This window comes from Medicago sativa, chromosome 3 (genome assembly GCF_051527215.1).
Source record: "Medicago sativa cultivar Bolivia chromosome 3, Bolivia_mono, whole genome shotgun sequence".
NCBI classification, from domain to species: Eukaryota; Viridiplantae; Streptophyta; class Magnoliopsida; order Fabales; family Fabaceae; genus Medicago; species Medicago sativa.
Window position 1 is genome coordinate 6448875 of NC_140751.1, and position 72089 is coordinate 6520963.

The window sequence follows — 72089 nt, forward strand, 5'->3', positions numbered from 1 at the left end:
TATATTGGATGCAATAAGGAATGACCGGCGAATCCCCTTCAGGATACTATGAGTTCCTTGACGTGTATTGCACAACCACACCAAGCGTATCTCCTAACAGTATTTTACAGATTTATGGTTCCAGCAATTCACTCATGCATTAGAGAATTGATGGATGATTTAGAGTAAGAGAATGATGGAGAATTATGTTGTTAATGTAACAAAATTATGTCCAAAATTGTGTGTTGTTGTTATTGTTGTGTATCCAACTAATGCCCAAATGACAAGCATTTATAGTGCATTATATGACTCTTCACATGAGAGAAGACACCCCTTTGACTTGAATCAATGCTATGATTCATTAAGCACCCCTTTGCCAAAGGTTATGATCATATACACTTGAATCAATGCTATGGTTCATTAAACACCCTTTTGCCAAATGTTATAACCATATACACTTGAATCAATGTCATGATTTATTATCTATCAATCAATAATAATGTTCCAATGTATATGAATGATTCCCATGAAGAGTTACAACTTTTGGTTCTAAAGTGATTCCATTATTTTGGAAATCACCAACAACTTCCATGTCCTTCCGTTTGTAGACTTCAACAACACTTGACCATCCTCAAACATATGTACTACTTTGATATTGGTATGAGATGTGGGAAGATCTTGCATGTAAGAAATAGTGAACAATTTAGTCCACGAGTCTTTATTTCCATGTTCCTTCATAACCCAAACAGCACGATTAATATCCATGCATAAACAATCCCTCAACACGCTCATGTGCAAATGAATATATCCATTTACCGCTTCATAATCAGGAGTTAAGAAAACTTCTTTATAAGACTCGTTCTCCAAATCAACAGAAACAATACAATGTTGAATTTTGTTATCATACTTTTTAGCAACCAACCAATTGATCGTGGGGCTCACAAATTTTCCAAAATGTTGCAAAGCAACACAATCAAAAGGGAATGTTTGAATGCTTTTCCAATAATTGGTGCCCAAACTATGAACCTTCACTTCATGGTTGTCAACAAAACTACGACTGCTATGACGTACGCGTAAAACAACCACCACCTTGTAATTATCAGTAATAGGATAATGGATGAAGCCATACAGCTGTACATAATGAGTTTGTGGCTCTTGAAGAGGGGGCAATTCCATAAATTTTCTAATGGAAGGGTTGAACAATCGAAAGCTAAGGAGGCCGTTATAATCCTTTGCAAGAAAACAAAGAATGCCATTGCACGAGCCAACAAAGAAAACATAAGGGTAACGAAAATCAAGCTGTGCGATGGGGTTAGCTGTAACATTGGCGAAAATGGAGTCAAGTGGGTAAGACTTGAGAACATACTTGTCTATAGAGTAGGGTAACTAAGGTGTGGACAAGGCTCACAGTTGATAAGCGATGTTGTTCCTTAGCAAATTTGGGGTCAGAGATTAGAGAGTTCCATGACTTGCAAACACACCGAAATTGCACGAGGAGTTTCACTGGTAGCCTACAGAGGATTTCTGGAATGAGATCGAAAGGAAGAGTGGGAAGTGTCCGTGATGTTAGGGTTCCGATTAGTTGCTGCCTTTTAGTGGCGATTGTTTCACCCATCAATGATGGAGAAGAAACTGCATCGTGTTGGTGTTTGCTCTGGCTATTGATGTTAGTAGCAGCGATGTGTGTGAAAAAGAGAAGCAAGAGAGGTTAGATATGCAGAAGCGATTAGGGTTTCGGGGTGCTTTTTGTGTGAAAGATATGTGTGGCTCTTTGACTTTTATTTTACTAAATAAGCTAAAATACTATTTTGGCCCCTTAACTATTATTACCAATAAAGAGAGATAGTTTTCTTTTCTTAACTGATTAATTATTTGCGGGTGGTTCATGGATTTCAGTTTTTAATAAAAAGGTCAAATCGTTTAAATTAACAAAATTTAAATAGGTTTTTGATGGACCGCTTGTTATGTTGGTCGGCCTTTGATATTCGAGGTTAATTATTGGTAAAAGGGGTCTTACTTGAGTAACAATGATATAATAAATAGACTCGGATGGAAAACTAGTTAAAAGACCAAAGTGAAACCAAATAAATAATTAAAAGACCAAATGAGTAATTTAGCCTACTAAATACCTTTGATCTTTTAATCATTCTAGAGTTAAACAAGATTTTTTTTTACGAAGAACGAAATTTGATAATTTTCTAGAGACGAAAAATTCATTTATCCAACATTCAATATATTTGATTTTGTTTTATTGTGTCCTTGATTCTTTTTTTTTCCTTTCAAAATTAAGGGTGTGGATTCCCTCAAAAAATTAAGGGTGTGGATAAATTAGACTTATAGCCCATACAGCTCAACCTTCATCAGACTCAGGTCGTACTAAACTTTTTTTTTTTTGGCTAAATTGGCCTTTTCCTCTCTTAACTATTTTTTTTATCACTTTGGCCTCATAATTATTTTTTGGTCCGTTTAAGTCGCTTAAGTTCATCTCTTTTATACAAATTATGTTGAAATAAAAATCTTTTTATGAATGTTTTAATGATAACAAACCTTATGAAATAAACACTAAATTTTATGAATGGTGATCTACTGATGTTTTCACTTAAGTCTTTTCACAGACGTAGACAATAAATAATACCAAACCAGTAGCATTACAAGCTCTAGAAGATATAACAATTGTTTGAATTAAAAGAGTGTTGAGTGAAGATTCAACATTGATTAATTGATTCATCATTGTCACCACATGGTTTTCAACAATGCCTTAAAGATTCAAGGAAGCAAAGACATGTCTAAACTAAAACATCTCAAAGATATTTAATGGACAAGAAACATATAGTGTGCAATCACCAAGAGGAATTATGAGAAAAATTGTATCATCAAAAAAACAATTTATGATAGAGTTTTGGAATTGTATTTGTACTTTTTACACCACTAAGTAATAATTGACAATGCACTCACCCTCTAGAGTTTTTCAAAAACAAATCCTATGTGTGAAATAGTGTAATTAGGATATCTTTGTATTTCTTTATACAAGAAAAGTATATTTATGTCACTAACCATAAAACTTAACTACACTCGTTTGTGCACATTGTAAGTACAAAGCACGATCCTCACCACACATAAATTTCACTCAAAAGAATTTGCAAGATTAGGCTATACTTTTGATCCAAAAATCATCTCATGTGATCTTTACTAGTTCTATATCAAATTACAAAAATATTCCTATTTGATATAAGAAAAGACCTCTCAAAATTTTGTTTTGAAAATAACTAAATATGTGAAGTTTTTGTTCTAGAAAAATAAGTCAAGAGTAATTATCTTTTCAAAGAAATTAATTAAAACTCTCTTGAATTTCTTCACATATATTTATTTGGAATCTTATCAAAACTACAAGTCTTATGTCTTTGTAATAGATAAGTATTATCCAAAAGTCATTTGAGTTTATTTTTAAAAGCTTAAGGAAGATTCTTTAAAATCGTTTCAAAAAAATTCTTTATTAAAGAGTTCAAAAGGAAAAACCTCAAATATCATTTATGTAAGGAATGATCATAAAATTATTTTTGACATGAGTTATCTTGTTCAAATAAAAAAATATTTCAATCATGTCGCGTCATTTTTCGGAGATCAATGCTATTTAATTAGCTTTTGACTCACTATTTTATTTCACGACTTTGAAAAATTTTATTTAAATTGGGGGGTCCGGGGGTTGGTTATATTTAAGGAAGGTATTAGCACCCTAAATATTCGTAGTACTCTACGAGAACCTCTTGATTTTATTTAAATTTTTGTGCTATAAACTTGCTTGCTTTTTAAAAAAAAAAAATGAAATTTTGAAATGATTAAAAAAGGAAGACCTAATTATCTACATTTTATTGATTTGGAAGGACTAGTGTCCTCTGCCTACGTACCCGTGAGGGATCAAAACCTCATAGTTCGGGTTTAAGAAAATGACGTTTGATTTATTTTGGTGTTTTTTATTAATTTTGAAAAAAGGTTTTAAAATAAAAGCCAAGTGGCAAATGAGTATTTGTTTGTATTTTTTATATTGAAAGAAAGATGACTCAAAGCATGATTAAAATTGATTTGATATTTGATTAAGAAAGAAAGTAAAAAGAACGATCACTTGATTGAAAATCAAGGTTTATTATGAAAATATTTTTATGATTTTTGTTATTTGAATGTTTTTGTTGTTTTGGAATAATAAATGAAAATTAAACTAACGGAGCAATAAAAATAAAAGCGCGTGGATTTTTGTAGTGACGTTGGGTCACCACAAAATCCCTAATCTAATTTTTTTGTATTTTTTGACATATATAAAGCGGTAAAGAAATAAAAGACACACACACACACACACACATACTTACTTTTCTCGTTTATATTTACATTGGACCTAAATACATTCTAATTGCTGGAAAATAAATGACAATAATTAAAATGCTAAATAAAAATAAAATAAAATGCTTAAAAGAAATAAAATGCAAGAAAATAAAAGAAAGGGACAACCGAAGGGACAAAAATTACCGAAGGGACAAAATTCCGAAGGGACAGAAAAAAGAGGGAGAAGAAAAGAATAGCTCGTCAACACAAGCTAAATGAGGGAGAAGAGAGAAAAGTTCTTTGACAACTCAAGAGAACTTTTTGGTGTGTGAAATTGTGAAGGATGAGAGCTCTATTTATAGGTTCTAAGGTTGATGAAAAATGGAAAATTGGTTTAATGCACTTTGATGGAGATTTGAATGAGATTGATGGTTTTGGAATGTGATTTGAATGATTTTTCAAATGGGAGAGTTGACATGTAAAAATGGCATGATTGGTGGCACACTTGAGAAAGAAAAAAATTGGACCTTGACACTATATTTTTTGACAATTTTTGGACTCATCAAAAAAAGTTAATAAAAACCTAAAGAAGTAATTAAACGAAAAAAATAAAAACAAAATGGTAAAATGGAAAATAAAAAAATATAAAAATCAAGACTGAATAAAAATGAAAGATAAAAATAAAAACTAAAAGTTTAAAAAAAATGACTAATAAATTAAAAAAGTGAGAAGAGGTATTGATGATGAAACGCGTTCCTGATGAAAAATGGGAAGAAAGTTTTGACTCTGCACTGATTATGGCATGGCTTGGAGGAAAAATATTTTGGACCCCTGGACACTTAATTTTGGACTCATTGACACTTTGGTTTTTTTTTACTTTGACAATAAAATAAAAGTGACTAAAATAAAATATGAAAAATGACTAATTAAAAGCTAAAATAAAAATTGGAAATAAAAACTAAAATTATAAAATTAAATAAAAGATGGAAATTAAAGAGTAAATAACAAATAATAAAAAAAATAAAGAAAACTAAAATTATAAAAATATAAAGAGCGAAGAGGGCCCGACTCGGAACCAAACATGAGGTATTTTAAGATACCTTTCTGCTGAAATTTCTTTTGAAAAGTCAAAGACTATTCAGGGTCAGACAATGTATGAATGTAGGATGTTAGGTCAAAAATTGGGGTATGACAGATGCCCCTATTTATGTTTTCTTCGTCCGGAGATTTGAAGATGAAATCTTTGAGTTGACGGGACGAAGAGACTTAAATACAAAAGTACACCAATTTTTGACCTAAGATGTTGTGAAATGCTCATGATGCAATTATGAATGCAGGACGTCAAAGATGATTTGACTGGGACGAGAAACAAACAACGGGATACCCAATTTGTTAAAGAAAGGGATCCGACTCAGCTGGGGAATTGCAGTTTCACTGGGGAAGAGATTGTCTACTACCGTATCGGTTTGGAACGATAGCTTAATGAAAATAAAACATTGTTAGCGACATCACTTGAACAGCTAAGCTGGGGATGACACTGGAGAAAATAAAATGTGATTTCAAACTGTTCATTGGTTGGAACTGACCATGACGAAAGGTAAACTCAAGCGGTCCGTTGTTTAGGACTAGCAGCTTGAAACAAGACAAAAGGTAAACTCAAGCGGTCCGTTGTTTAGGACTGGCAACTTGAAACGAGATAAGACAAAAAGGAAACTCAAGCGGTCCGTTGTTTAGGACTAGCAGCCTGAAATAAGACAAAATGAAACTCAAGCGGTCCGTTGTTTAGGACTGGCAGCCTGAAATAAGACAAAAAGGTAAACTCAACCGGTCCGTTATTTAGGACTAGCAGCTTGAAACAAGGTAAACGTTTGCGAGAATCCACCCGGCTTTTGATAAACATTCGCGAGAATCCACTCGACTTTTGATAAACATTTGCGAGAATCCACTCGGCTTGGTAAACATTTGCGAGAATCCACTCGGCTTTTGATAAAAGTTGGCCAGAATCCACTGGGCTTCATAAGAGTTTTGCGAGAATCCACTCGGCTTTTGATAACGGGTTTGCGAGAATCTACTCGGCTTTTGATAAAAGTTGGCCAGAATCCACTGGGCTTCATAAGAGTTTTGCGAGAATCCACTCGGCTTGGTAAACATTTGCGAGAATCCACTCGGCTTGGTGAACATTTGCGAGAATCCACTCGGCTTTCGATAAAAGTTGGCCAGAATCCATTGGGCTTTGTAAAAGATTGCCGGAATCGACCGGGCTTTGTAAGAGTTGGCCGGAATCCACTGGGCTTATAATGAGTGACATCTCTGGACCAGACACACTGGGGATGGCACTTTTGATGATAAGAAGGTAAATGTCAGATGTTCACGTGTAGAAACTTGCGGCTTGACGCAATGATAAGTAAAGACCGAACTGAGGAGACACGACTGAAACAAGATTTTGGTGACTAATGCAATCATGTGTGAATGATGCCGTGTGTATGTTATGTATGCATGAGTGTATGAATGTGTGAAAGTATTAACGTATGAATGTATGATTGTATGAATGCATGAATGTATGGACTGGATTGTGACAGGTGACTTGACAAACAAGACAAAACAGGTAAGATGGGAGGCGGACTGACATCGTAGTACAAACACTCGGCAGACTTCCTTGGGGATGATAGTATTGCAAACAAATTGAGCCGCTGACGGGGCAAAACCTGGCACAAGGTAGCAACTGATGCTCCTGGGGATAAAGCCCATTGCCGACCAAAAGTCTGGAAAAAGTCGCCATTTGTAAGACGGTGCAAAGTGTACTTCCATCGGCATGCTTCAACAGTCATGTTTTTTTTTTCTTCTTTTTTTTGAAAATCCCTAAATTTTGTCTGGACCGCCCTTTCGAGTTTTCAGTCCACCGAGAGTATATTCCTTTTTTGTGCCCCTAATTTTTGCCTGGACCGCCCTTTCAGGTTTTCAGTCCACCGGGACGCTCTCTATTGCCTAAGCCGCCTTTTTAGGTTTTCAACTTAGCGAGCTTTGATTGATTTTTTTTGTATTTTTTTTTGTATTTTTTTTTACTGTGACAACACCTTGCTCAAAGCAGGAGTCCTCTCCATAACGCTTAGCTATGTTTCTCTTCCAGAGTGTAACCGTTCTCGAGGTGGATGTACGCTTCACCTACTCACGAGTTCAAAGAGGGTGTGTTTGTTGTTCACACTTTTCAAAGATGTAAAAAAATGTTTTGTATTTTGAACAAAATTTTTGCTTCAAGTATGACCATCAAAACTAGAAGAAATTTTGCAAAAAGAATAAATGAGAGTTCCAAATAAATGGGCACAGGTTCAAATTTGATGAATTGAGTGGTGGCCTGCCAATGGTGTGGCCCCACAAATCTTTGAAAAATTTGGAAAATGGTAAATATAATGGGGAGGTACATTGAACACAATAACCGTTATACTCCCTAACAACTTTGAATTGCCCATGTTCCTAGTCTTTGGTCTGTAGATGCTTCGAATCAGAGGTCTTTTGATAGCTGGATGCCCCAAGTGGATCTTGACTGACCAGATGCGACCTTGAATTGCCCCTGTTCCAAGTCTTGGATTTGTAGATGCTTAAATTGGAGGTTCTTTGATAGCAGGTATGCTCCAAGTGGATTGTGCCTGACTGGATGCAGTTACTTTGTCACGATCCTTAATTTTTGCATAGATCGCCCTTTTGGGTTTTCAATCTATCAGGATGATCATTTTTGTTCATGTCTCTAATTTTTGCCTGGACCGCCCTTTCGGGTTTTCAGTCCACCGAGACGCTCATTTTTGCCTAAGCCGCCTTTTCAGGTTTGCGACTTATCGAGCTTTTATTTTTGACAAAGTATTTCTTGACTGCATCGACATTCATAGGACGTGTGTGTTTGTCGCCATCCGTAGTTTCAAGGGTCATTGCACATGGGCCTTCCTAGTTAGGCGTCCATTTGCCCCTGGAGTCTGGTTGGGAAGATATTACTTTTTGGGCACAAAATCTCTTTCTTGAAATTTAAGGGGATGAACCTTCTTGTTTGAAGTTTGTTTCAACCTCCTTTGATATATTAGCACAAGGTCGTCATACGTTTAAATTAGATCAAGCTTTGACTTTAGCAGAACTCCTATTGACGGGACTTCGACCTCCTACGGGAAGCATGGCCTCCATGTTGTATGTTAAGGAAAGAGGGGGTTACCCCTGTTGAAATGTGTATTGAAGTACAATGCTCATGAAGTGCAGATGGTAGCACCTTGTGCTAGTCTTTGTAAATGAAATCCATCTTCTGGACATTCTCCTTGATATTTTTGTTTGCGGCTTTGACGGCTAAGATGCCCAAGTATGCGAGAGATTTCATCAGGAGTCTCTTTGTTCACTTCTTCAGCTTCGGATACAAGGAACTCAAAGTTGGAAGAGAGTACAAGGTTAAAGTGTTCAACGGGTTTATTAATGCATGATTTGATTATTGATGTTGACAAGTAAGTTATGATTATGCAGATATTTGAGAATGAAATTTATTTTTTTGGTTTTTTGTGTTACCATTTTTCCAGAAAAAAGCAAAAATAAAAAGCAAAGCCGGGATAAAAATGACTTTTTATTAATGATGGAAAACACATGAAGCAAAAAGCCCTACACAAGTTCACTTTCGTCTCGAGCGGGACGAAAAGATTTTTTGAAAAGCAGCAAACAACAAACTAACGCATTATTTGAACAAATAAGTAGTAGAAGGAACATCAAAAGCGACCAAATTGCGGCTAATATAGTCCGACAGTGGATTAATTTGCACGTCCGAATTCAATCTTCGAAAAGCAAGATATTGGCTTTAATCAGCTTCTGGAGTTCAATCTTCAAAGAGAAACAGTGCTCGATGTCATGGCCGGGTGCTCCTTGATGGAAGGCACATGAAAGGTCAGGTTGATACCAAACCGGCAACTCGTTAGGCACCCGAGGAGGCGCTCTAGTTTGGACAAGGTTCTTCATGACCAAGATGGGAAGCAGCTCCGCATATGTCATTGGGATTGGGTCAAACTGCATCCTTGGAGCCTATTGTTGAGGCTGCTGTTGATGTTGGCGTTCGGGCCTTTGCTTGAACTGCGGCTGATTCTGCGAAGCTACCAGTGAAACCACCAGGGTGCTCAGTCTCTCTGACTCGGCCTGGAGTGTTGTGATCTCTTGTTCAAACTGATATGTTCCCTCTTTTTGTTTGCACGAGTGTTGTAGGTGTGAGTTGGCTTTGGACAAGGACAATCCGACCACTTTTGAAATGGATTGACCTTTTATTGTGAAAACAACGACTTGTGAGACTCGGATTTGAAACTTATGAATGCAAAATGATGCATGATATGCTTATGCAAAAATGGACAATTTTTATTTTATCGAAGGATTTGTCAAAGTAATTGTAAACAACATAAGGAACATTGCTTCATTTGATAATTTGAAGTGTTACAAACAGTTTCCTTAAGAGCAAAAGAAAAGTCAAGGAAAGAGACCCCAACAAAAGCTAAGGTCTGGATAAGACTTTTGAAAATGTATTTCTCGATGTTCCTTTTACAAGGTTCATACTTCTGATGTTTATAAAAACTTATCGAAGTCCTTCGGTATTTAATGAGAAAAAGTTTATGAATGTATGCATGTATGCATGATTATGCAACAAGAACGGTGAAAACAAGGTGAGGTTTAAGCCCATATGTTGGAGTCAAGGTAACACGTCATTTGGTAAGGACTATGGTTTTCAAATGTACCTGTATCACGGGTTCTACCAAGTTCCCAGAGTTATCAACCACTTCCAAACACCATCGGGTTATGGAAATACTTCCGATCCAACATGTTCGTTAGAAAGTCTCGTCTGAGTGTAGTATTGCGTATCGACTAAACCAAGATTACTCATGATTAGCCACCGCACTACGTCCTAAAAGGCCAAGAGGGGTTTATAGGTAACTAAAGGTCCTCAACTTCGACGGTCACTTGAAAATAACATGCCAAATACGAATACTCATGCCAACATAGTATATTTCCAAGATCCCTTAGTTGAGTGGGGTTATCACATGTGTCACAAACCAAAATTCACTCTTGGCAAGGCACTATGATTATACCACCGTCCTATCTTAAATTTCTCTCAAGCCCGGGTGTAGGACTTATCTCACCACTCACGTTTTAAGAAAGGAGAAAGAAGAAGGAAGAACAAATATACACGTAATTTCCATCTTTTATTTTTTGATTTTTTTAAGCAAGTTTAAAGCACAAAATTTTAAACAAAGCCAAGTTAGGCTTAACCCACTTAAGGTATCCCCAGTGAAGTCGCCATTTCTGTCGCGTCATTTTTCGGAGATCAAGGCTATTTAATTAGCTTTTGACTCACTATATTATTTCACGACTTTCAAAAAATTTATTTAAATTGGGGGGTCCGGGGGTTGGTTATATTTAAGGAAGGTATTAGCACCCTAAATATTCGTAGTACTCTACGAGAACCTCTTGATTTTATTTAAATTTTTGTGCTATAAACTTGCTTGCTTTTTTTTTAAAAAAAATGAAATTTTGAAATGATTAAAAAAGGAAGACCTAATTATCTACATTTTATTGATTTGGAAGGACGAGTGTCCTCTGCCTACGTACCCGTGAGGGATCAAAACCTCGTAGTTCGGGGTTAAGAAAATGACGTTTGATTTGTTTTGGTGTTTTTTATTAATTTTGAAAAAAGGTTTTAAAATAAAAGCCAAGTGGCAAATGAGTATTTGTTTGTATTTTTTATATTGAAAGAAAGATGACTCAAAGTATGATTAAAATTGATTTGATATTTGATTAAGAAAGAAAGTAAAAAGAACGATCACTTGATTGAAAATCAAGGTTTATTATGAAAATATTTTTATGATTTTTGTTATTTGAATGTTTTTGTTGTTTTGGAATAATAAATGAAAATTAAACTAACGGAGCAATAAAAATAAAAGCGCGTGGATTTTTATAGTGACGTTGGGTCACCACAAAATCCCTAATCTAATTTTTTTGTATTTTTTGACATATATAAAGCGGTAAAGAAATAAAAGACACACACACACACACACACACACACACACACTTACTTTTCTCGTTTATATTTACATTGGACCTAAATACATTCTAATTGCTGGAAAATAAATGACAATAATTAAAATGCTAAATAAAAATAAAATAAAATGCTAAAAAGAAATAAAATGCAAGAAAATAAAAGAAAGGGACAACCGAAGGGACAAAATTCCGAAGGGACAGAAAAAAGAGGGAGAAGAAAAGAATAGCTCGTCAACACAAGCTAAATGAGGGAGAAGAGAGAAAAGTTCTTTGACAACTCAAGAGAACTTTTTGGTGTGTGAAATTGTGAAGGATGAGAGCTCTATTTATAGGTTCTAAGGTTGATGAAAAATGGAAAATTGGTTTAATGCACTTTGATGGGGATTTGAATGAGATTGATGGTTTTGGAATGTGATTTGAATGATTTTTCAAATGGGAGACTTGACATGTAAAAATGGCATGATTGGTGGCACACTTGAGAAAGAAAAAAATTGGACCTTGACACTATATTTTTTGACAATTTATGGACTCATTAAAAAAAGTTAATAAAAACCTAAAGAAGTAATTAAACGAAAAAAATAAAAACAAAATGGTAAAATGGAAAATAAAAAAATATAAAAATCAAGACTGAATAAAAATGAAAGATAAAAATAAAAACTAAAAGTTTAAAAAAAATGACTAATAAATTAAAAAAGTGAGAAGAGGTATTGATGATGAAACGCGTTCCTGATGAAAAATGGGAAGAAAGTTTTGACTCTGCACTGATTATGGCATGGCTTGGAGGAAAAATATTTTGGACCCCAGGACACTTAATTTTGGACTCATTGACACTTTGGTTTTTTTTACTTTGACAATAAAATAAAAGTGACTAAAATAAAATATGAAAAATGACTAATTAAAAGCTAAAATAAAAATTGGAAATAAAAACTAAAATTATAAAATTAAATAAAAGATGGAAATTAAAGAGTAAATAACAAATAATAAAAAAACAAAGAAAACTAAAATTATAAAAATATAAAGAGCGAAGAGGGCCCGACTCGGAACCAAACATGAGGTATGAATGTAGGATGTTAGGTCAAAAATTGGGGTATGACAAATGATAGGGCCAAACCGCAAGTGCACGGCCTATCGAAATAATAGTAGTAAGTAGAGTTATCGTTCCTCTAGGGAGTTGTTCAACTTAATTAACTTTTAATGAATGATTAGAGGAGATAAAGTTAATGAAAGAGAGTTTGATTGCTGAAGGTAAAAACAATAATAATAAAGGGCCTTAGGATCATTGATTCATCATAATGACTAATCCTTCACTAGACAAAACCTAAACATCTAATTTCATGATTTACACACTAATTTCTAAAGACCGGTTTCCCTTAGCCCCTCACCTTTCCGATGAAAGTCCAGTGAGAGTTTACTTCTAGTAATCAAGCCTATTTCGCTGACATGATTACTAGAAGATGCATAGAGGATTGAAACTACTCTTTGTCTCAATAATTGCAAAGACTATTTCACTGTTTTGCAATTATTGTCTAGATTCACTTGTTCCAACATCAAGACTCCGCTCTCGCTTTATGAATTGATGTTTGGGATGATGGATTAACGATTATCAAACCCTCCGCTTTCGCTTCCACAGTTTGATAATTGTTAATCCACGTTAAGACGGTGAATCTAGATTAGAAATTAGGGTTACATAGAAATTAGGGTTTAGGCTTGTTTTGTTTAGGATTGAGTCATTAGACTCCCCAACAATCCCAAGACGAAGAAGTCTACTCACTCATGTTCATCGTAGACATGGGGGAAGAAGAGAGAAAATAACAGTAAAGTAAATTGCAAAGAAAGTAAAAGGGAAAATAAAGACTTTTATTAAAATAGCAATTGAAATAAACAAAGTAAAGGATGATTGTTTATGGTGGAGAGCTACTCTATTTATAGCTTTACATCTGACTTAGAAACTAAGCAACTAAAATGATAAAACGGTAAAGCTGCAACAGGGTAACATGGACTTGAAGAAAAGCAGCAAAACAGGTCCTGGAGACGGGCACGGCCGTGCCACATGTTGGCACGGGCCGTGCCAAGCTTCTGACTTTGGGGGAACATATTTTTGTGCCGTATCTTCGTATTCTTGCGCTGTATTTGCTCCAGTCATCTTTCTTTTGCTCCAAGGCACTTTCCACCATATATTTATTCCTAAAATAAAATAAAACACAATTTGAAGTAAAATATTCTAAACTAAAATAAAATGCAATAAAATAAAATCAAATCTAAAATAAAACTAAACTAAATAAGGCAATAAATAAGACTATCTATGACTCATCAAACTCCCCCACACTTGAATCTTTGCTTGTCCTCAAGCAAAAGGCAGCAAACATAGCAGCAACAAAAGATTTGATTATGGCAATATTAAGAACAAATGTCTCAAAAGAAAGGCTTTGCTTCAAGTACACTAATTACAACTTCAAACACTTCTCATGAACCTATTCCACCCAACATCAAGTCTCAAGTGAGTGTGTGTGTGCAGCCCAACCCTTTTCTTGCTCCTGTATAAGACAGATATTATGAGGAATAGGTTCTTCCTTAGTGCTAAAGTAGCCGAGAAAAGTCCTTTCTTCATTTCATATAAGAGTGATGGGAATTTAAGTTAAAATTAGATTAGATTAACAATTAAGCACAAGGGGCTGCAGATGCTTAGGGGCTATCTATCCTCGTAGGAAGTCTTCTCGGATGTAATTGTCCTTTCCCCCTAGATTCAAAATCACCCTAAGCAGTGCTGCAAAATTATTATTTGTTTCATCTCCGCGTAGGAAGTCTTTTTGGATGTAATTGTCCTTTCCCCCTAGCATTGATGAATTTGTTTCACTTTAAGTTCAAATTAGGGAGTCACCACCACAATTAGGAAGTTAGGGATTGTCCTTTCCCCCCACATGTTGGTGCCATTCTCCCGCCCCATTTAACATTAACAAATTAAGAAGAATATAACAATTAAGAATCAATTTGATTAATTTTCCCACACAAACTTATACTACTTTTACTCTTAAGACTTTAAAGGGTCTAAGTTAACACTAAAGATAGAACGTGCTCCTTAAAATACCTATTCATACATTTACTCAAGGATTGCAACCGGGTGCTTTTCTCATTGGAGAATTTTCACATTAAAACAAGATATGGGTATAGCAAGAACATAAGAAACACAAGAAACTACTTTTATGTACAAGAAACAACCTTTAGAGAAGAGACAAAACAAAAAATTTTATGCCATATTTTACATTAAAAACAAGCTACTAGTCATACCTCTTGCTATAAAAACAAAACAAAAGAATAAAGTTCAAGGGAGTTTGGACACTACGACTCTAGACACTTTATTAGCCCCCCCCCCCCCCCCCACACACACACACACTTAGGGGAAGCATTGTCCTCAATGATTCAAAAGAAAAGGAAATTAAAAGAGAAGAAGAAGAAGAAAGAAGGAGAAGAAAGGGGTGCAGAAAGCTCACAGTGTGCTATGAATAGCAAAAATTGATGAATTTTGGGATCTGCAAGCTGGCACGGCCGTGCCAACCTCAGCACGGGCCGTGCCAACTTTCTGTTTCTTGCCCCCCATTTTGCTTGAAAAATGAAAAACAACTTGACAAAAAGAAAAACAACTTTAAGGCGGGTCAATAAGTCTCCAAGCAGCCACTACTTCAGTCCCTTCCCCCACATTGTAAACCTTTAGTCTATGTCCGTTAACTTTGAATGGTCCGGTTTTTTCAGAAAAGATTTCAATAGCTCCATAGGGATAGACCTTACAGACTTGAAACGGACCAGACCACCTAGACCTTAGCTTTCCTAGAAAGAGTTTCATCCTAGAATTAAAGAGTAGTACAAGGTCACCAATTTTGAAGTCCTTTTTAAGGATATGTTTATCATGCCATTTTTTTGTTCTTTCTTTGTAAATGCGAGCATTCTCATAGGCATCTAACCTAAGTTCTTCTAACTCACTCAGTTGAAGTTTCCTTTTTTGACCGGCTAATTTTGGGTCCAAGTTAAGATTCCTAATTGCCCAATAAGCTTTGTGCTCGAGTTCAACCGGGAGGTGACAAGATTTCCCATAAATTAGCTTAAAAGGAGTCATTCCAATGGGAGTTTTGTAAGCCGTTCGATAGGCCCAAAGAGCATCATCAAGCTTACTTGACCAATCTTTCCTAGAGATAGAAACTGTTTTTTCAAGGATGGCCTTTATTTGTCTATTTGATACCTCGACTTGTCCACTAGTTTGTGGGTGATAGGGTGTTGCAACTTTATGTTTCACTCCATACTTTTGTAAAAGTTTTTCAAAATGTTTAGAAATGAAGTGAGACCCTCCATCACTTATGACAACCCTTGGCACCCCAAACCTTGGAAATATAATTTTCTTGAACAATTTCATAACTACATGTGCATCATTGGTGGGGGAAGCAGTGGCCTCAACCCATTTGGACACATAATCAACAGCCACCAATATGTATTGATTACCAAAAGAAGAAGGAAATGGCCCCATGAAATCAATACCCCATACATCGAAAATTTCAACTTCAAGGATGTTGTTTAAGGGCATTTCATTCCTTTTAGTAATATTACCGGTGCGTTGACAATTGTCACATTTAGAAACAAAGAGATGCACATCCTTAAAAAGTGATGGCCACCAGAAACCAGATTGAAGTATTTTAAAAGAAGTTTTTTGACTGCTGGCGTGGCCACCATAGGAGGAGGAGTGACAATGGTGAAGAATACTACTTACCTCGCTTTCAGGGATGGATCTTCTAAAAACTCCATCCGAGCCTCTTTTGAAGAGGTAAGGCTCATCCCAATAATAGTGCTTGAGATCATGGAAGAATTTTTTCTTTTGCTGGTAGTTCAAGTTAGGTGGTAGTACTCCTGCTGCAAGAAAATTAACAAAATTTGCATACCAAGGTGTGCTAGCTTGTGCCAATAAGAAAAGTTGGTCATCCGGGAAGGAATCATCCAAAGGCAACTCATCCTCATTGGGTTCCCTAAGGCGGGACAGGTGATCAGCTACAACATTTTCAGTTCCTTTTCTATCCTTTATTTCAATGTCAAATTCTTGGAGGAGCAAAATCCATCGGATCAATCTTGGTTTGGCATCTTTCTTGTTTAGCAAATATTTTATTGCCGAGTGATCTGTGTAAATAATGATTTTTGATCCTACCAAGTATGGCCTGAATTTGTCAATAGCATAGACTACTGCTAATAGTTCCTTCTCAGTTGTAGCGTAATTTACCTGTGCCTCATCAAGGGTCTTACTTGCATAATAAATGGTGTGCATCTTCTTGTCTTTTCTTTGCCCTAACACAGCCCCAACTGCATAGTCACTTGCATCACACATTATTTCAAAAGGTAAATTCCAATCTGGTGGTTGTATGATTGGGGCAGTGACCAGGGCTTCTTTTAACCTGCAAAATGCTTTTAGGCATGCATCATCAAACAGAAAATTTGCATCCTTAAGGAGCAAGCTTGTTAGTGGCTTAGTGATTGAAGAAAAATCTTTAATGAAACGGCGGTAGAATCCTGCATGTCCTAGGAAGCTTCTAACTTCTTTGACCGAGGTAGGAGGAGACATTTTTTCAATAATTTCAATTTTTGCTTTATCTACCTCTATACCTCGTTCAGAGACTAAGTGTCCTAGGACAATTCCTTCTCTTACCATGAAGTGACATTTTTCCCAATTCAACACTAAGTTCACCTGTTCACATCTTTCCAAAACTTTTTCCAGGTTAGTCAAACAATTATCAAAACTAGATCCATGCACAGAAAAATCATCCATAAAAACTTCCATTATATCTTCAACAAAATCAGAAAAAATAGACATCATGCATCTTTGAAAGGTAGAGGGGGCATTTCAAAGACCAAAGGGAATTCTCCTATAGGCAAAGGTACCAAAGGGACATGTGAAAGTGGTTTTCTCTTGGTCATTAGGGTGAATGGGTATTTGGAAGAATCCAGAATAGCCATCTAAGTAACAAAAGTGTGAATGCTTAGCTAACCTTTCTAACATTTGGTCTATAAAGGGGAGTGGGAAGTGATCTTTACGGGTTGCTTTGTTAAGCTTTCTATAGTCAATGCACATCCTCCAACCGGTGACGATTCTAGTTGCAATGGATTCATTTTTATCATTCTTAATGACTGTAAGACCACCCTTTTTAGGTACTACTTGAACCGGGCTAACCCATTTAGAATCAGAAATTGGATAGATAACACCTGCATCTAGGAGCTTTAAGACTTCTTTTTTCACAACTTCTTTCATGTTAGGATTTAGTCTTCTTTGGTGTTCAACGGAGGGCTTATAGTCCTCTTCAAGCAATATCCTATGTGTACAAAATGAGGGATTTATTCCTTTAATGTCATCAATGGTGTAACCTATGGCTTTAGGGCATTTCTTGAGAACATAAAGCAATTTTTCAGTTTCTACCTCATTCAAGCTTGCATTCACAATAACAGGGTAGGTTGAGTTAGGGCCTAAGAATTCATACCTCAAGCTTGGTGGAAGTGGCTTGAGCTCCACCTTTGGTGCCTCTTTTGGTAGAGAGGCTGCTTCTTTTTTCATTAATTCTTCCATGCCCAAACCTTCCATGGGAGGGTTTTCATTCAATAACTCCTCGTAGGCTTTGGCATCTCCTTCTAGCTTTGTACCTGAATTACTAACCAAGCATACCTCCAAACCATCATGTGTAGTTGATGCTAAGGAGCATTCTTTCACACAACGGTCAATTATGTCTAACATGCAACAAGAATCTTTAATGGAGGGATTTTTCATAAGTTTAGCAAGTTCAAATTCAACAGTATCTTCACCAACATTAAATTCCAATTTCCCATGTTTAACATCAATTATAGCCCCAGCGGTAGCAAGGAAAGGCCTTCCCAAAAGTATGGGTACTTGGTTATCCTCCTCTATTTCCATCACAACAAAGTCCGTAGGGACGTAGATTTCTCCTACCTTGACAGGGACATCCTCTATGATTCCAGCTGGATACTTAAGGGAACGGTCTGCTAATTGTAGGGTCATCCTAGTTGACTTAAGCTCCCCCAATCCCAATCTCTCATAAAGAGATAAAGGCATCAAGCTGACACTGGCTCCTAAATCACAATTGCCCTCTTTACTATTTTAGACCCTATGACACAAGGTATTGAGAAACTTCCTGGATCCTTAAGCTTGGGTGGCAACTTATTTTGGATGACGGCACTACATTCCTCCGTAAGGTTCACCGTTTCACTTTCCTCAATTTTTCTCTTTTTTGAAAGAATTTCTTTTAAAAATTTAGCATAGGTGGGCATTTGAGTTAGGACATCGGTGAAGGGAACATCAATGTAGATTTTATTCATCATTTCAATGAACTTTTTAAATTGCTCATCAAGCTTAGACTTGGCAAATCTTTGAGGGAAAGGAATCTTTGGTTTGAAGGGAGGTGGTGTAACTTCCTCATTTTGTGGTTTCTCACTCTCTTCTTTAGCCATCTCACCTTGCGGTTCACTAGTCTCTTCCTCACTAGGCTTGACTCTTAAGGGGTCTTCTAATTGTTTACCACTCCTAAGTGTAACGGCGTTCATTCTAGGTTGGCAAAATTGAACAACTAGAGAGAGCTGAACCTCTAAGACCTTATTGTGAGAGGAGATAGAATCTACTTATGATGTAAGTGAAACAAAAGAGTCATTCAAAAGTCTAGTTTGATTTGCAAGCTCCTTGAGCTGCTCGGATTGGTTAAGAAGATAATTTTCCATTAAAAGTTCAAGATTAGACTTTTGAATATCCTTTTGGTCATTAGCATAACTTAGTGGTGTTGCTCCTTGAACCAAGGGATTTTCATTAGGGCTTTGGTCAAAACTTACCCCTTGGTTGTTTTGAATAAAGTTTATTTGCTCAACACTACCTAATTTGCATTCACTACATGTTTTACAAGGGCATGTAGGAGTAGTATCACTAACATTAAGTTTTTCAAATTTGTGGGTTAGTGCATCAATCCTAGAAGCAAGGTGGTCATAATTAGAGACTTCGTACATACCTGCCCTCTTTTTGGAGGGTGAAGACTTTGTAGCGAGTTCTTCATCAGTCCATAGGAAGAGATTTCGAGCCATGTCTTCAATCAACGCATAGGCTGTTTCGAAGTCTTTGTTCATTAGAGCACCACCTGCAGCTGTATCAACAAAGATTTTAGTAGCATGAGATAAACCATTGTAAAAAGTGTGGATGATCAACCATTCCTCTAGTCCATGGAGGGGGCAAAGTTTAAGCATCTCCTTAAAACGTCCCCATGAATCATGAAGAGATTCCCCTTCTTTTTGAGTAAATTGAACAAGCTTTGCCCTTAGTTGGCCGATTTTTGATGGGGGGAGGAAATGGATGAGAAATTCACGCTTCAATTGGTCCCATGAAGTCATGGAACCAACTCATAGGGAATGGAACCAATTGAGAGCCTTATCCTTTAGAGAAAAAGGGAAGAGATGTAGTCTCAAGGTTTCTTGGTTTTTCTTATATGTTACGGTGAGCCGCCAAAAGGTGGAGATATGGAGATTGGGATCCTCATCGGGGGATCCCGAAAAATAATTTTGCTGCACCATCTTAAGTTGGGCAGGCTTAATTTCAAAATCTTCATCTTCAACCGTTGGATACACAATAATAGCATATGGCTCTTCCATTGAAGGAGTCACGTATTCTTTAAGAGCACGTCTTTCAGCCATGTTTGGTATTATTTTTATGCTTTCCAAGAAGTTAATGATGAAGAAAAAAAAATAAAAAAGTTAAAGGTAAAAAGAAAAGAGAAGGAAGAAGAGAGAATTCTAATCACTAAGAAAAAGCTAATTAAATTAGTTAACTCCCCGGCAGCGGCGCCAAAAACTTGATAGGGCCAAACCGCAAGTGCACGGCCTATCGAAGTAATAGTAGTAAGTAGAGTTATCGTTCCGCTAGGGAGTTGTTCAACTTAATTAACTTTTAATGAATGATTAGAGGAGAGAAAGTTAATGAAAGAGAGTTTGATTGCTGAAGGTAAAAACAATAATAATAAAGGGCCTTAGAATCATTGGTTCATCATAATGACTAATCCTTCACTAGACAAAACCTAAACATCTAATTTCATGATTTACACACTAATTTCTAAAGACCGGTTTCCCTTAGCCCCTCACCTTTCCGATGAAAGTCCAGTGAGAGTTTACTTCTAGTAACCAAGCCTATTTCGCTGACATGATTACTAGAAGATGCATAGAGGATTGAAACTACTCTTTGTCTCAATAATTGCAAAGACTATTTCACTGTTTTGCAATTATTGTCTAGATTCACTTGTTCCAACATCAAGACTCCGCTCTCGCTTTATGAATTGATGTTTGGGATGATGGATTAACGATTATCAAACCCTCCGCTTTCGCTTCCACAGTTTGATAATTGTTAATCCACGTTAAGACGGTGAATCTAGATTAGAAATTAGGGTTACATAGAAATTAGGGTTTAGGCTTGTTTTGTTTAGGATTGAGTCATTAGACTCCCCAACAATCCCAAGACGAAGAAGTCTACTCATTCATGTTCATCGTAGACATGGGGGAAGAAGAGAGAAAATAACAGTAAAGTAAATTGCAAAGAAAGTAAAAGGGAAAATAAAGACTTTTATTAAAATAGCAATTGAAATAAACAAAGTAAAGGATGATTGTTTATGGTGGAGAGCTACTCTATTTATAGCTTTACATCTGACTTAGAAACTAAGCAACTAAAAGGATAAAACGGTAAAGCTGCAACAGGGTAACATGGGCTTGAAGAAAAGCAGCAAAACAGGTCCTGGAGACGGGCACGGCCGTGCCACATGTTGGCACGGGCCGTGCCAAGCTTCTGACTTTGGGGGAACATATTTTTGTCCCGTATCTTCGTATTCTTGCGCTGTATTTGCTCCAGTCCTCTTTCTTTTGCTCCAAGGCACCTTCCACCATATATTTATTCCTAAAATAAAATAAAACACAATTTGAAGTAAAATATTCTAAACTAAAATAAAATGCAATAAAATAAAATAAAATCAAATCTAAAATAAAACTAAACTAAATAAGGCAATAAATAAGACTATCTATGACTCATCAACAAATCAAAATTATAGTTTATGAAAAGTGTTATAAATACTTTTGGAGAAAAGTCATGAACAATGCATCTTTGTGTTTTTCACTTTATTTTATCCGAAACATATCAAGGTTGATCCTAAATCATGAATAAATAACCAAGTTCTTAAAAATCTATCTGAAAGAGTTTACATGAGAAATAGTAGAACAAAAATTATTCTTATGACATGAGAATGAAGATCATTCTAAAGAAGAAAAAGAAGATAAAGCTACTAATGATCAACCTGCTGCTTCAAAAGATTATGCTTATTGATGCTTGAAACTCTCCATCCAAAAGGGAAAATGTATGAGAAAGAGAAACATGTCATTCTCATTGAATCTCAAAGAAAAGTCATCCAAAAAGGTATACTCATTTATAAAATTTATAATACTTGCAGATTGATATGCAATGTTATGTTATGAATGATTGGATACTCTTAGAAATGCACGATAAAATCATTTCTAAATATGTGTGATATTTCAAATATTAATTATATGCATTAATTTTTGTGATGTCTAATATATGCATAAGTCTAATCCCTAGCCTAAATGAAACAAATATCAATTTTAGCTGGGTTTGATCAATAAGGAAAAGGATTGAGTTTGATTGTGTTGGAGGGAATGAATTGAGTTTTGATTGAGTTTTTGAGGGAAATAAGGGATTGATATGTAATTTGTGTATGAAATTGCAGAAAGCTACGATTGAGATTGGACGGGACGTGGCACGATTGGATTTGCCACTGTTACCATCGAAGAGAGCTTTGATTGGGTTCAATGGAAGGAATGGATTTGAGATAGAGAGAAGGGGTTCTGAAGGGAGAGAACGGGTTCTAACTCAGAGAGAAAGAAGGTTCTCAGATATAGGAAGGAAAAGGGTTTGAGCGCTTATTTTGTGAAGGTTGATGTTGTCTAAGATGATGAAGAAGATGTTTGAAGAAGACGAAGATAGGGCAAAAAAATTAGGTGGTCATAGTGCACTATTACTTATAATAGACATCGAGTTTTGAATGGTTTATTTTTTGACAAATATAACAACGACTAAGATTAAAAAAATTAATGAGCTTTATGGTGGAGCACCTCTAATGTTAGTTCACCAAATACATTTGGGGTGGTTCATTAACTGGTTCTACGATAACAAACATATTTAACTGGTTGTTAGAATAAAAAAAATAACATTTAATTTATCATATATTGTTGTCATCACGGGTAGCTGCACATGCTCCCAAGCTGCTCATTATATCCGTATCAAAAGTTGTTCGTTTTTATTACTGTATCAAAATGGCCTGCCACAATCGAAGACCGTAGTTGCCATCCTTTTACTACGTTCGATGAATCACATATTAACCGAGGCCGGGTGACGTGGACTACGGAAAACACATTGAATATCAATTTGTGTTAAAATAGAAAAAGGAAACAATTTGTTAAAATAGAAAAAGGGGCCCTTAACTATAAAACTTGCACAATAAGCTAAATTTGAATATCAATTTGTGTTAAAATAGAAAAAGGAAGCAATTTGTTTCATATCTATTAGGTTCCAATGTTCTTATGGAAGGGCGAGGCATAGACCAATTTGTTTAACAATTTGTTTCATATCCATTAGGTTCCAATGCTCTTATGGAAGGGCGAGACGTAGACCAATTTGTTTAACAATTTGTTTTTATATCAATTAGGTTCCATTATAATGAGTAAGATAACCCAAATCCAACTTGTTTGCATCCAAAATTTCTGTCAAAAATAGTGAAAAAATTTCAGTAAGTCGGTACTATGAGGACACACATCATGTACATTGAAACTCTAAACAAGGCATTAATTAAATCTGCAACAAAATGTACCTGGCTTACATTAACTCTAAGGGATTCATTTGTTATCTCAACCATCACAATGACCAGGGGCATGATAAAATATGATTTGGTATAACATCTAAGTTGATACAAACATCATGAATTTGATACAAACATTATGAAATTCAGGCAGCTCAAAGTAGTCATTCTAACAAACATACTAATGACTTGGTATAACATCTAAGTTGATATTAAAATGTCTAACCTCAAACCATCTAAAACAATGGATGCTTTTGAATTATATAAAATGAAATGCATGATGAGAGAACAAAAACCTCTAACAAACAAATAAATGAAAATAACCAATTTCCCAGGTTACATATTCAAATGAACATTAATTGACAATGATCCTTGAAGTAACCAATAATTAGAACAAGTACAAAGTAAATATTTTAAACAGAAATTAAAATATAGATATAGGTTCTGGTTTACTCTCATACTCAAGTGACATAGAACCACATCTACATTCCAGCATTAAGAACAAGGAGATATCAAACTCTCAACGCACACTTCACATGTGTCTTCAAACTCAGTAAACTTATAAGTACCATTTCTAGAATTGTAAAAAATCAACTTCCATGTCCATCCGTTTGTAGCCTTGAGCAACACTTGGTTATCCTCAAAAATATGTACTACTTCGATAAAGGAATAAGATACAGGAAGATCTTGCATGTAAGGAATAGTGAACAATTTAGTCCAGGAGTCTATATTTCCATGTTCCTTCATAACCCAAACAGCATGATTAATAACCATGCATAAACAATCCCTCAACACGCTCATGTGCAAATGAATATATCCATTTACCGCTTCATAATCAGGAGGTAAGAAAACTTCTTTATAAGACTCGTTCTCCAAATCAAGAGAAACAATACAATGTTGAGTTTTGTTATCATACTCTTTAGCAACCAACCAACTGATCGTACCACTCACAAATTTTCCAAAAATTTGCAAAGCAACACAATCAAAAGGGAATGTTTGAATGCTTTTCCAATAATTGGTGCCCAAACTATGACCTTCACTTCGTCAACAAAACTACCACTGCTATGAAGTACATGTAAAACAACCACCACCTTGTAATTATCAGTAATAGGATCATGGATGAAGCCATACAGCTGCACATAATGAGGTCGTGGCTGTTGAAGAGGGGGCAATTCCTTAAATTTTCTAATGGAAGGATTCAACAATCGAAAGCTAAGGAAGCCGTTATAATTCGTTGCAAGAAAACAAAGAATGCCATTGCACGAGCCAATAAAGGAAACATAATGGTTTAAAGGAAACTCGAGCTGTGCGATGGGGTTAGCAGTAACATTGGCAAAAACCGAGTCGAGTGGGTAAGACTTGAGAACATACTTGTCGACGGAGTAGGTTAAGGTTTGGACAAGGCTCACAGTTGATAAGCGAAGTTGTTTCTTAGCAAATTTGGGGTCAGAGATTAGAGAATTCCATGACTTGCAAACGCAGCGGAATCGCACGAGGAGTTTCACTGGTAGCCTACAGAGGATTTCTGGAATGAGATCGAAAGGAAGAGTGGGAAGTGTCTGTGTCAGGGAAGTGGTTCCGATGAGTTGCTGCCTTTTAGTGGGAATTGTTTCACCAGTCAGTGATGAAGAAGAAACTGCTTCGTGTTGGTGGTTGCTCTCGCTCTCCATGTTAGTAGCAGCGATGTGTGTGAAAAAGAGAAGTAAGAGAGGTTAGATATGCAGAAGCGATTAGGGTTTCGGGGTGCTTTTTGTGTGAAAGATGTGTGTGGCTCGTTGACTTTTATTTTACTAAATAAGCTAAAATACTATTTTGGCCCCTTAACTATTATTACCAATAAAGAGAGATAGTTTTCTTTTCTTAACTGATTAATTATTTGTAGGTGGTTCATGGATTTCAATTTTGACAAAAAGATCAAATGGTTTAAATTAACAAAATTTAATTAGCTTTTTTGTGGACCACTTCTAATCTTGGTCTGCTTTAGATATTCGAGGCTAATTACTGGCAGAATGGGTCTTACTTGAGTAACAATGATATAATAAAGAGACTCAGACGGAAAACTAGTTAAAAGACCAAAGTGAAACCAAATAAATAATTAAAGGACCAAAAGAGTAATTTAGCCTACTAAATACCTTTGATTTTTTTTAATCATTCTAGAGTTAAACAATTTTTTTTTTTTTTACGAGCAACGAAATTTGATAATTTTTTAGAGACGAAAAATTCATTTATCCAACATTCAATATATTTGATTTTGTTTTACTATGTCCTTGATTTTTATTTTTCCTTTCAAAAATTAGACTTACAGCGCTTACAGCTCAACCTACATCAGCCTCAAGTCGTACTAAACTTTTTTGGCTAAATATTGTTCTTTTCCTCTATTAACTATTTTTTTTTTGTATCATTTTGGCCTCATGATTTATTTTTGGTCTGTTTGAGTCGCTTAAGTTCATCTTTGTTATACAAATTAGTCCCTTCCGTCATTTTTAATAAAAATGTTAACTCATATTCTTCCCTCCTATTCATCTTCTTTCCATAATACAACATTAAAAAGGCCAGAAAAATACAGAATAAAACCCATAATTACTCGTATTATTCCCTTTTATTCATCTTCATCTCTTTTCCTCCCTCTTATTTTTCTTGATCTTCATCATGAACAATAAACAAACGCAGAATAAAACTCATCATACAGACATTTTCCTTTTCATCATAATCATCATAAACCTTCACAAAAAACTAGAAAAAAAGAATCAATTTCTTTCACACCCACAACACAACATCCTCATTTCACTTCAAGAAATTTGCCATATAGCAACGGTCACTTTTAGCAACTGCAGAAAAAAGAGTTGCTATAGATAAAATTAGCAACTGATGTTCCAATAACCCGTTGCTATAGGTTAAGAATGAAAAAGCGCCAAACATTTTCACCAAATATTCCGTTGGCTCCAAAACAGCCCGCTCAGTTTTTTTCCCCATCTTTTAATTTTTTTTCTCTTTCCCACGTTTTCTTTCTTTCACACAACAAAACTAAAAGAAAAAACAAAAAATCAAAAACGTAACTCCAAATCACTACTCACGATTGAACCTCCAAAACACACTCCAAATCGATTTCCTCTTCCTTGTAAAACCCAAATCTCAAATCTGAGAACACCTCTCTCAATCAATCCAATCAAAATAGAGGTAAGGAAAAAACCCCTAAATCTCACATAATCCTCGTAGAAATCCTCTCTAAATCCATCCAATCACAACCCCTAAATCACTTTTCTCATAATCACTTTTGTCATAATCGCTTTTCTTATAATCTCCTTCAATTAGTTTTCTCAAAATCGATTATTGCTCAAAACCCCCCAAATCAATTTGCTCTTCCTCTTCTGTCAGAGCTTGTGCAGAGAAAAAGGTTTCACCAAATCGATTTCTTCTTCCTCATACTTGGTACTTCTTCTTCCTCGTACTTGTTTTTTTTGTGTCATTATATTGTTTATTTTTTTTTGTATTTTGATAGGTTATATTGTATTCTCATAATCACTTTTGTGTGTCTTTTTTATTGTTTATGATCTCCAAAGATCTCTATTAGTTTTTTTGTGCGTGATAATGTTGTACTTTTGGGTCCATTAAGTAGATACAAATAAGGCAATGAATATTACATAAGAATTGAAGATTTTGCTTTAGAGTTTGGACAAATTTAGTTTGGGTTTTACTTTGAAATAAATATTTGGCGAGGTGTGTGGCCTGTTGTTTTACTTGGAACTAAATTTATGTTTTCAATTTATATATTTTCTGTGGTTTCTGCAGCAAGCTTTAGTCACAACAAACAGTTGCTATGAAACCATATGGCTCACTTTTTAACTCAATATTAGATAGACCTGGAGTATTTAAAGGTGGATGTGACTAAAAAGTGAAGTAATTGCAGTTTGTATTTCTAGGTTATCTGATATAATTGTTCTGATAGTTTTGTTTATTAATAGTTCATACCTTAATGATATATTGTTGTTTGTAGAGCATACAAAAGTACTATAGTTACTTAATTTTAGATGGAGTTCACTTTGCAACTATGCATTGTTGATAAAAGTAGAAACATGAACTTAAGTGCCCTGTTCAGTAGCTTATGGTGTATTCAAGGTAGACAAAATCGCGATCCAACTCGTAGGATCGTCCGAATTCGCGATCTCACATCCCCTCGCCGTGCCGGAAAGTCGTCGGAAACGCTTTTTGGTGGTCGCGGTTTGGATCGCCGTTGAAAAACGTAAACGCGTTTGTATCGTACGTTTCAGACAATTCAGTTTTGAAACCCAGAAAACCGGGTTCGCAGGTCGTTTTGTGACCCGCTTTCTGTTTCGATTTCCAGAAATCCGGATTTCCGGGTCGGGTTCATGACCCGGATTCTCCTAAACGCATTTTTTGTAATCAGAAAGGCAAGAAAACGTGTGTCACTCTTATTATTCTTGAAACGGTTTCTAATTCCCTCATTAGACCCATTGATTATTGAAAATCTTCCCAATAACTATCAATAATTAGAGAAATTTTCCAATATACGCCCATAAATTATGGAACCTTACCAATGCAATTCCCATATTCATAGTACTCAACTCCCTCTCTCACGTCACTTATTTATAATCAGTCTTCTACCTATTTAAGTTGTTTTAAAGTACTACTGTTAATGAATTTGAGTGTTGTTTGAAGTTTTTTTCTATAAAATTAGGTTGCTTCATATGCATATTGGTGAAATAGTTTTGCATCAAACAAGATAAGTATTTGTGTATCGTCTCCACAGGGAATAGTGCGTTATCAAGGACATTTCAACATCAATTATCATTCAAAGTATTAAGAGTACTTGTTTGTTTGAATTGTAATTAGCTAAACTAAATTGCAAAAAGTAAAAGATGAGATTAATAAGGCTTGAAACTTGTTATGAGTAGAGTTCCTTAACCAAGCGTCACACATAACCTACCGATCCATACGAATTCTAGCTTTATTAACAATATTATCACAATCAATTCTAAACTATCCTTCGTGTCCAAAGTGATATAATTAACTCTAAGGTATCATTTAAACATTCGTGTCCAAATCCCTTAAACGATAACAAAGTCGATCGGATAACTTAATCAACCGTGTCCAGCCTGATTAAGTATCTGAAAGCATTAAACTCTTGATTATGGTGATTATCAAAGATTAACAAACTTGTCAAGAATGATGTAACCTAAGATAGATTGCTACTCTAGCTCTAGATTCAAGAGTTTGTGTCCAAAGCATCTTGAATCTCATTGAAAGCATTAACACAAGAATAACAAAAATATTGAATATAAATTGCTAGAACCATAAATTGCAAGATCAAGAGATTACATGTTTAACAAGGATCAAGTACCTCTCATCCCAACAAAGGGTATTTAGCTACACATCATCATGGAAGCCTTGCAAGAATGGATTGAAAAGGAAGGATTCATTACCCTTGTGATGTCTCAACAAAGGAATAAAGATCCAACTTCCAAAATCACTCTCACTCTATATGATCTACCCTATTTCTCTCTATAAAATATCTAAAACTAAAACCTAAGAGAAAAACTAAGAAAATATCAAGCTAAGATCCTCTTCAAAGAGTAGCAAGTGGCTATATAAAGACTTCTGCCCTGCCTGAACTCGCAGCTGAGAGCTACAACACTCGCAATTGCGAGTTGCTTCTCTGGACCAATGAGATGCTGCCACGTCATAAATGAGGAGGTCAAACCGCCTTAACTCGCAGTTGCGAGTAAGGGAGGTCGCAGTTGCGAGTTGCTCGCATTGGCACTCGCAGTTGCGAGTTTGAGTGCGAGTTGCTAAGCCTCCTGGATCAGCTTCTGCCCAAATAGTACTTTTTCATGATTTTTGGTCTTTGATCAGTGTCTTGGGGTAAATTCCTGCATAAAAGGATAGAGTAAGATATATAAAACGTAATAAGGCATTTAACACTTATTTCTCGGCTTTTCCTTCATTAACTTGTAAAACAAGTAACAAAAAGTGCATGAAATATAACATGAAATTAACACTTCTTGGCACTTATCAAACTCTCCCCAACTTAACTCTTTGTTTGTCCTCAAACAAAAGATTGAAAATCAAACAAATTAACAGGACAAGACACAAGTACAAAAGGCTTTTGAAAATTATTTCAGATGAGTGATTTAAAAGTGAATGCGCGAGCAATTCTAAGTTTCCAACTAATCTAAAATTCTACTACCAACATGGGATTAGTCCTAAGTAAAAAGTTCATGTCAAAAATTTCAAGACAATAATACATTTATTTACGAACCACACCTAACACACTTCTTTGAAAGTAGATAAACAATTGAAAACATATAAATGAGGGTTATGAACACACATCCGGAAATCAAGTTAACATTCCAATCAAGTTATGTGTCCATCCAAATATCATTTCAAAAGGCATAAAAAACATGGATCAAAAGGTCTTTGAGGGTTATAACTTGGCTTGGCTACAAAAGAAATGTCATATGTGGGGCAATTGAAATCAAAAAGCCTATCAAAGAGGAACATTCCTTGTATCAACCATTAAAATTCACAATCTTATCTACCAATCATTACAAACCCTTGGTGCTTAAACATGACAAACTTTGATCTTGACAACTTATTTTCTTTTTAGATTTTTCTTTCTTTTTCTCTTTTTCTTTTCATGTACACATTGTTTTTCTTTTCTTTTTGTATTTACAACAACATGTTGTCTTGATCAAAGATAAAATTACACCATTATACTTGACATAAGATTTACATCTATCTTCTCTCCCCAATTTGAATCAAAATACCCTATTTGAATGTTCCTCTACTCTAAGGCAAAAGGGACAAATAAACATTGAAGGTTTAGGGTTCAACAATTAAAAACATATCAGAGTCTTAAAGTGCGTAAAAAATGAACTGGATTTTGAAAAATTTAAAGGCAACTTCATCAAGCATTGTGCTTATGAATTGACAGTTCATAATTGATGACTCCGATTCATTTGGCTCAAGTGGGTTAGCAAGTACTTGCTCTTCTCACAAGGTAGTCTATTTGTGGTCAAGTATGTTTCACTCAATAACAAAAATGTGCCTTGATCACTTCCATGCCTTCACACAATTTAAAACAATTATTGGATTTAAAATAACACAATCGAGTTAAATAATGAATTCCGGTCTCCTTGCATATGTACAAACACTTGAGGTTTCCTCACTTTTAGGCTAGAACTAAGTGGTTCAAAAATAAATATATTATTGCAAAGAACTAAATGAAATGAAATTTGTACAAAGTACTTGTTCCATATTCGAGTAAAGACCTAGAAAAACTGAAAACTTGTACCTTGGCTTTGCGCTTTAATCACAACTATGAATCATTATCAATCATCTGAGAGTTGAAAATTAAGCAAGAGTGATACGCAAGAAACTTCCACAATTTTTAAATTAAAACCAAATGAAGTACTTGAAAAATGCTAACACATTATTTTACTATAAAATAAAATTAAACAATACTAATATAAATACGAACATCATAATACTAATTAACACGAAACAAAAGTTACCATACATCAATATCCAAAATACTTAAACAAAATACTGATAAAACAAAGCATGAGTCAATGTGCTAAAATGAAATAACCAAAACAAAAATATTGTTCACAAAGTAACAAAAGAAAAAGCAAATAACAGCTAAGGAAGACAGCAAGAATTGAATGAAAGCTTGATAATAAAATCATTCAAAAAGGTCTAGCTTTCAAGTCTTTTCTTCCTCCTCAAGACTGCATGTCATCATCATCTGACCCATGTGGGGTTGAAGTAGCACTGGGAACTCTATCCGGATCATCCTGCTCATTATCATCACCACCTACATCTTCATCCATGTTTGCATCCTCCTGACCTGCAAAGTAACTACCCCCTCCATAGGGACCTGGCATGCCCTCAGGCCAATTCACGTAACTCTGAAAAGCGGGAGGTGTCATAAACTGGTCCATGATCTCTGGAGGGTACCCGAACTGCTGCTGCATCAGATACTGAGACTGCTGGAAGTACATATTAGCTCGGTTGGTGGCTTCCAGCATCTTCCAAGTGTGCATGTTACTCTGATGTTGCCACTGAGCAAAGCTGGCTAAATCAAAATCAGCAGAGGGCTGCTCGGATTGTGAGGGAGGTGCCCTAGAAGATGAAGCTTGCTTACCCTTACCCTTATCCTTCTTAGATTCACCCATGATGTAACGGGTAATGAAGGCATCATCAATGGGGTTTTTGATTATTTCATGATAATCAGAGGGCATCCGCATGTGGGTGTCTTTGATCAGACCCATGATTAAACTAGGAAAGGAGAGGCGGGTTTTTGGCTCACCATGGCCTTGAAGCACGACCAACTTCAGTTGCCAAGCAATGGTTCGGGCTATGTCTACCTTGATGCCTTTGAGAATATAATAAATTAATGGGCAAACATCAACGGTGCAATCGGCCATATGACTATTGGGCTTGACATTGTGTAATAGGAACCGAAAGATAAGTTTGGCCGGTGGTTTCATGAGTTTGAATTGGGCAATGTTCTCTCTCCCCGCATCACTTTTGTCATAGGTTTCCCCCTCTAACATTATGAACTTTTTAATTTCATCGTGGTGCTCATCAAGGAGAAAATGGCCTAGGTTTTGCTTGTTATGGAAATCATCAATCCCATTCTCAGTCTCAACATCTAGGTCGAAAGGATTTCCTAGGAATGTGTTTATGGCATCACGATCAAACTTGATTGTCCTACCCCTCACAAAGGTTTCAAAAGTGAAAGGGTCGGTTTGAGGGTTTTGAGGAAGGGCATTGGCATAGAATTCTCTCACCAATTCAGCATTGATTTTTGTTATTGGGTTAAGAAGTCTGGTCCACCCTTGGTCAAGGAAAAGTTTATGAAAGTGGCCATATGGTCCCTCAGGTTTGATTTGAACTACCCTTTCCATCCACAAGGACTGTTTTAGCAGTGCATTGTACCTATTTTGGTGGTACCTAGACAGGAATTTCTCCCTATCATAGGACTGGTTTTGGGGTGGGGGTTGAGGTACGGATGACTCGCCTTGCTTTCTCTTACCCGTATTAACTCTTTTAGGTGCCATGCCTGCAAAACAACCAGAAAAATACCATACAACATAGAATATACAATTAAAACCAGTATGGAACAAAATAAAACAAATGCAGGTTCAAAGAGTTGAAAATCACAGAAACATGCAACAAGTTCTGCTGTAACTCGCAGTTGCGAGTAGATGCACTCGCAGTTGCGAGTTCAGGTTGCTACTCGCAGATGCGAGTTAATTCACTCGCAGTTGCGAGTTGCCCAGAAATTGGCAAAACTCGAATTTTTTTTTCAAACTTTGTTCAGCACCATTGTGTTCTAACCCTCAACAAAACATTTACGACCCCTATATTGATAATTAGATGAAATAAAACATGCATTGGTTCATAAAATCGAATTTGTGCCACAAAACCCTAATTTTATTTAAAAAAAATTACAAAAGAGTTATTAACAGATGTGGCTTAGAGTGAAAAACATTACAAACTATGCAAGATTCTATTTCATCACAATAATATGGGTGACATTTGTACAGATTCAGAATTCCCAAAACAATCTTCTACCCTAGGGTTTATGTGCATTCACGTATTTACAGTTAAAAGGTACAAGCAACAAACCTGAAATTGAAAAGAATACAAGTGCAGAAATGAATTGGAAGATGAAATTTGACTTGCTTTGGACTTGATTGAAACTTTGAATGATTTGGGGTTTGTGTTGACAAGGGTTTGTGTTGAGAGAAGAAATTGTTTTGAAATTTTTGTGGTGAGAGAAACAAAACAGAAAAAATGAAGAGATAATGAGTGGGTGACGGGAGTTATTGCTAGTTAGTGGCATTGATTTTCGTAACTACCTAAAACTGCAGCTACTCGCAAGTGCGAGCAGAGTTACTCGCAGATGCGAGTGTTTTGGTGGTCAACTTGGTCAAAACCCACTCAGCTCGCAGTTGCGAGCTGTTTTACCCGCAGTTGCGAGTAATTATGGTTCAGATTTTTGCCCTCTGCTTGGCTTCTGTTTTTGGATGTTTTGATGCATGCACATGACTCTAATATCTAATTATGCATTAAAACACTAAATGGACTTACAAAATTGGGTTGCCTCCCAACAAGCGCTTGTTTAACGTCGTTAGCTCGACTCCTTTTTCGTTAGGGTGGCCAAAATGAAACGGCAATACATCATCCTTTGAAATCCTACGTTTTGGTAGGAATTCCATGAACTTTAGGAACAAATGACTTGGAGTCCATGACCTCCCTAGATTTGGTTTATTGAACAAGGTGCAAATTTCATCAATTACCCGATCGATTCCTACCTTGTTCATTTTCTTCCCTCTTGCTTCCATTAAATCTTCCTTGATTAGTAACCGTTCCTTTTTCTCAACCACCATTGCTTCTTCAATATCAACAATTGTAACTTCCTCATTTTGAACAACAACTTCTTCAACAATCTCTCCTTCTCTCTCAAACATATTTGGATTATTTTCTTGTTCTCCAAGAGTGGATTGATTGTTGGCTTGGTTATCCATGATTTGTGCTTGAATCAACTCAATTAGAAGTGATAAAGTCTTCAATCTTTGGTTGTTATCTTGCATGTTTATCATGGATTGTTGCATGAAGATATTCAAAGTATTTTCTATCACCAAATATCTTTCATCTTCATAAGAATGTTGCGGATATTGTTGATAGGATTCATACTCGGGTGGAGTATAGAAGTTGCTATAACCATGATCAGCCATGATTGTGGCTAGGTGATGATCCTAAAACGGAAACAACTAACAAGAAACTTTTCTTTGTTTATCAACAAGGGGTTAGTACAAACAACTATCAAGAAATGAAAACTATTTATGGATTATGTACGAATGCTTAAAATGATAAATCAATCATTCTATCTATGATAACTAAACACCATTCCCCGGCAACGGCGCCATTTTGGTGAAATAGTTTTGCATCAAACAAGATAAGTATTTGTGTATCGTCTCCACAGGGAATAGTGCGTTATCAAGGACATTCCAACATCAATTATCATTCAAAGTATTAAGAGTACTTGCTTGTTTGAATTGTAATTAGCTAAACTAAATTGCAAAAAGTAAAAGATGAGATTAATAAGGCTTGAAACTTGTTAGGAGAAGAGTTCCTTAACCAAGCGTCACACATAACCTACCGATCCATACAAATTCTAGCTTTATTAACAATATTATCACAATCAATCCTAAACTATCCTTCGTGTCCAAAGTGATATAATTAACTCTAAGGTATCGTTTAAACATTCGTGTCCAAATCCCTTGAATGATAACAAAGTCGATCGGATAACTTAATCGACCGTGTCCTGCCTGATTAAGTATCTGAAAGCATTAAACTTTTGATTATGGTGATTATCAAAGATTAAAAAACTTGTCAAGAATGATGTAACCTAAGATAGATTGCTACTCTAGCTCTAGATTCAAGAGTTTGTGTCCAAAGCATCTTGAATCTCATTGAAAGCATTAACACAAGAATAACAACAATATTGAATATAAATTGCTAGAACCATAAATTGCAAGATCAAGAGATTACATGTTTAACAAGGATCAAGTAGCTCTCATCCCAACAAAGGGTATTTAGCTACACATCATCATGGAAGCCTTGCAAGGATGGATTGAAAAGGAAGGATTCATTACCCTTGTGATGTCTCAACAAAGGAATAAAGATCCAACTTCCAAAATCACTCTCACTCTATATGATCTACCCTATTTCTCTCTATAAAATATCTAAAACTAAAACCTAAGAGAAAAACTAAGAAAATATCAAGCTAAGATCCTCTTCAAAGAGTAGCAAGTGGCTATATAAAGACTTCTGCCCTGCCTGAACTCGCAGCTGCGAGCTACAACACTCGCAATTGCGAGTTGCTTCTCTGGACCAATGAGATGCTGCCACGTCATAAATGAGGAGGTCAAACCGCCCTAACTCGCAGTTGCGAGTAAGGGAGCTCGCAGTTGCGAGTTGCTCGCATTGGCACTCGCAGTTGCGAGTTTGAGTGCGAGTTGCTAAGCCTCCTGGATCAGCTTCTGCCCAAATAGTACTTTTTCATGATTTTTGGTCTTTGATCAGTGTCTTGGGGTAAATTCCTGCATAAAAGGATAGAGTAAGATATATAAAACGTAATAAGGCATTTAACACTTATTTCTCGGCTTTTCCTTCATTAACTTGTAAAACAAGTAACAAAAAGTGCATGAAATATAACATGAAATTAACACTTCTTGGCACTTATCACATATGTATGAATTTATATGAAATATATATAAATTTTTAAATTTGGTAGGGTCTTGCGATCCGTGTTACGATCCCCCGATTCACGATCTCATGGGTCCTACCCGATCTTACTTAGTATCTCGAGTTTGTCTACCTTGGGTGTATTGCTCTAATTAGACTTTTGAAAAACCAAACATGGCCTAAATTTGTTGTTAGGTAACAATTGATTAACCATTGTGAGTAGTAACACAACACAAATTTAGCCTTAAAAAACATCACAGGCACTAGGAGGTGTAATACATCAATTGAACTGTTTAGCTTTAGAATCCATTGACCGGAAAGAAGAAAAAAGAACTTTCATATTGGGAAAGAGAGCTGCTACTTGGAGATCAGCTCTCTTCCACACACCAGCTTATAGACTGTCATCTCTCCGTCATGACAGCACCAAAAACTTTCACGTGTATGTTTGGTGCTGTTTTTTCCGTTTGGCTTTCTGGAGCGCCTATGTGTGTGCACCGGGCAGTATTGTAGTCCTGTTTTCTGGCCGTTTCTGCTGTGTGTATGCAATCATCTTGTTATATAATATGTTGTTTTAAAAAAAAAGTGATGCTTGACTAACATTACAAGACATTGTTACCTTACCAGAGAATTTTGCGATAGGATTGATCACTTTTGCTTACAATCTCAATATGTGATAAATTTTTAAACTCTTTTTTTAATAGAAATAATAAATTATTAAACTCTGGTTGGTCATTTCTTCAGTTTTACTTGGCAGGTGTAACAACTTATGTGAGGTTTTGCCCCATGTAAAGCATAATTATGATTATGTTGTTATTATATTTCTCTTGATTTTTAATTTGATAACTCTGATCTAGAATCTAGAATGGCTATTGTTATTTATGACTATTGTTTCTGCAACTGATTCTAGAATCTAGAATGGGTGTGTTAAAATGGCTATTGTTATGACCAGTGTTGAAATATTATGACTATTATTTCTGCAACTGAATCTAGAATGGCTTTATGGTTTTATGGTCCTATTCATGTGCACTTTTACATATAACTTGCTTCTGTTATGCACTTGGAAGAGTCTTGTGTTAACAAGATTGAATACTTCCTTCCCCTGTAACAGCCCAGGTGGGTCCCGCACCTATTAGTGGGGCCGTCCCACTACCCCGGCACTGTCACTCACAAGCTTAATCACTACCCCCTTCACTAGTAGTGTTTTTGCCTCCCGTGGGAATCGAACCTAGTACCTGTGAATAAGTACTACTTCAATGCATTCCCACTACCAATTGAGCTACTAGCTCAATTGGTAGTGGGAATGCATTGAAGTAGTACTTATCCCCAGGTACTAGGTTCGATTCCCACGGGAGGCAAAAACACTACTAGAGGAGGGGGGTAGTGATTAAGCTTGTGAGTGACAGTGCCGGGGTAGTGGGACGACCCCACTAATAGGTGCGGGACCCACCTGGGCTGTTACATCCCCTCCCTTTCTCTTTTATCTATTTTAGTTAATTTTCCGAATGGAAAATAGAGGATGGGTACATGATCTAACAAAAGAAAGTGAAGAATTTCTGAGGGGTTAATATACTCACTTAATTTCTACCCAAAGAATTTCTCTTGTAGTCTCAAGCACGGTCGATTCATTGGTGACGAAGGGTCAACTCTTACTCGTTTCATAGGGAGTTTGGTTCGAAGGAAACAATATGCTCCAATTAATCTCACATCTAGGAAAGATATGCCTGCTAAGAATAAGAATGACATGGTTTTGCAAATAGAGGTATTATATTAACAATATATTTAAATAATTATGTACCCATTTTTTTTATCACTAATGTTGTATTTACTTAACATATCTATATATGTGTAGAAATTCTTTGGGTTTGATCCTCCTATGAATGAGACTACAAGAGAATATCTGATACATGAGATGAATATGAAGTGGAAACAATGGAAGTGTTTTATAAAAGGAAAGACATTTGACGCAAGTAAAATGGAAGAAGAAGTTGCAAATGCTTTACTAGATTCTCGAGTTGACCGAAGTCAATATCGTGAATTGGTTCATCATTGGTTTTCTGAAGAGGCACAAGTAAGTCAAATTTAAAAGAGTCTCATACTATAAAAATCTTCGAACTTGGTTCCTTCTTTCGACTAACATTATGTTGTATCAATTGTAGAAGGAAAGTAAAATGAATAGTCAGAATCGTAAAAGATATGAAGATATTCATTGCATGGGTACAAAAAGTCTCCCAAAATTGATCAATGAGAAGGTTAGTTAATATTTGAACTTATAATTGAATAAATTGTATTTATAAAACAATTACTTATAATTTCATTTGTTTGGTATTAGAAAGAAAAAGCCAAAGGAGTGTCGCCCACACGCAAAGAGATTTACATTGATACACATACTCGTAAAGATGGTTCAATTGTTAATGTACATGCTGCAAGATTTATAGTAAGACTTTCTTTCGTTCATACCTTTTTTGATTCTATAACTTATACTGAAACGATATGTTAAATCAATGAAATTGGATCCCCGGCTGTTGTATAAAATTGAATGTTGTATAAAATTGAATTATGACCATAAGAATTGAAACTGGTTCAATTGTTCTGTTTTAATTGTTCCGAATTATGTTCTGATTGTGACATAAAATTGGCCTTGCTTATTCAATTTTACTTGTTTTGTAACAATTGTTCTGGTTCAGTTGTTCTGATTGAATTTTGTTCTGAAGTTTGTTTTGCAAGTATAGTTCAGTTAGTTCCCTTTGAATGATTTTTATGATGCCATTCAAGTGGGGAATTTTGTTATTTATATTGGCCTCATTTCGGATTGTCTTGTCATGATTCTGTGTGATTTTATTGTTGGTAAAATTGAACTAGTTGTTACAAATAACTGATATATTCGAATGAGCGGTCCCTATTCGAATGACCATCCACAACCATTACTTTGATCCTCCTTATTCTGTTTTAATTGTTCTGGTTCAGTTGTTCTAATTTAATTATATTCTGAATTTTGTTTTAAATTAATGAACTCTGTTTTGAATTCTGTTCTGAATTATGTTCAATTGTTCTATTTTAATGAACATTTTTGTTCTGATTATGACATAAAAGTGACCCTTTTCAATTGTTTTGATAGTCATATTAATGAATTCTATTTTAAAATGTATTCTTATAATCTATATATCTTATAATTTTTCAGGAAGAACTAAACAAACATAATAATGAGGCAGAAACTTCTCAATCGGTTGGGACACAAAGTCATATGCCTTGGAAGAATGACATTTATTCCCGAGTAAAAGGAGCTAAAAAGAGGGGACATGTGTGTCGTATAGGCAATATTCCCAAACCTAAGAAATCAAAAGCTTCTTTGTCTAAAAATCAAAAAATTGAGGGATGAACTTAAGAAAATGCAAGAGAGGACAAATGTGTTTATGGCAAATATGATGTCAGTGATACAAAATCGATTATCTCAAGAAGATTTGAATGATATTTTACAAGCTGCAAAACAGGTATATTATATAATTGATATTTTAGTTTTCGAGTTCAGATTTCGAATATTATGATAACATGAATTAAGTAGAGTTTGTAACATATTTTCTTTTTATTTTTAATAGGCCTCGGATGATGCTAGTGCTCCAAACCATATAATCTCTTCAAGTCGATGTAGTGATAAAGACGGAAGAGAGGAAGATTAGAAATTGTTTTTATCTTGGATATGTTTAGGCTCATCTAGTGTTTTTTTTTATTTAGTATCTATTTTTGTGTTGGTTATTATATAAAATTGACATTATTTTGATATTTGATATGTTTGTAAGACTTACTACTTTGATCATATAATTGAAATTTTCTTTGATGTTACCTTAAATTTTGTGTAGTGCAATAAAAAAGTATTGCCGAATATATTATTTTTTTGGTTACAAATTATTGTGAAAATTTTATTATTATTAAAAAATAGTTATAATAGGGTGAATTTTATTTAAAAAAAAAAAAAAAAGAACCTATAGCAACGGACAATTTGGTCCTATACCAACGGTGCCTAAAGCTATTTAATAGGTGTAATATGTCGTTGCTATAGCTCCTAAATCTATAGCATCAAGCTAATTTTCCGTTGGTATAAGTTATTGGGACGGCATTCTTGCCGTTGGTATAAGCATAGTATCCTAGACGGCAGCAGGTGGGCGTTGGTATAGCTTTTATGACCCATATCAACGGTTTCTGCCGTTGCTAAATGACAAGTTTCTTGTAGTGTTTCTTAATCAATCTCAAAAACTTCAATCAACCTAACCTTTAAAAAACAAATCTCTAAAGAGAAAGGCTTCGTTAATAAAAAACATCTCATTTCCACAATATCCTTGATCTTCTTAAACAATAAAATATTCGTTGAAGTTTGAAAGAAGAGAAGGATTTTCCATACTCAAAGAGAAAGGGTCATATAGATGAGTTTGAAACAAATATCAATTTTAGTTGAGTTTGAAACAAATATCAATTTTAGTTGAGTTTGATTGATAAAGAAAGAGATTGAGTTCGATTGTGTTGGAAGGAATGGATTGAGTTGTGATTGGGTTTTAGAGAGAGAAACAAAGGATTGAGCTGCAATTTGTGTATGAAATCAGAGATCTACGATTGAGATTGGACGGGACATGATTGAGTTTGCCACTGTTGCCATCCGAGAGAGCATTGATTGAGTTCAAAGGAAGGAAGGAATGGTTTTGAGATAAAGAGAAGGGGTTTCGAAGGGAGAGAAAGGTTCTGAGAGAGAAAGAAGATTGTTAAATATAGGAAGGAAAAGGGTTAGAGAGAGAGAGAGAGAGGGTTTTGAGTTTTTTTTTTTTGTGAAAGTTGATGAAGGTGATATTGACGATGATGAAGAAGATGTTTGAAGTAGACGAAGATAGGGAAAAACATTAGGTGGTCATAGTGCACTATTACTTACAATAGACCTCGTATGATTTTTTTTTGACAAATAAATCAAACGATTAAGATTAAAAAATTAAGGCTTAAATAGGTCTATAGTCCCTACAAATATAGGTAATTTCAATTTTGGTCCCTGAAGTTACTAATCCTTCCATTTTGCCATTGCAAATATTAATCATTTGAAATTTAATCCTAATCACATTATTTTAGTGATGTGGACAGTCATTAGCGACATGGGGCCTATCTGTCAAGTGGTGACCGGGTATAAGTGAGTCCATGTCAGCAAGGCATACATGAATTGACATTTTTGCTCTTAATGAAACAGCCCACACTTGAAATGTCTATTTTGCCCATGTCTTTATCTTCCCTCTTATTCCCTCTTCTTCTCCATTAAACCCTAAACCTAGTTGCTTCACATGCCCATTTCATTTCCATCCAAATTCTTTCCAATGGCTTTCACTTCACCTTCTCTCACTTCTCACTTTCTCCCTCTCCCCAACAAAACCCCATCCTTTGCAACCATGGAAGATTCCGATTGCGAAATTGTGGAGCTTGACGCCATGGATTTGCTCGCGGAATATCTCCACTTCAGCGAGATATGCGAAGAAAGAAATGGAGATGATGATGCTTATGCATAAACCTCATTCTTCTCTCTCTCTTTCTCTGGGTTTCGTCACGAACTATACCAAATCCTAGGGTTCATCCTTTCCCCTTCTTGATCCATATATTCTCGATTCAATTCATTTCTTCGTCAATTCCATCGAGGTTTTTCATATGGAAACTTCTATCTGTTTTTTCTTGGATCAAATTTAAGTTTTTGGTTTCAAAGGAAAGTTCCAGATTCCATGAAAATTTGCTGGATTTTTCAGTACATTTGTTTGTAAATTTAGTTAATTTGGATTTTCTTTCGTGTGATTATGCTGGTGATGGAAAGACTAGTGATGTTGGAGATGAAGACTGAGGTGGCATGAACTAGGGCGGCGACGTTGACTATGGTGTTGTGGAGGGCGCATCGATTTTGATGGACACGACAAAAATAAGATTTGGGATGAAAGAATGAATGAATGAAGGAAATTTTGAAGAAGCAGAACGCAGATGATGAAGAAGAAGGGAAGAAGAAAAATCATAAGACTGACGGAAGAAGATGGAAGGGAAAATTGTCATTTCACCTGTGTATGTGTTCATTAAGGGCAAAAACATCCATTCACGCCATTTTTTATGAGTGAACACTGTGATTACATAGTCAGCTCCTGCCATGTCACTAATCAAATGCCATATCAGTAATTAAATATGATTAATAAGTTCAAAGACTAAAATTCAAATGGTCTATATTTGCAAGGACATAAGACATATTTAAGCAAAAAATTAATGAAGTTTATACTGGAGCACCTATAATGTTAGTCCACCATAGACATTTGGGGCTTATCCATTGACTGAAGGGACTAAAATGTGTAATGGAGATGAACTTAAGGGACTCATATAATGCAAAAACTAATTATGGGACCAAAGTGAAACCAGAAAAGATAGTTAAGGGACGAAAAAATCAATTTAGTCAACTTTTCTCTTTTTAAATAGAAGAAGTTACAGCTTTGCTAGAAGTCTATTTAGTTAAAAAAAAAAGTTAGACCACAAATCATTTTTTTGAAGAAGTTAAAATGGGATATATTAACACAAACCACCAAGTCCTCCTTGCACAAGAAGTGGTAGAACGGACTATGGAACATTTATAACAGTTACATCAATATCTTGAGAAAACACAACTGAAACAAAAACCAAAAAAACAAGTTGGGCATTAAAAGCAACCAAACATGTTAAGAGATTAAACCACTTGAAGTGATAGTCAAAAACGAATGTATATTTCACTTTTGACCACCTACAAGATTGTAACTTAATTTTGTCTAGCAAACGTTGCAAAGTTTCCTGCTTATACTTGAAAATTCTTGAATTTGTTTCTTTCCATATAACCCAAATAGTTGAGAGCCAGATTAGCTGCATAAATGGACTAAAATTTATTTTAGAATCCTACTAAGCATCCGAATTGAAGTAAATGATCCGAAATACGCGCCAAATTAATCATAACAAGACTTAGCCAATGAGAGAAACAAGGGATTGAGCTGTAATTTGTGTATGAAATCGAAGAGAGCTACAATTGAGATTGGACGAGACACAATTGGATTTGCCACTGTTACCATTGAAGAGAGCTTTGCTTGGGTTCAAAGGAAGGAATGGATTTGAGATAGAGAGAAGGGGTTACAAAGGGAGAGAAAGGGTTCTAAGAGTGAAAAAAAGCTTATGTGATATCAGAAGGAAGGGGGGAAGAGAGAGAGAATAGTTCGAGTATTTTTTTTTTGTGAAGGTTGATGAAGTTGGTGGCAGCATCTCCTTGTTTGTTTCGGGATTGGCTGATGTATTTTATTTTTTGTTGTGGTGGAGTTTTCAGAACTTTTGATGTCACTTTATTTTGTTTCCTTATGCACTCCTTGTGATAGGGACTAAAACTTTTTGTTAATATATCTCATTTTTCCTTGTTCAAAAAAAAATGAAGATAGGGAAAAAATATCAGGTGGTCATAGTGCACTATTACTTATAACAGACCTCGATTATCGATTGGTTTATTTTTTGACAAATGGAACAAACAGTTAAGATTAAAAAATTAATGAGGTTTACGATGGAGCACCTATAATGTTAGTCCACCATTTGGGGTTAACCCCTTGACAAAAGGGACAATGTGTAATGGAGATGAACTTAAGGGACTCATGTAACCCACAATTTAATTATGGGACCAAAAAAAAATTAAGGGACGAAAAAAGCAATTTAGCCAAAAAAAAAATTAAATAGAAGAGGTTAAAGTTTTGATAGAAGTCTATTTAAATAAAAAAAAACCACAAATCATTTTTTTTAAGAAGCTAAAATGGGATATACTAACATAAAGCACCAAGTCTAAAGTTTTGCTAAAAAAAAGCAGCTAAAATGGGATATACTAACATAAACCACCAAGTCCACCCAGCACAAGAAGTGCCAGAAAAGATTGTTGAACATTAATAACAGTTACATCAAAATCATGAGGAAACACAACTGAAACAAAAACCAAAAAACAAGTTGGGCTCTAAAAGAAGGCAAACACATTAACGGATTAAACCATCAGAAGTGATTGTCAAAAGCGAAGGTAGTATATTGCGCTTTTGACCACCAACAAGATTGTAACTTAATTTTATGTTGTAAACGTTGCAATGTTTCCTCCTTATACTTGAAAATTCTTGAATTTCTTTCTTTTCATATAACCCAAATAGTTGAGAGCCAGATTTTTTCCATATAAGCCAAATAGATGAGAGCCAAATTAGCTGCATAACTTGGTTGAATTTATTTTTTAGAATCATCCTAAGCATCCGAATAGAAATAAAGGGCTGCAAAGGTCCTTCAGATCCTCTTCCTTCGCATACCAGGTTGGTATTATCTTTGAAACCTGGGGGGTAAGAGATCCTTGTATGAGTTCCTAATGGTTCCTTCTACAACTCCAGTAGCAACTGATATATCTTTCAGGGGTTTTTTATCATCCGAAAGCTGAGTTATGATATATATAACTGCTGCAGCAATTGATATGGGACTTCTCCTTATATCAAATTCTTTTGATTTCTGAACATATTCCTGAGTAGCTTTAACAGCTTGATGATTCATACCAAGATTAGAACAAAATCGTCTCATAAAGTCCCCAATATGAATTGTTCCCATTTCTACAGATTGACCACCATTCTCCAAACCCAGTTGTTTCACTATGTATTCTTTTGCGAGGCCAATTTCCTTCTTGGTGGCTCCATTAGCAATCGAGAATATTTCCTTTACAGTGTGTGGCTTGTCTTCTTGTCGACAAGCAATGTAGAGGCAAGCAGCCAATAATGCGTCCTGATTTCTTCCCCTGCTAGACTTCTGATCTTCAACCCGCTTATATATCTCATTAGCTCGATCCTTGATAGTCGGAACCAGTCCCAACCTCTCAGCCGTAGTACCAATAGTCTTAAACGCAAGGATCAATCCACGATCAGGATTAGAACCGCGATTCTGCCAATGACCAAGAGATGACGAGAGAAAATCACCGGACGCTCTTTCGGCTTTGCAATGACGGTTGAGAGACCACCATCGGTGAGGACAGGGTTACTGGGGCCGCCGAGACGATTCCAAGGTTTCATCGCCGGCGGAGTGGTCGAACACAAATGACAATTGTTGGAAATAAATAAATAAAATAACGATAAAGAAATTCTGTAATTTCAATGTACCAAACATAAACACATTTCACCTTGAAACTCTAAACAAGGCATTAATTAAATCTGCAACAAAATGTACCTGGCTTACATTAACTCTGAGGGATTCTTTTTTCTATCTCAACAATCACACTGACCAGGGGCATGATCAAATATGATTTGTTCGCTTCACAATGTATTGCGAAAAATTAATTTGATGCAAACATTATGAAATTCAGGCAACTCAAACTAGTCATTCTAACAAACATACTAATGACCTGCCATAACATCTAAGTTGAAAATAAATGAAAATAACCGATTTCTCATGCTAAATATTCAAATGAACATTAATTGACAATGATCCTTTGTCTTATATCAATTAGGTCCATTATAATGAGTAAGATAACCCAAATCCAACTTGTTTATATCCAAATTTTCTTTGTCAAAAACAGTGAAACAATTTCAGTTGTAACAAACATATTCAATCTAAACAGCATCATGATATGCTATCAATATCTTTATTCAGTAGTCATTACCACGAGGACAAGCATCATGTACATCGCAAAAAAGTCTTTGAAGTCAAACTCATAAACTAATATCTATATTCAGCAAGTCAAACTCATGTTCATATTTTGGACAGCATGTGGACTTCAATTTGGTCTCTACACTCTTAGCACAAGTTTTTTCTTCCATTATGTATTTGTCAGAAAATGGATTGCAAATGGCATCATCAACTAAACAATGACTCTGATTGAGGCAAAATACATCCATTCACCAATGAAAAATTCTCCATTACTAAAATCTCAAACGCTCGCATAAACTTGTTTATTTTGGAATTGTGATGTCTAACGAATTAAAAAGGAGAAATTTACATAGTTATATGCAAAAGCCAACCTCATTATCTGAATAAGTAGCAGATTCTAAAGAAGTGTTGCAATCTCGCTCGGTTTCAGTCTTCAACCCTTTTGTTGTTTACATTTAAAAAAAAAAATTCTTTAATTTCAATATACCAAACATAGACACATCTCACCTTTAAACTAAAATAAGGCATTAATTAAATCTGAAACAGAATGTACATGGATTATATATTAACTCTGACGGATTCATTTTCTATCTCAACGATCACAATGACCAGGGGCATGATAAAATATGATTTGTTCGCTTTAAAATGTAAAGTGAAAATTTGATGCAAACATTATGAAATTCGGGCATGTCAAAGTGAAATGCTTTTGTAACCATCTAAAGCAATGGATGCTTTTGTACCATATAAAATGAAATGCTTGATGAGAGAACAAAAACCTCTAACAAATAAATAAAAATAACCAATTTCTCATGCTATATATTCAAAAGAATATTAATTGACAACGATCCTTGAAGTAACCAATAAGGAGAACAAGTACAAAATAAATATTTTAAACAGAAATTAGCATATAGCTAGGTTATGGTTTACTCTTATGCTCAAGTGACATAGAACCACTTCTACATTCTAGCATTATGAACAAGGTGATATCAAACTCTCAACGCAAAGGTCACATTTGTATTCAAACTGAGTAAACTTATAAGTACCATCTCTAGAATTGTAAAAAATCAATTTCCATGTATATCCGTTTGTAGACTCCAACAACACTTGGCCATCCTCAAAAATATGTAGTACTTTGATAATGCCATAAGATATAGGAAGATCTGGCATGTCAGAAATAGTGAACAATTTAGACCAGGAGTCTTTATTTCCATATTCCTTCATAACCCAAACATCATGACCAAAAACCATGCACAAACAATCCCTCAACACACCCAACTGCGAATGCAAAGTAGATGCATCTACCTCCTTAGGCAGCAAAACTTCTTTATAAGTTTCGCTTCCCAGATCTAGAGAAAAAATTTGGATCTTGTTATCATACTCTTTAGCAACCAACCAATTGATCGTGCCACTAACAAATTTTCCCAAAAGTTGCAAAGCAACACAACCAAAAGGGATATTTTGAATGCTTTTCCAACAATTGGTGCCCAAAGTATGAACCTTCACTTCATGGTTGTCAACAAAATTACCATGTCCTCGTAAAACAACCACCATCTTGTAATTGTTAGTAATAGGATCATGGCTGAAGCCATACAGATACACATAATGAGTATGTGGCTGTTGAAGAGGGGGCAATTCCTTGAATTTTCTAATGGAAGGATTCCACAATTGAAAGCGAACGAAGCCTTTATGACAATCCTCTTCAAAGAAACAGAGAATGCCATTGCAAGAGCCAACAAAGTAAACATTTAAAGGAAACTCGAGCTCGGCGATGGGGTTAGTGGTAACAGTGGTGAAAACAAAGTCGAGTGGGTACGACTTGAGAACAAACTTATCAGAGGAGTCGGTTAAGGTGTGGACGAGGTTCGCAGTTGATAGTTGGAAGTGTTTCTTAGTGAACTTGGGGTCAGAGATTAGAGAATTCCATGACTTGCAAACGCACCGGAATCTCACGAGGAGTTTCACCGGTAGCGTACAGAGGATTTCTGGAATGAGATCAAAAGGAAGAGTGGGAAGTGGCAGTGCTGTTAGGGTTCTGACCATTGTTTGATCAATAAGTGATTGAGAAGAAACGGCGTCGTGTTGATGGTTGCTCTCGCTATCCATGTCAGTAGCACCGACTGGTGAGAAAGAGAAGAATAGGAGAGAGAGAAGTAAGTAGGGTTAGATATGCAGAAGCGATTAGGGTTTTGGGTGCTTTTTGTGTGAAAGATGTGCGTGGCTCTGTATAATGTAGCACTCACATCACAAGTCACATTATCTTTGACTTTTATTTTACTAAATAAGTTAAAATACTATTTTGACCCGTATTTATGTATTTTTTTAGGGAATGATCTCTTAATTGTTTTTTAGCATTGAACTTAACAATAATTATTTTTATATCATATTTAGAAGCTGTGTTATTTTTTATTTTATTTTAAAAGATTTCACTATAAAATATTTTTAGCTGTTAAGCATTGATGAACTCGTCATGAGTAGTAAAATGGTCGTTATTTTTATCCTTATAAGTCTCATTGCTTCCGTGGAAGAAAGAAAAGAAAGGGATTTGAGCGGGGATTTAGGCGCTAATTGTGGTTAACATATTATTTTACTTTAATATATTAAGGATAAGGATTAAGGATAAGGATAAAGAGAGATAGTCTTTTTTTTTTCTTAACTAGTTTTTTTGTTTGTAATTTTTTTTTTGGGGGGGTTTGTATGAAGATGGATTATGAGTTTGATGATGAAGATGAAGAAATTTAAAAATAATTATAAGTGTGTGGTTCATGAATTTTAATTTTGACAAACAATGATATAATTAAATATTTGATGTTAAATATTGTCAGAAGGGATCTTACTTGAATAACAATGATATAATTAAGAGATTCGGACGAAAAACTAGTCAAAAGACCAAAGTGAAACCAAATAAATAGTTAAAGGACCATAAAAGTAATTTAGCCTACTAAATACCTTTGATTTTTTTAATCGTTATAGAGTTGAACAAGATATTTTTACGGACAACGAAATTTGATAATGTTTTAGAGATGAAAAATTTATTTATCCAACATTCAATATATTTGATTTTGTTTTACTATGTCCTTGATATTTTTTTTCCTTTCAAAATGAAGGGTGTGGATAAATTAGACCGATGGGGCTTACAGGTCGACCTACATCAGATTCAGGCCGTACTAAACTTTTTTTCGCTAAATTGATTTTTTCCTCTCTTAACTATTATTTTTTTGTATCACTTTGGTCCCATAATTAATTTTTGGTCCGTTTGAGTCCCTTGACTTCATCTCTATTATACAAACTAGTCCTTTCTAACCTTGTTTAATGTTGTGTTTTGGGAAAAAGATGAATAGAAGGGAAGAATATGAGTTAACATTTTTATTAAAAAAGATGAACTTATGGGACTCAAATGGACTAAAAATTAATTAGGACCAAAGTGATACCTAAAAAGATAGTTAAGGTACGAAAAAAGAAATTTAGCCCAATTTTTATTTTTATTTTTAAATAGAAGAGGTTAAAGTTTTGCTAGAAGTTTATTTAGTTATAAAAAAGTTAGACTATAAATATACTTTTAAAAGAAGCTAAAATGAGATATAGTAACATAAACCACAAAGTCCTTCCAACACAAGAAGTGCCATAAAAGACTATGGAACATTAATAACAATTACATCAAAATGCTGAGAAAACACAACTGAAACAAAACCAATTAAAAAACAAGTTGGGCATTAAAAGAAGCCAAACACATTAAGGGATTATAAAACCATCATAAGTGATAGTCAAAAGCGAAGGTAGTATATTTTGCTTTTGACCACCAACATGATTGTAACTTAATTTTCCTTCCAAAACAAAAATGATTGTAACTTAATTTTGTCTAGTAAACGTTGCAATGTTTCCTCCTTATATTTGGAAATTCTTAAAAAAATTTCATTTTCATATAACCCAAATAGTTGAGAGCCAGATTTTTTCATATAAGCCAAATAGTTGAGAGCCATATTAGCTGCTGAACTGATATTTTTTATTTTTTTTTTTAGAATCCTTCTAAGCATCCAAATAGAAGTAAATGATCTGAAATACGCGCCAGATTAATCGTAACAACACCTAGCTAATGAGAAACATAAGATCAAATTTTTCCAAAAAAATCACACTGTAAAAACAAATTATCTACATCCTTCTGTTTACCACAACCTCCCACAAACAGTTGCTCATCATTCGGAAGAACACCTCACCTTACTAAGTTGTCTGTTGAGGAATACGATTACTAAATTGTCATGTTCTACTTAGCCAAGTAAAAATTCTATGCTACCAAGTACCAAGAAATTCAAAAGATTTTTGCATATAACATATTAGTACCAAGAAATTCAAAAGATTTTTGCATATAACATACATGAAATCGAAGGAGGGTTGCTTCACAAAGGATCACAATGAAAATTCACACCATGTCCTGAACTCTAGTGCCTTCAACTTGAAATTTTGTTACGGAAATGCAAAAAGTCATACATATACTTTTTGTTAGTTGGAGGTGGAATGGTAATGTGTTAGTACACTAAATTTTTCCTTGAGAAGAGCTAATGGTATATGAAAACATAAAATATGCAAAGAATTCCAACATATTATGATCTGCAGCAACCAACATCAGAATTGTCCAAGACAAACTTGACATCAATAAAAAAAAAAAAAAAAAGCATATTCTACAATAACAAATCATTTAACTGGTGGTTAGAATAAAAAAAAAATAACATTTAATAATTTATCATATTTTGTTGTCATCACGGGTAGCTCCCAAGTTGCTCATTATATCTGGATCAAAAAGTTGCTTATTTTTTTTATTACCGTATCAAAATGGCCTGCCACAATTGAAGACCGTAGTTGCCATCCTTTTACTACGTTCGATGAATCCTATATTAACTAAGGCAGGGTGACATGGACTACGGAAAACATATCAAGAGAGTCTTGCAGTCTTTGTCCAAGGTCACAATAAAAGGAAGCAAATTATTCACATGTCTAGTGACTCAAACCTCTCCAGTTCAAATTCGATTTTTCCCTTTTCTCAACGATGAGTCACTCATATTCTCCTAAATCCCTTATCCCTATGTTCCTATTATTTCTTTAGTCCATTAACGAGTATACAATTTACTCGTAAGCTTTGGAAATGAACGAAAAGTATGCTGCATAACAAAAACGATTTTCCCTGTTGCATTCAACCATTCTGGTTCTACCATTAATTAGCAATTTCGGCACATAATAAGCACTACTTAAATGATTAGAGTACTAATTATGTGCTGAAACTGTGTTTTTACCTATATTTCAGCACATAATTACTAAAACTTAGTTTCAGAAACATAGTTAAGGGAACCAACGAGGTATAATAACCCGGAAAGCTATGTTTCGTATCCATTAGGAAAGGGGTACCTAAACTCTAAAACTTGCACAATATCCTGAATTTGTTTACCAATTTGTGTTAAAATAGCAAAAGGAAACAATTTGTTTCATATCCATTAGGTTCCAATGCTCTTATGGAAGGGCGAGACAATTTCAGTTGTTTGCATCCAAAATTTCTTTGTCAAATATAGTGAAACAAGTTGTAACTAACATAACAATCTTTCATTTCCATATCAAAAAAACAAAACAAAAATTCTTAAATTTCAATGTACGAAACATAAACACATTTCACTTGAAACTATAAACAAGGCATTAATTAAATCTGGAACAAAATGTACCTGGCTTACATTAACTCTGAGGTATTCTTTTGCTATCTCAACCATCACAGTGGCAGCTTAAAGTATTGTGAAATATGATTTGTTCACTTCACAATGTATTGTGAAAGATTTAATGCAAACATTATGAAATTCAGGCAGCTCAAAGTAGTCATTCTAACAAACATACTAATAACCATATAAGTTTACATTAGAATATCTAACCTCAATCCATCTAAAGCAATGGATGCTTTTGAACTATATAAAATGAAACGCACCTCTAACAAAAATAAATTAAAATAACCAATTTCTCAGGCTACATATTCAAATGAACATTAATGGACAATGATCCTTGAAGTAACGAATAATGAAAATAAGTACAAAATAAATATTTTAAACAGGAATTAACATATAGGTTCTGGTTAATCTCATGCTCAAGTGACATAGAACCACATTCTAGCATTAAGAACAAGGCGATACCAAACTCTCAACACATACATCACACATGTATTCAAACTTAGTAGACTTATAAGTACCATTTCTAGAATTGTAAAAAATCAACTTCCATGTCCCTCCCTTTATAGAATTCAACAACACACTACAAGAAAAACTGCATTTTGCGACCTTTAAAATGGCAGATTGCGACTGTTAGAAGGGTCGCAGATGTACAATTGCGACCCTTCCCCAACAGTCACGGATGTTGGGGTCGCAAGTGTCTTTTGCGACCCTTCATAGAACAGCCGCACCAACTGCCGCAAAAGGCACTGCGACAGTTGCTAAGGGTCGCAAATGAGGAGATTCAAATGGATTTCAAGGGACTTGCGACAGTTGGGGAAGGGTCGCAGATGCATAAAATTTATTTATAAAAAAACGTTGCGACAGTTTGCAAGGGTCGCAGATGTTGAGTTAATTTAAAAAAAAAAATCAGTTTTTTCCTGAATTTTTAATAGAACTATTTACTAATAAAAAATATATAAAACTAAAATAATTCATAATAAAAAATATGAACAAATTCATAAACTAAAATATGAATTTTACATTCATATAAAATACAAACAAGTGATACAACAAGGTTTCTTGAGTTCCTAACATGAAAATTTAATCAATTATGTAGATGATATTTGGCGAGGAAGTTGTTTTGATCAACTAGAGATGAATAGACTCCAAAGAATGCTATGCTCTGTTTGGTGATTCTAAGTCTTCCGCCTAAAAATAAGTCAAAGATTATATAAGACACATCAATTAACAAAAATAAGCAATAATGTCACGCAAGTCATGATTCTAACTTATCGCGCAATTAAACTTATAATTACTTTCTGATATATTTGTCAAAAATAACCACTATGGAATAACCATTAGTATAGGAAAATGAACATTAAAACATCATCAACTTCAATTATAAACATCATCAACTTCAAGTATAAACATTAGCAGAAACATGTTTTGTGTATTGGATACTTGGTTTGGACTACTTGAGCTACTTGATACACATATATAATCTTTCTTCTAATCATGAATCGCAGAGTAACTTTCTATATGTCAACACCAACCACTAAAATGTTATCATATCAACAACTAAGTTAGTATGAAATCTAAACTAAATTATTATGATAAGATTACCACACTAGAACACAACAATCATAAGAAAAATCCAGAATTTCCATTGCAACATTCCATTGGCAGTTAGACACATAAACTCCATCAAAATACCTTACGAAAAAAATAAATAACATGGATTAAAATTTAGAACTAGTATCTCACCTTTTCAGAGACAAGTTTACTTGATGACAAGGAGTGCTATTAAATCAACCAAAGATAGCAAACTTCAATTAGGTAAAGATGCTGCAGAAAACAAAGACAAGGTGTTAATTGCTATTCTTTAAGGTTTCTAAATAAAAAAACAGTACTGAGTTCATTAAAAATATCATCATAGTAACATAAAATGAACTATAAATATAAATAAAATATGATAATACACCTCAAATTTCATAATAGCAAAGGGGAAATTTTATACTAAATGAACAAAAAACATCAAACATTCCTAGAAATAAATGATCCTCTTGTTCATCATTCCAAGCTACCTGCACATAATCCAATCTTTCTACAATCACATAATCCTTTTGTTTGCTATTTTCTTTAATTTCATCTTTAAACCTTTTCACCTCCACCTTTACTATTACAACTTATAGGTAGAACAGTCACAATCATAATTCTCATATAACAAAAACCATGGTTTGTAGAAATCATAAAAATCAATTTGATTTGATGCAAAATGATAAGACAAAGAAATCAAAAAGATAAAACGAGGCAATCTATAAGACGAGGAAAGCTAGTTATCAATATTAGATGAGAATAGTGAGAAAAGAATTAAAAGAGAAGCCGTTAGGATTTAGATTACCTTTGTAGAAAAGAACCTTATATCAATATTACCTCTACACTTTTTCAAGACTTCTTCCCACTACAGTCAAATCCCAAATAAAAGATAAATTATATACTGTAAGACAAAAGGAAATCATCAAACAAGGGTGTACCAATTATTGAATATGGCAATCCAAAGTCTTAAGCAAAAAATTCCAGCCACATATGACAATGACATTGAATGAATTCTAATATAGGTAAAGCAAACATATAATCTTGTAGTTTCATTATGACATGGCTACAAATTCACAAGAAATAAAATAAACTACAGCTACTGAACCAGCCAGCTATATCCAATTTCATTACTGTGCATCATAACCAGCCATATCTGTTGAGTCTTGTAGCATAGACCTTAGTCCAAGTGAGTCTATCAGAAAGAGTATAAAATATGGCCAGTTGCTAAATCAAATAATAATAACATATCAGATATCAATTCAAGACCAAGCTCAAACAACTCTGTAGCAACTAAAAAAATAATAGTGTGAACACAATGCACTGTGCTAGAAAGAACTCAAGTACCCACTTAACATAAGGCTTTTAGCAGTAAAAGGCTTAATAAACCATCCAAAAGCTTTGAAAATTATTATAAGACATAGCATCCAATTAAATTGATTCAAGAAAGCCTCTACGATCCAAAACATAAATAAAGTGAGGCATACAACAAATTATTCATGCCTACATAGACAAGCCTATGAATAAGACTTAATATCCTATTCTCATACAGAACTGATTCCATGAACAAGTTCTTTAGTCTGATGCAAAACTTGGATTTCTTTCATGTTTCAACCAATCAATTAAAACTCAAAATATATCATAGTTTTTCGTTTTACCACTAATCATAGAATCAACAACCAGACTATACCATACAATAGATAAAACTCGCACAAAATTTAGAAGCAGTGTGTTTACGGTATGTAGTTTGGAAGATCACAACTAGGTGTCATTATATTTTAGAACAAGTTTATAAATCCATCACAAAAAGCACCAAACAGAAGCAAACCAAATATATATCCTATCTCAAGAAAAATTTGTTTGTCACAGCATAAGGAATACTAATATATTTGAGAGAAATTTGTACCTATAACCAGCTTCAACACTTTGTTCTTTTTGCTACCTGAGATGAAAAATTACATTAGTATTGGATTAATAAGGTTCACAACTTTATATTATATTTTTATATTATATTAAATGATTAATTGAATTAAACAATCAGCTTTTGTACCTATTGCACCAAACAGCAGCTGGCCTAAAAGAACATCGCCTATCCTATAAAATTGATGCTTGGACATACATAAAGGAAAGGCCACCTGAGATAATTAAAAATCAACAACAACTGGTCCTTAAATCCATTTTGCGCATACCCCTGCCTCAAAATTAACTAAGGGCACAAAACTTAAAAACATGCACTAAAAATTGCAGCTATTTATCGCCCAAACCAAAACTGCACCTTCTGCATCTAATGACAAAAACACGCCCCACCCTTCTGCCTGGACCTACCAACAACTGCTCAAGCAAGAGCTAAAGCCAAAACAGTTGAAGAAACCGCCCCTTTGTTGGAGCAAAAATGTTGCTATTCCTCCAAAACCAACACAACAATTCCGCCAATCACACTATTTCCTCAATAGAGGATTGAATTGTGATAGCAAAGGAGAATCACAACACTTTGTGCATCACCAATCCATAGAAAATCATAAACTTAATCACCTCCCTCTCAACAACTTATGAACAGCAACTTCCATGATTTTCCCTTACTTTCACATGTTTTTCTTCTACCAACAATCTCAAATAAAACCATCTCATTATATATATACAAATCTTCCTATTTCAGAGGCTACTCAACATTATTGGAACTCATCAAAATTCAAGGGCTTACTAGTAAGATTTTTAAAACTACTACAAAATTATATATAGGAAACTAAATCCTAAACTTCCAAATCCTAAACTTCATAATCAGCATAGATAAAAGATACAATTATTACTTCAAGAACAACAAAACAGGATTACTGGGTCATCAAATTTCAACACTATAAAAATCCCATTTCAACATTTCACTCAAAATTTCAAAACAGGGTTACAGATTTTAACTAATGAAACAATGGATAACATTACCTTAAAAAATATTCACAACAACAACGTAAAACAAGAAGAAAAGATGAATAAGGTTTTGAGGGTTACCATAGAAAGAGAGAGTTGAGCACCGATTGAGTGAGTGAGTTGAGCACCGATTGATTGAGTTGACCATGATTCAGCATCGATTTAGCACCGATTCAGACAGATCCAGACATATCACCGATTGAGTGAGTGAGTTGAGCACCGATTGAGAGGTTAGGTTTTGGGAGTGAACGATTGAGAGTGAGAACATTCAGGGAACAAAGATTTTGGGGATGAAATTGAGAAAATTTTTGCAATTTGAGAGTGAGATGAAATATTTGGGTCTTAGGGTTTAGAGAAAATTTTGGGAAAGTGAGATGGAGTGGAAGGTGAAACTGAATATTGGAGTGAATGAAAATTTTGGCCAAGCCGAAATGGACAATTAACAACGCGGCTTCTAATTTAATAAAAAACCTGCGACTGTTGACCATAACTGTCGCAACAACTGTTGCAAATATGCACATTGAGGCAGTTATAAGGTAAGGGTCGCAATTGAAGTGTCGCAAAATGCTGATTTTCTTGTAGTGACACTTGACCATCCTCAAACATATGTACTACTTTGATATTGGCATGAGATGTAGGAAGATCTTGGATGTAAGAAACAGTGAACAATTTAGACCAGGAGTCTTTATTTCCATGTTCCTTCATAACCCAAACATCATGACCAATGACCACGCATAAGCAATCCCTCAACACACCCAAGTAAATATGTAAAGTAGATGCATCAACCTCTTTAGGCAGCAAAACTTCTTTATAAGACTCGTTTTCCAAATCTAGAGAAACAATTTGGATTTTGTTATCATACTCTTTAGCAACCAACCAATTGATCGTGTCACTCACAAATTTTCCAAAATATTGCAATGCATCACAAAAAAAAGGGAATTTTTTAATGCTTTTCCAATAATTGGTGCCCAAAGTATGAACCTTCACTTCATGGTTGTCAACAAAATTATCATCTCCTTGTAAAACAACCACCTTGTAACTATCCGTAATAGGATCATGGCTGAAGCCATACAGATACACATAAGGTTGCTGTTGAAGAGGGGGCAATTCCTTGAATTTTCTAATGGAAGGATTCCACAATCGAAATCTAAAGAACCCTTTAAAATCCTCTTCAAGGAAACAAAGAATGCCATTGCACGAGCCAACAAAGTAAACAGCATGGTGGAAAGGAAACTGGAGCTGCGCGATGGAGTTAGCAGTAACATTGGCGAAAATGGAGTCAAGTGGGTAAGACTTGAGAACATACTTATTGACAGAGTAGGTTAAGGTGTGGACGAGGCTCACAGTTGATACACAAAGTTGTTTCTTAGAGAATTTGGGGTCAGTGATTAGAGAATTCCATGACCTGCAAACGGTCCGGAATCTCACTAGGAGTTTCACCGGTAGCCTACAGAGGATTTCTGGAATGAGATCAAAAGGAAGAGTGGGAAGTGATCTTACGGTTCTGACGAATGTTTCATCAATTGGTGATTGAGAAGAAACAGCATCGTGTTGATGGTTGTTCTCGCTATCCATTGTAGTAGCACCGATTTGGTGAGAAGCAGAAGAAAAGGAGAGGGAAGTGAGAGGGCTTATATATTCAGAACCGATTAGGGTTTTGGGTGCTTTTTGTGTGAAAGATGAGCGTGGCTCTGTCGTCGTCTCTATACTATAATATATAACTCACATCCTATATTTTTGCACATTTTTTTACTTTTATTTTAATTAATTTAATAAATACTAAGCTAAAATACTATGACTTTTTCTAGTCACACCCCAAAAAAATCTAGTTACACCCAAAATCTATAAAAATTAAGTCATAATACCGAGAAAGTCCTTGTTCATACAAAAATTTCAAAAGCAATTTTTCATCTCTTCTCCTCTCAAAATATTCATTAAAAGTGACCGATTTTGACAAACAGGTAAAGATTGGAGTATAGGGTCTTCTATCAATACTCGATTTCAATGACTTTTATTTATTTTTTTGTTCAGTTTTTTACGTTTTCAATCGTATGCAAACACAATTGATACATTGCTGGAAAATCATAATTTCCAGATAGTACGTGAATTCAATTCACGTAGGTGTCCATACGTGAATTGAATTTCTTTTGGAAAGCATGAGTCAATTGAATTGGCAACAAACTCTACTTCTTTTGTTATTGGTTCCAGCTATGTAATCTGAGAATAACACACCTTACATATTCAATTTTTTTAGGAACAACTTATATATTCAATTGGCCTTCTTCCTTTTGATGGGGGCGTGACAGGTACATGGTGTGGGTATGACAAGAATCTATGCCAAAATTTTGTAGCTTACACGTACAGGCGAATTGAATAACAATTTATGTAAAAATTGAAGATGAGCGTAAACTGAAATAACGTATGTGTATTAAAAACCGAGTGATACATACGTGATCTTGGTTCACGTCGTCAATTTTCATATGTATGTGAATTTAATCTACGTATACCTCTACCACTAATGACTAAGCAAAACGCGCAAATAACCCATTAGGGGTATTTTTGTCTAAAGTGGGTGTAACTAAAAGTTTATAGGGTGTAACTAAGATAAATCAAATACTATTCCCCTAAAAAAAAATCTAAAAAAGCTAAAATACTATTTTTTTTTTTACTTTTATTTTTTGTTTGGGAGTTTGGAGGGGAAGGGAAGAGAAGGCTTTAGAGGATTGGAAATATAATGGGAAATGGTAAAATCATTCACATTTTTTGAAAGAGCAATTTTATTAAAGAATGATAAATTAATGCTTATGATTAATCTCTTATTTGTAAAAGTTAACCCGTGACGCAGTATTAACCCTAGATTTAACCTATTTTTTGCGTGACTTTACTATATTAACCCTAGATTTAATCCTTTATTATAAAAGCTAGACTTGCTTGCCTATCATGTTTGGCTATCATGTTTGCCCTAATCCTCCCTACTTTGCCATGATTCCCTATCTTTTTTCCCTCCTAAACATGTACTAATTGCTCGAGTAATCTCATCCGTTCAAGCACTTGATCACATCCGTTTATTCAAACTTGAAAAAAGTTCTCTCACTTCGTTAATGCAATTGAATACGTATTAAAGCCTAATCAAGTCAGTCAACAATCCCCTACAATAATTGTTAATTCCCCTACACTAATTGCTAATCAAAAATAACATAAACATCCCTTAGAAAGTGGCAATTGAAAATGTTTCACGCATACATTTTTTACACTATACTGTTTCACGCATACACTAATTCCTATCACATTATTCTGCTGACATTTCAATGTTTCACGCATGCATTTTTTACACTATATTGTGCTATCCGATATAGAGTGATAGGAAGATATGCGTTTCAAGGTGAAATTTCCCTCGAATTTTCACAATAAATTTAAATGTTCGTTCTTCACATGAATTACTTTTAAGTCGCATATTTTCGTATAGGAATTACTTTTAATTGATTTTATGCATTATGCACTAATCACTCTACCAATTACTACCTATTAAAAGCAATTATGACGTACTTATTTCAAATATTAACACATATCAAGGTTGATTTGATTTTGAATATTAATTATGATGTACTGTTAATGGCAATTAAGAACGTAGTTAATGGCTTGAAAACGTCGTTAATGGCAATTAAAAAATTTTAAGTCGCATATTTTTGTATAGGAATTACTTTTAATTGCTTTTATGCATTATGCACTAATCACACTACCAATTACTACCTATTAAAAGCAATTAACTACGTACTTATTTCAAAAATTAACACGTATCAAGGTTGATTCGATTTTGAATAGTAATTATTACGTACTGTTAATAGAAATTAAGAACGTAGTTAATGTAACGCCCACTTTTTCATAATTTTTATTTGAATTGATTTATTAGAATATTATGTGAAATATTATTAATATATGTTATATTGGTGAAATATATGTTATAGTTATTAAATAGGTATTTTTCTAAGTGGGGGAGAAATATTATTATTAGTAGAAATAATTAATTATTAAGGGAAAGAGTAGGATTGTGGTGAGAAGAGCAATTAGGGAAAGAATAAAATCAGTAAGGGGGAAAGAAAAACAGAACGCGTACAACTGAGAAAAGAGGAGAGAAAGCAGAGAAGTCAGAAAGAACCCTAAGGACGAAGAACGCGGCTGTTGGAATTCAGAAAACTAATCTAAGGTAAGGGTGAGACTAACTCTCATTATTAACAAGTTTTGATTCATAGAAGTGGTCAATTGTTGTAGGTTTAAGGGATTGGGATTAGATCAAAAATCATTAAAAGTGGAAGAATTAAGTGAACTTTGATGTAGTTTGATGTAGACAGATGTTAATTAGTCATAGAAAACATTTGGATGTCGATTTGTGATGAATTTGGGGCATGGGTAGTGAGAATTGGATGACTGAGATGTGTTGCAGAGCTGCGACAGAACCCTGTTCTGTCATCGCTCGCAACTGCGAGCAACCCCGTTGCGCTCGCCATTGCAAGTAGCTTTCCTCGCAACTGCGAGTTACCCTGATGAACTCGCCATTGCGAGTAGTTTAGCTCGCCACTGCGAGTTAGTGCAGTATAGACCTGCTGTTTCACAAATTGTTGCAGTTTTGACTTGTTTCCTTGATGGAATAGGTTCTGATGTTTAAATGAAAAATGTTGTTGCTTTATCGTTGTTCCAGTAGATGATGTTTGATGTGATGAAATCCTTGTGAGTAATTATTAATGAATTTAGCATGAAAAATGAAGTTGTTGCATTTAGAGTCGAGTTGATGCATAGTCAGCGATGGGGGCTTAATGCCCAACAGGTTCCTTGTGACCTTAGCGATGGGGGCTTAATGCCCGACAGGTCCAAATATGACCTTAGCGATGGGGGCTTAACGCCCTGGTGGTACCACATGCATGTTGAAGTTGTCTAAGTTGTTGTTGGAGTTGTTGTCGCATTGTAGAGTCATCATAACTTATAATAAATGATGAATGATGTGAAGATGTTGTTGTCTTGCCGTTGTTGTTGCTGTCCTAACGTAAATAAATGATATAAATGATGAGTTATAAGAATGAATATGTTGCTTTTGGTAACTATGACGTTGTTGACTACTTAGCTTTGTTAAATGATGTTTAAATGATGAAATTAATGTTAGATATATGTTGTTGGTTATCTTTTTATGAATTATTATTTGTTAATCAATGAATGTGAAATCTCACCCCTTCTGCTTGAAAATGTTGCCCTTCGTATGGGTAACTTGCAGGTAACCAGGACTAGCTGTGTTCGTGAGTAGACTCCTCACATCGTGTCTAGGATGCTCTGATACGTAACGGGATGAGGATTGTCTGATGCTTGTTTTTCCTTGTTACGTATTTTATTTTAATAATGTTGAATTATTTTATGAAGACTAATTGAGATGTAGGTTGTGGCCTTTAATGCCAAGGATTTTATGCGATGATGTAAACTAAATTCCGCTGCATTTGATTATTGAATTTTATAAGACAGGTTGCTTAAATAAATAGTATTCCTATTAATATAATTATTGGAAATGATGTATGTGATGCTCCGTTATGATGATAAACTCTGATAATTTTTTTATAAAATTTTTAAGTTGGGAAAACGGGGTGTTACAATTGGTATCAGAGCAGGTCGGTCCGTCCGGCCAAATAGAGAGTCGAGTTGTGTCTTTAGCAGTTAGGATACCATTATTATGTTATTCTAATTGTTGTATGTTGTGCAGAGAAGAGACCTGGAGGCTGCTAACCTTATATGTTATAAGAGAACTAGAATGGCTGGAAGGAATGATACTGCGGTGGCTGCTGCATTGGAAGCTGTTGCCCAAGCTATAGGACAGCAACAAAATGCTGGTGCTGGTGTTAATGCTGAAGTGAGAATGTTGGAGGCCTTTTTGAGAAACCATCCATCCACTTTCAAAGGGAGGTATGATCCTGATGGAGCACAGACATGGCTCAAAGAGATTGAAAGAGTTTTCAGAGTTATGCAATGTACTAATGATCAGAAGGTGCGTTTTGGTACGCATATGCTGGCTGAGGAAGCTGATGACTGGTGGATGGGTCTCAAACCTACCCTAGAGCAAGAAGATGCGGTTATTACTTGGGTTGTGTTTAGGGAAGAGTTCCTAAACAGATATTTTCCTGAAGATGTTCGCGGAAGGAAAGAGATCGAGTTCCTTGAGCTGAAGCAAGGAAACATGTCGGTGACAAAGTATGCAGCGAAATTTGTGGAGCTGGCTCAGTTCTACCCACACTATACCGGAGACAATGCTGAGTTTTCGAAGTGTATCAAGTTTGAGAATGGTTTGCGTGCTGATATTAAGCTAGTCATTGGTTACCAACAGATTCGTGACTTTTCTGCTTTGGTGAGCATATGCAGAATCTATGAAGATGATAGCAAAGCTCACTATAAGATTATGAGTGAGAAGAGAGGCAAGGGCCAGCAAAGTCGCCCAAAGCCTTACAGTGCTCCTGCTGACAAAGGAAAGGGAAGGGCTAATGATGAGAGAAGGTCAAATAAGAAAGATGCTGGTGCTGAGATTGTTTGTTTCAAATGTGGAGAAAAAGGTCACAAGAGTAATGCTTGTGGTGCTAATGAGGTAAAAGGGTGCTTCCGTTGTGGCGTCAAGGGGCATACAATGTCAGAATGCAAGCATGACGACATTATTTGTTTCAATTGCGGTGGAAAGGGGCACATTTCTGCTAAGTGCACTGAACCAAAGAAGGCCCCGACCAGGGGTAAGGTGTTTGCTTTGACTGGTACTCAGACTGATAATGAGGATCGCTTGATCAGAGGTACTTGTTATATTAATGATACTCCTTTAGTTGCTATTATCGATACTGGTGCTACGCATTGTTTTGTTGCTTTTGATTGTGCTTCTAAGTTGGGTCTTGTTGTGTCTGATATGAATGGAGAAATGGTTGTCGAAACTCCAGCTAAGGGTTCGGTGACTACTTCTCTTGTTTGTTTACGATGTCCTTTGTTTATGTTTGATCGCGATTTTGAGATTGATTTAGTTTGTCTGCCTCTGAGTGGAATGAATGTAATTCTTGGTATGAACTGGTTAGAGTACAACCATGTTCTCATTAATTGTTATAGTAAGTCGGTGAGTTTCTCTTCTGCTGAAGAGGAAAATGGAGCAGAGTTTTTGTCTACTAAGCAGCTGAAGCAGTTAGAACGCGATGGAATCTTAATGTTTTCTTTGATGGCATCCTTATCTTTGGAGAATCAAGCAGTGATTGATAAGTTACAAGTGGTGTGTGATTTTCCTGAAGTTTTTCCTGATGAAATTCCTGATGTACCACCGGAGAGAGAAGTTGAATTTTCTATTGATCTTGTTCCGGGTACGAATCCTGTGTCTATGACACCTTACCGTATGTCAGCTTCTGAGTTGGCTGAGTTGAAGAAACAGCTGGAAGATTTGCTAGATAAAAAGTTCATAAGACCGAGTGTTTCACCTTGGGGAGCGCCGGTATTGTTGGTTAAGAAGAAAGATGGAAGTATGAGGTTATGTATTGACTATCGACAGTTGAACAAAGTAACTATAAAGAATAGATATCCACTTCCTAGAATTGATGATTTGATGGACCAGTTAGTTGGTGCACGTGTATTCAGCAAGATTGACTTGAGGTCGGGTTATCACTAGATTAAAGTAAAAGATGAAGATATGCAGAAGACGACTTTTAGGACGCGATATGGATATTATGAATATAAGGTGATGCCTTTTGGTGTTAGTAATGCGCCTGGCGTGTTTATGGAGTATATCAATCGCATTTTCCACGCATTTTTGGATCGCTTCGTGGTTGTATTCATCGATGATATCTTGATTTACTCTAAGACAGAAGAAGAACATGTTGAACATTTGAAGATTGTCTTGCAAGTGCTGAAAGAGAAGAAGTTGTATGCTAAGTTGTCTAAGTGTGAATTCTGGTTGAAAGAAGTGAGTTTTCTTGGCCACGTTATTTCTGGTAGTGGTATTGCAGTTGATCCGTCTAAAGTTGAAGCAGTATCACAATGGGAGACTCCTAAGTCAGTTACGGAGATTAGAAGCTTTTTGGGTTTGGCAGGTTACTACCGAAGATTTATAGAAGGATTTTCTAAGTTAGCACTTCCGTTAACGCAGTTGACATGTAAAGGTAAAACCTTTGTGTGGGATATTCATTGTGAGAACAGTTTTAATGAATTGAAGAAGCGGTTGACAACGGCTCCAGTTTTGATTTTGTCGAAACCTGATGAACCTTTTGTGGTGTATTGTGATGCATCTAAGTTGGGCTTAGGCGGTGTGCTTATGCAAGATGGTAAAGTGGTTGCGTATGCGTCAAGACAGTTGAGAATTCATGAACGAAATTACCCTACTCATGATCTTGAATTAGTTGCAGTTGTATTTGTGCTTAAGATTTGGAGGCATTACTTGTATGGTTCGAGATTTGAGGTGTTTAGTGATCACAAGAGCTTGAAGTATTTGTTTGATCATAAAGAATTGAATATGAGACAGCGAAGGTGGCTCGAATTGTTGAAAGATTATGACTTTAGTTTGAATTATCATCCGGGTAAAGCTAATGTTGTCGCAGATGCCTTAAGTAGGAAGACTTTACATATGTCCGCTATGATGGTTAAAGAGTTTTAATTGCTTGAACAGTTTAGAGATCTGAGCTTAGTTTGTGAAATGTCATCTCGGAGTGTTAAGCTAGGAATGCTGAAAATTGATAATGATTTCCAGAAAAGTATTAAAGATGCGCAGAAAGTTGATGTTAAGTTCGTGGACTTGTTAGTTGCTAGTAATCAAACTGAAGATAGTGACTTCAAGGTAGATGATCAAGGTGTGTTGAGATTTCGAGGTAGGATTTGTATTCCAGACAATGATGAAATAAAGAAGATGATTCTTGAAGAGAGTCATAGGAGCAGCTTAAGTATTCATCAGGGAGCTACAAAGATGTATCATGACTTGAAGAAGTTGTTTTGGTGGTCTGGGTTGAAACGTGATGTAGCACAATTTGTGTAATCTTGTCTGATTTGTCAGAAGTCGAAGGTAGAGCATCAGAAACCTGTTGGGTTGATGACACCGTTAGATGTACCAGAGTGGAAATGGGATAGTATATCCATGGATTTTGTGACGAGTTTGCCAAATACTCCTAAAGAGAATGACGCTATTTGGGTGATTGTTGATAGCTTGACGAAGTCGGCACACTTCATTCCGATCAATATTAGTTTTCCTAGCTCAATTGGCAGAAATTTATATTCGAGATATTGTGAAGTTGCATGGTGTTCCTTCAAGCATTGTGTCAGATAGAGATCCAAGATTTACTTCAAGATTTTGGAAGAGTTTGCAAGAGGCTTTAGGCTCTAAGTTGAGATTGAGTTCGGCTTATCATCCACAAACAGATGGTCAGTCGGAAAGAACGATTCAGTCACTCGAAGATTTGTTGAGAGTATGTGTACTTGAGCAAGGTGGAACTTGGGATAGTCATCTCCCGTTGATAGAGTTCACTTATAATAACAACTATCATTCAAGTATTGGAATGGCACCTTTCGAGGCTTTGTATGGTCGGAGGTGTAGGACTCCGTTGTGTTGGTTTGAAACAGGTGAAAGCGTGGTTTTAGGACCAGAAATTGTTCAAAAGACTACTGAGAAAGTGAAAATGATTCAAGAAGGGATGAAAGCGTCGCAGAGTCGACAAAAGAGTTACCATGATAAGCGTAGGAAAGACCTTGAGTTTCAAGAGGAATACGTTGAGAGGCAAGGAGATACCTCTAGTGAGAGTTGTTTGGAGTGGAACGACTGGAGAAAGCTTGACATGGGAGCTATAGAGTAAGATGAAGGAATCTTACCCAGAATTGTTTGCTTGAGGTACATTTACGAGGACGTAAATATTCTAAGTGGGGGAGAGTTGTAACGCCCACTTTTTCATAATTGTTATTTGAATTGATTTATTAGAATATTATGTGAAATATTATTAATATATGTTATATTGGTGAAATATATGTTATAGTTATTAAATAGGTATTTTTCTAAGTGGGGGAGAAATATTATTATTAGTAGAAATAATTAATTATTAAGGAAAAGAGTAGGATTGTGGTGAGAAGAGCAATTAAGGAAAGAATAATATCAGTAAGGGGGAAAGAAAAACAGAACGCGTACAACTGAGAAAAGAGGAGAGAAAGCAGAGAAGTCAGAAAGAACCCTAAGGACGAAGAACGCGGCTGTTGGAATTCAGAAAACTAATCTAAGGTAAGGGTGAGACTAACTCTCATTATTAACAAGTTTTGATTCATAGAAGTGGTCAATTGTTGTAGGTTTAAGGGATTGGGATTAGGTCAAAAATCATTAAAAGTGGAAGAATTAAGTGAACTTTGATGTAGTTTGATGCAGACAGATGTTAATTAGTCATAGAAAACATTTGGATGTCGATTTGTGATGAATTTGGGGCATGGGTAGTGAGAATTGGATGACTGAGATGTGTTGCAGAGCTGCGACAGAACCCTGTTCTGTCATCGCACGCAACTGCGAGCGTTTCCACTCGCAACTGCGAGCAACCCCGTTGCGCTCGCCATTGCGAGTAGCTTTCCTTTCAACTACGAGTAACCCCCTTAGCTCGCAACTGCGAGAAATGTTGTGCGCAACTGCGAGTTCCTCTGATGAACTCGCCATTGCGAGTAGTTTAGCTCGCCACTGCGAGTTAGTGCAGTATAGACCTGCTGTTTCGCAAATTGTTGCAGTTTTGACTTGTTTCCTTGATGGAATAGGTTCTGATGTTTAAATGAAAAATGTTGTTGACTTAATCGTTGTTCCAGTAGATGCTGTTTGATGTGATGAAATCCTTGTGAGTAATTATTAGTGAGTTTAGCATGAAAAATGAAGTTGTTGCATTTAGAGTCGAGTTGATGCATAGTCAGCGATGGGGGCTTAATGCCCGACAGGTTCCTTGTGACCTTAGCGATGGGGGCTTAATGCCCGACAGGTCCAAATATGACCTTAGCGATGGGGGCTTAACGCCCTGGTGGTACCACATGCATGTTGAAGTTGTCTAAGTTGTTGTTGGAGTTGTTGTCGCATTGTAGAGTCATCATAACTTATAATAAATGATTAATGATGTGAAGATGTTGCTGTCTTGCCGTTGTTGTTGCTGTCCTAACGTAAATAAATGATATAAATGATGAGTTATAAGAATGAATATGTTGCTTTTGGTAACTATGACGCTGTTGACTACTTAGCTTTGTTAAATGATGTTTAAATGATGAAATTAATGTTAGATATATGTTGTTGGTTATCTTTTTATGAATTATTATTTGTTAATCAATGAATGTGAAATCTCACCCCTTCTGCTTGAAAATGTTGCCCTTCGTATGGGTAACTTGCAGGTAACCAGGACTAGCTGTGTTCGTGAGTAGACTCCTCACACCGTGTCTAGGATGCTCTGATACGTAACGGGATGGGGATTGTCTGATGCTTGTTTTTCCTTGTTACGTATTTTATTTTAATAATGTTGAATTATTTTATGAAGACTAATTGAGATGTAGGTTGTGGCCTTTAATGCCAAGTATTTTATGAGATGATGTAAACTAAATTCCGCTGCATTTGATTATTGAATTTTATAAGACAGGTTGCATAAATAAATAGTATTCCTATTACTATAATGGTTGGAAATGATGTATGTGATGCTCCGTTATGATGATAAACTTTGATAATTTTTTATAAAATTTTTAAGTTGGGAAAACGGGGTGTTACAGTTAATGACTTGAAAACGTCGTTAATGACTCAAAAATTAACACGTATCAAGGCTGATTCGATTTTGAATAGTAATTATGACGTAGTGTTAATGACAATTAAGAACATAGTTAATGGCTTGAAAACGTCGTTAATGGCAATTAAAAACTTTTGAATAGTAATTAATTGCCATTAACTGACTATGATCATTCACATTTGAAACTAACGAAGATAATTGCCAATTACCTATTTAAATACCACTTAGTTGTGCTAATACAACCATTCTCGACTTTAAGCAAATATAACTCTTTCTTGCACTTGCTAATATGGCAAACATTTTCACCCCCATTTCAGCTGTGACAGGTGGAAAGAATGATTTGAAGTTGATTGTCCGTGTGGCCCATATATGGCTGATTCGTGATAAGGAAAATCTAGACGATATTATCTTCATGAACATGATATTGGTTGATGAGAAGGTATATTATATAAATCGATTGTATAAATAAATGATCCTTTTTTCAAGTTGCCACTGTGATAACATATACTATGGTTTATATTTGATGACATGTTATTTTTTGTTTAGCGAGGACGGATCCATGCCACTGTTCGTAAGTTCTTGGTGCCAACGATTCAAGGAATGGTTGAAGAAGGAGGAACATATAAGCTAGAGAATGTCATGGTAGGATTTAATGAGGGGCAATCAACAAGAGTCAAGGGCAATCACTTCAAAACAAGGTTTGAAAATACTAATCATTGATGGAGATGGAGAGAGCACTGATACGACCTCAAATGTTGTTTATCACGAAGTCTTTCGTAATGTATCTTGATGGTTAATGTTCAAACCTTTTTGTTATGTATGCTATAAAACTTCTATCGGCAATGTATGGTTACGTTATTTTCATAAAGAATTTGATTACCTTCTATGTGGTAGGACCCGTGCGGTAGCACGGGTCATTGGTCTAGTTTATGCAAAATGTCATCTCTCCCGTGAACACTATTTACTCTAGATTTAACCTAATTTTTTCACGTGACTTTACTATATTAACCCTAGATTTAATTTATGCAAAATGTCATTTATAATCTATAATCTATAATAATTTCTAAATGTTAGCCCGTGACGCAGTATTAACCCTAGATTTAACCTAATTTTTTCGCGTGACTTTACTACATTAACCCTAGAATTAATTTATGCAAAATGTCATCTCTTATTTCTAAATGTTAACCCGTGACGCAATATTAACCCTCGATTTAACCTAAAGTAAAATAAAATTATGTTCCTAATTATAAGCTGTTTTTTTGGAAAGGAATAACCGTTAACCCATCTAGTTATACTTAACCTAATCTCTTACTTATAAATCTTAACCCGTCTCGCTATACTTAACCTATTATGTTACGTTACTTATAAATGTTAATCCGTCTCGCTACACTTAACCTAATTTTAACCTAATTTTTCCGCCACACTTTTGCATTTAATGTTTATCTAAAGTAAAATAAAATTATGTTCCTAATTATATGCTGTTTTTTTGGAAAGGAATAACCCTTAACTCGTCTCGCTATACTTAACATAATATCTTACTTATAAATAAAACCCGTCTTGCTATACTTAACCTATTATGTTACGTTACGGTATCAAGGACGATGTCATGGAAAATTATGTTATGGTACAATACCAACATATCTATGCTTCTTAATATTATGAAATACTATATGACAATCATGGCATTCATCTAAACTATTTTGCTACCTATTACCGTCAAATATTACCTTCCATATGACACGTGCGTTAGCACGGGTCGATGGTCTAGTATACTTTTAATTTTAAGAATATCATAACTACATGAATTAAATTTGAAGAATTCATGTAAATCCCCAAAACCCTATCTAATACAATTTTTTAGTTCCCATAAGGAGGATTTTGTATTATGAAGAAAAATGAACCCAACAACCTTTTCTTCCCAATTTCATCTATTTCTTTCACATGCTTCTTCCTTTTTTTTTTCTTCCCAAACTCCTCCCCGCCATTCCCCTCAAAACTCGCAAACAAAGCCTTAAGGAATGATCTCTTAACTATTTATTTACCAAAAAAAGAGAGATATTTTTTTTTCTTACTTAGTTTTTCTGTTTTAATTTCTTGTTTTTTGTATGAAGAAGGATTATGAATTTGATGATGAAGATGAAGAAATGGGAAGAATATGAAGAAATGTAAAAATAGTTACATTTTTTTTGTTACAAAGCTAAAGGAAAAAAGGAAAACAAACAATAAAAAAAAAAGGAAAACAACATAGGAGAGTAATGACGAACGAGGTAAAAATTTGAAGAAGCAACAAGCTTAGACATTAGAGATTCAATCAAATCTCTAATGTCTTGAATCAAAACCGCATAAACATGAAACTTCAAGGAAGTGCCTTTGATTAAGTCGATACAATGTAAAGTATCAGAATAGCTAACTAGGTTGGTAGGAAGATCTGCCAGAGGAGAGACACGACGAAGGAGCTCAAAATTTGAAGAAGCACCAAGCTTAAAACCATAAAAATAATTACTTGAGGGAAGAGATGTTACTTGAGTAACTGTGATATTTAAGAGACTCGGAAGAAACAAAAACTCGTTAAAAGACCAAAGTGAAACCAAATAAATTGTTATAAAGGACCAGAAGAGCAATTTAGCCTACTAAATACCTTTGATTTTTTAAATCATTCTAGAGTTAAATAAGTTTTTTTTTTACGAACAACGTAATGAAGTTTGATAATTTTTTAGAGACAATATCTATGTATCCATCATTCAATATAACTGATTTTTTTTTTTCAATATGTCCTTGATTCTTTTCTTTTTCTTCCTTTCAAAATATAGGGTGTGGATAAATTAGACCGATAGGGTTTATAGTTCAACCTACATCTGACTCAGGCCGTACAAAACTTTTTTGGCTAAATTGCTCTTTTCTTTTCATAACAAATTTTTTTTGTATCACTTTGGTCCCATACTTAATTTTTGGTCCGTTTAAGTCCCTTCAGTTCATCTTTGTTTTACAAATTAGTCCCTTCCGTCATTTTTAATAGAAAAATGTTAACTCATATTCTTCCCTGCTATTCATCTTCTTCCCACAACACAACTTTAAACAAGGACAGAAAAAAACAGGAAAAAAAAACCAGAATATTCTTCCCTTTTATTCATCTTCTTCCCTTTTCTTCCCTCTTATTCTTCTTGATCTTCATCATCAACAATAAACAAAACAAGAATAAAACCCATCAAACAAACATTTTACTTTTCTTCATCATCATCAACTTCATAAACCTTCATGAAAAAACTAGAAAAAAAATCATCAATTTCTATCACACCCACAGCACAACATTCTCATTTCGTAATCAGCCTCAAAAACTTCAATCAAACCTAACCTTAAAATACAAATTTTTAAAGAGAATGGCTTCGTTAATAAAAAAAATCTCATTTCCACAAAAATATCCTTGATCTTCTTCCGTAAATTCTTGTTTAGAAGAAAAAAAAAGGCTTCCATAATCAATGTGAAAGGGTGAGAGAGATGATTTTGAAACAAAGATCAATTTTAGCCGAGTTTGATTGATAAAGAAAGGGATTGAGTTCGGTTGTGTTGGAAGGAATGGATTGAGTTGTGATTGAGTTTTAGAGAGAAACAAGGGATTAAGTTGTAATTTGTGTATGAAATCGTAGAGAGTTACGATTGAGATTGGACGAGACGTGATTGAATTTGCCACTGTTACCATCGAAGAGAGCTTTGATTGGGTTCAAAGGACGGAGTTGATTTGAAATAGAGAGAAGGGGTTCTGAAGGGAGAGAAAGGGTTCTGAGAGAGAAAGAAGCTTATTCGATATAGGAAGGAAAAAGGTCAGATAGTGAGAGAGATATATAGAGAGAGAAGGGTTCGAGTGGTTTCTATGGTGGAGCACCTATAATGTTATTCCACCTTAGACATTTGGGGTTAACCCCTTGACGGAAGGGACTAAAATGTGTAATGAAGATGATATTAAGGGACTCAAATAACCCAAAACTTAATTATGGGACCAAAGTGATACAAAAAAATATAGCTAAGGGACGAAAATAAGCAATTTAGCCAACTTTTTTTTTAAATAAAAGAGGTTAAAATTTTGCTAGAAGGCTATTTAGTTAAAAATAATTAAACCACAAATCATTTGTTTGTGTGATTTTAAAATGTCTTTTTCATTTCGCTTATCTACCAAAAAAATTTAGGGTTGTGAATAGGTCAGACCGACCGGCATGGGTCTACAATGTAGTCATACTATAAAATGATAACTTTTAAATCTATCAGATTAAGCAATTTTTATATAAGCCAAAGGTATCATCCGCACGCAATTGTGGAGACCAACCCCCTTGAAGTAACTAAGATCCATTTAAAAGATTGACTTCTCCTAATAAATATTTTTCCATACGCAAATCGAATCTTTGACCAAATGGTTAAGGAGCTAAAATATCTACCTCTTATTTTTTTGACAAAAAAATATTTATCTCTTGTATCACACTATGTTGGTATCAGACTGACCTATTTAAGAAAAATGTGTTTGTTGCTGTTGGATGATTTTTTTGATTGATGCCAAGGACAAATCTGATGTTGGTTGTTGCAGACCAAAACTATTCTGTGGTGATTTTCATTTGTGTACGTCGATCTTTAAATTATAAGTTTATCCCTAAAGGCTACATATGTATCTCTTATAAATTGTGGTTTCCAAGCTAATTATGTGCTGAAATTACTAATTAGAGGTAGAACTAGAATGCTCTAATTATTTAAGTAGTGCTTATTAGTGACAGATATATTCTGTATCCATTTGTGACAGAATACAATTACGAATTTTAGGTCAATAAAATTTTGGAGCCTGGGTCATCGCTAAATCTCATGTGACATGATTTTTAGTGCATCAGGGATGGAATACTACCCTTTCTAAATTTAGTTTCTATTAGAGTGTGAGTCAAGAAAAGTTTATCTGTCACAAAAACTTATTTCTATTTGACATT

At 35.0% G+C, this 72089-nt stretch overlaps 5 protein-coding genes, 1 long non-coding RNA gene, 1 other non-coding gene and 2 pseudogenes across 9 annotated transcripts; 2 read left to right on the top strand and 7 right to left on the bottom strand.

Annotated features, from left to right (window-relative positions):
• Positions 1–554: 554 nt before the first annotated feature.
• On the bottom strand, positions 555–1660 carry LOC146935250 (F-box/kelch-repeat protein At3g23880-like; annotated as a pseudogene).
• A 13311-nt stretch (positions 1661–14971) lies between these two features.
• On the bottom strand, positions 14972–19737 carry LOC146935251 (uncharacterized). The gene is made up of 5 exons (XM_085749024.1): positions 19366–19737; positions 18498–18957; positions 17349–18147; positions 16514–16757; positions 14972–16387 (listed from the first exon to the last, which is right to left on the bottom strand). Exons 1-5 carry the CDS (start codon positions 19735–19737, stop codon positions 14972–14974), a joined length of 3291 nt encoding a protein of 1096 aa, XP_085605150.1.
• On the top strand, positions 19565–19671 carry LOC146935252 (small nucleolar RNA R71). Its single transcript, XR_015033810.1, has one exon. It is a non-coding gene; the product is annotated as a small nucleolar RNA R71 (small nucleolar RNA).
• Positions 19738–23266: 3529 nt separating the features above from the next.
• On the bottom strand, positions 23267–24922 carry LOC146935253 (F-box/kelch-repeat protein At3g23880-like). The gene is made up of 2 exons (XM_085749025.1): positions 24328–24922; positions 23267–24295 (listed from the first exon to the last, which is right to left on the bottom strand). The coding sequence occupies exons 1-2, from the start codon at positions 24920–24922 to the stop codon at positions 23748–23750; spliced, it is 1143 nt and encodes a 380-aa protein (XP_085605151.1). The 3' UTR covers positions 23267–23747.
• A 12099-nt stretch (positions 24923–37021) lies between these two features.
• LOC146935254 (uncharacterized) lies at positions 37022–39019 on the top strand. Its single transcript, XM_085750433.1, has 5 exons — positions 37022–37290; positions 37381–37599; positions 37688–37780; positions 37861–37965; positions 38710–39019. The coding sequence occupies exons 1-5, from the start codon at positions 37249–37251 to the stop codon at positions 38905–38907; spliced, it is 657 nt and encodes a 218-aa protein (XP_085606559.1). The 5' UTR covers positions 37022–37248; the 3' UTR covers positions 38908–39019.
• Positions 39020–43797: 4778 nt separating this feature from the next.
• On the bottom strand, positions 43798–44608 carry LOC146935255 (transcription initiation factor IIB pseudogene; annotated as a pseudogene).
• A 1543-nt stretch (positions 44609–46151) lies between these two features.
• LOC146935256 (F-box/kelch-repeat protein At3g23880-like) lies at positions 46152–47497 on the bottom strand. Its single transcript, XM_085757606.1, has one exon. The coding sequence runs from the start codon at positions 47283–47285 to the stop codon at positions 46152–46154; it is 1134 nt and encodes a 377-aa protein (XP_085613732.1). The 5' UTR covers positions 47286–47497.
• Positions 47498–51322: 3825 nt separating this feature from the next.
• Positions 51323–56947, bottom strand: LOC146935257 (F-box/kelch-repeat protein At3g23880-like). The gene is made up of 2 exons (XM_085750434.1): positions 55959–56947; positions 51323–51458 (listed from the first exon to the last, which is right to left on the bottom strand). The coding sequence occupies exons 1-2, from the start codon at positions 56945–56947 to the stop codon at positions 51323–51325; spliced, it is 1125 nt and encodes a 374-aa protein (XP_085606560.1).
• LOC146935258 (uncharacterized) lies at positions 51877–55890 on the bottom strand. Of its 3 annotated transcripts, none has more exons than XR_015030172.1 (6): positions 55454–55890; positions 54501–54585; positions 54357–54392; positions 53259–53354; positions 52622–52702; positions 51877–52066 (listed from the first exon to the last, which is right to left on the bottom strand). It is a non-coding gene; the product is annotated as an uncharacterized LOC146935258 (long non-coding RNA). The 3 variants fall into 3 exon arrangements; XR_015030170.1 differs by having other exon boundaries at positions 53259–53318; positions 55454–55880; XR_015030171.1 differs by lacking the exon at positions 54501–54585 and having other exon boundaries at positions 53259–53318; positions 55454–55856.
• Positions 56948–72089: the final 15142 nt, after the last annotated feature.

Excerpts from the sequence above, each read along its gene's own strand:
- LOC146935251 (XM_085749024.1), bottom strand. The coding sequence starts at position 19,737 with ATGACTTCATGGGACCAATTGAAGCGTGAATTTCTCATCCATTTCCTC. Across the intron at positions 16,758-17,348 it reads ATAGACCAAATGTTAGAAAG|GTTAAAAGAAGCCCTGGTCA; the intron begins GTTAGCTAAGCA and ends AGCATTTTGCAG. Across the intron at positions 16,388-16,513 it reads ACAAATTCAGGCCATACTTG|GATAGAAAAGGAACTGAAAA; the intron begins GTAGGATCAAAA and ends ATTGAAATAAAG.
- LOC146935253 (XM_085749025.1), bottom strand. The coding sequence starts at position 24,922 with ATGGAGAGCGAGAGCAACCACCAACACGAAGCAGTTTCTTCTTCATCA. Across the intron at positions 24,296-24,327 it reads CAAGGTGGTGGTTGTTTTAC|GAAGTGAAGGTCATAGTTTG; the intron begins ATGTACTTCATA and ends AGTTTTGTTGAC.
- LOC146935254 (XM_085750433.1), top strand. The coding sequence starts at position 37,249 with ATGCCTGCTAAGAATAAGAATGACATGGTTTTGCAAATAGAG. Across the intron at positions 37,600-37,687 it reads GGTTTTCTGAAGAGGCACAA|AAGGAAAGTAAAATGAATAG; the intron begins GTAAGTCAAATT and ends TATCAATTGTAG. Across the intron at positions 37,966-38,709 it reads TACATGCTGCAAGATTTATA|GAAGAACTAAACAAACATAA; the intron begins GTAAGACTTTCT and ends ATAATTTTTCAG.
- LOC146935256 (XM_085757606.1), bottom strand. The coding sequence starts at position 47,285 with ATGGATAGCGAGAGCAACCATCAACACGACGCCGTTTCTTCTCAATCA.
- LOC146935257 (XM_085750434.1), bottom strand. The coding sequence starts at position 56,947 with ATGGATAGCGAGAACAACCATCAACACGATGCTGTTTCTTCTCAATCA. Across the intron at positions 51,459-55,958 it reads ATGTTTGAGGATGGTCAAGT|TGTGTTGTTGAATTCTATAA; the intron begins GTCACTACAAGA and ends TTTTTCTTGTAG.